Source organism: Helianthus annuus, chromosome 4 (genome assembly GCF_002127325.2).
Source record: "Helianthus annuus cultivar XRQ/B chromosome 4, HanXRQr2.0-SUNRISE, whole genome shotgun sequence".
Lineage (NCBI taxonomy): Eukaryota > Viridiplantae > Streptophyta > Magnoliopsida > Asterales > Asteraceae > Helianthus > Helianthus annuus.
The window spans coordinates 31,218,497-31,290,585 of record NC_035436.2 but is presented as its reverse complement, the minus strand read 5'-3'; the positions used below and the strand labels follow the sequence as shown (position 1 = coordinate 31,290,585).

At 37.1% G+C, this 72,089-nt stretch overlaps 4 protein-coding genes and 1 long non-coding RNA gene across 10 annotated transcripts; 1 reads left to right on the top strand and 4 right to left on the bottom strand.

The window, feature by feature from the left end:
- Positions 1 to 4,707: 4,707 nt before the first annotated feature.
- Positions 4,708 to 7,396, bottom strand: LOC110936041 (pentatricopeptide repeat-containing protein At1g71420-like). The gene has a single exon (XM_022178390.2). The coding sequence runs from the start codon at positions 7,296 to 7,298 to the stop codon at positions 5,058 to 5,060; it is 2,241 nt and encodes a 746-aa protein (XP_022034082.1). The 5' UTR covers positions 7,299 to 7,396; the 3' UTR covers positions 4,708 to 5,057.
- A 14,922-nt stretch (positions 7,397 to 22,318) lies between these two features.
- On the bottom strand, positions 22,319 to 26,670 carry LOC110936042. Of its 3 annotated transcripts, none has more exons than XM_022178391.2 (11): positions 26,578 to 26,670; positions 26,379 to 26,444; positions 26,214 to 26,300; positions 25,097 to 25,230; positions 24,861 to 24,919; positions 24,726 to 24,780; positions 24,589 to 24,639; positions 24,339 to 24,467; positions 23,365 to 23,412; positions 22,944 to 23,063; positions 22,319 to 22,523 (listed from the first exon to the last, which is right to left on the bottom strand). In XM_022178391.2, exons 2-11 carry the CDS (start codon positions 26,425 to 26,427, stop codon positions 22,455 to 22,457), a joined length of 801 nt encoding a protein of 266 aa, XP_022034083.1. In that variant the 5' UTR covers positions 26,428 to 26,444; positions 26,578 to 26,670; the 3' UTR covers positions 22,319 to 22,454. The 3 variants fall into 3 exon arrangements, with proteins under 3 accessions (XP_022034083.1, XP_022034084.1, XP_035845034.1); XM_022178392.1 differs by having other exon boundaries at positions 26,649 to 26,667; XM_035989141.1 differs by having other exon boundaries at positions 26,640 to 26,658.
- A 497-nt stretch (positions 26,671 to 27,167) lies between these two features.
- LOC110936043 (heat shock cognate 70 kDa protein) lies at positions 27,168 to 31,530 on the top strand. Of its 3 annotated transcripts, none has more exons than XM_022178394.2 (4): positions 27,168 to 27,361; positions 29,462 to 29,549; positions 29,676 to 29,926; positions 30,018 to 31,530. In XM_022178394.2, the coding sequence occupies exons 3-4, from the start codon at positions 29,707 to 29,709 to the stop codon at positions 31,403 to 31,405; spliced, it is 1,608 nt and encodes a 535-aa protein (XP_022034086.1). In that variant the 5' UTR covers positions 27,168 to 27,361; positions 29,462 to 29,549; positions 29,676 to 29,706; the 3' UTR covers positions 31,406 to 31,530. The 3 variants fall into 3 exon arrangements, with proteins under 3 accessions (XP_022034086.1, XP_022034085.1, XP_022034087.1); XM_022178393.2 differs by having other exon boundaries at positions 27,171 to 27,361; positions 29,699 to 29,926; XM_022178395.2 differs by having other exon boundaries at positions 27,247 to 27,354; positions 29,460 to 29,549; positions 29,699 to 29,926.
- A 3,673-nt stretch (positions 31,531 to 35,203) lies between these two features.
- On the bottom strand, positions 35,204 to 35,744 carry LOC110934508. The gene is made up of 2 exons (XR_002588394.2): positions 35,632 to 35,744; positions 35,204 to 35,452 (listed from the first exon to the last, which is right to left on the bottom strand). It is a non-coding gene; the product is annotated as an uncharacterized LOC110934508 (long non-coding RNA).
- A 19,651-nt stretch (positions 35,745 to 55,395) lies between these two features.
- On the bottom strand, positions 55,396 to 60,561 carry LOC110936044 (probable RNA-binding protein ARP1). Of its 2 annotated transcripts, none has more exons than XM_022178396.2 (6): positions 60,124 to 60,561; positions 59,464 to 59,599; positions 58,503 to 58,680; positions 57,622 to 57,658; positions 56,668 to 56,962; positions 55,396 to 56,577 (listed from the first exon to the last, which is right to left on the bottom strand). In XM_022178396.2, the coding sequence occupies exons 1-6, from the start codon at positions 60,340 to 60,342 to the stop codon at positions 56,537 to 56,539; spliced, it is 906 nt and encodes a 301-aa protein (XP_022034088.1). In that variant the 5' UTR covers positions 60,343 to 60,561; the 3' UTR covers positions 55,396 to 56,536. The 2 variants fall into 2 exon arrangements, with proteins under 2 accessions (XP_022034088.1, XP_022034089.1); XM_022178397.2 differs by having other exon boundaries at positions 55,396 to 56,597; positions 60,124 to 60,560.
- Between the last annotated feature and the right edge of the window lie 11,528 nt (positions 60,562 to 72,089).

Genomic DNA, 72,089 nt, shown 5'->3' with positions numbered 1-72,089 from the left:
AAACTACGACGGTTGCGACTCGCAACCAAAACGTGACAACTCGAGACCACGGTTACGACTCGCAACCATAACGTGACAAGCCGAGACCACCTGGTTGCGACTCGAGACCAGCTGGTTGCGAGTGGGCCGTCCACTTTGGTTATTGGGCCATTATGTGACTTGGGCTATCTGTTGACTGGATTATGTGTTGCTGTTGACTGTTTAATTGTTTAGGCCGGTCCAATAACCCAATGACTGTTTACTTGTATGCATGTTACGTACCTGTATGTATTTCACGTGAATGCTTGTATACCGAACCTGACCTATACCGGTAACCATGTTAGGACGTGGTGACCAACGTGATTGACAAGTAACCTAAACCTACCGAGCAACCCAAGGTGAGTTCACAACTTAAAAGCATGCGTCCCGGTGGTTTGGGACACGAGACTAACAACCCTATCCCCTGGTAAAAGGGGATACCATTTACATACCTTCCCTAGTTATTGGGAACAAAACTTACTTTTCCTTCCCGGGTATTGGGAAACCTTTTGGTTAATCACTGTTTATACGGATTGCAACTAACGGCACTAAACGAAACTCTATCACTCAAGTCCCTACTACAAATACCGATTAGTCGCCGGGTTAGGCGAGCGAGTTATTAGTTGATAGCGCTATTTAGGTGTTTACCAGCCTCACACCGTGCCCTGGTTTGGGATCGGTCGTGAACTAATGTACTCAGAAATCCGTCAATGATGATAGAACATTGACATCGGGGCATCCTGCGGATACGCAACGGTTACCTAGTGTTCGGTATTGGAAAAACAGTTTAGTCGCTAACTTTTGGGGTAGCTCCCCAGGGCATGTATAAACGGATAAATTAACCGGTGAAACAAAGTTTTTGGTAATTAAAACTGGACAACTAGTGAACTCACTCAGCATTTTTGTTGACCCCTTACTGCATGCTTTGCAGGTAACCAGTGACGAAGGAGCTTGCAGCTTGGGAACGTGTAGTGTCTGTTCACCCTTGTGCTGGGTGTTACCTTATTTTGAAACATGAACTTTGTCTAAACTACTTTACTTATGCTTCCGCTACTTATTAACTGTTTGAACTTAAAACTTTAAACTCTGAACTTAATATTTGCTAAGCTTATGAATAGCAAGTATTACTTTTGTTATCAACTTAAGTATTCGGTATAATTGGTGGCTGGATCCTGGTCAGTCACGCCCCCGAAGCGGGTGTTATCCGCAGGTGGATTTTGGGGGTGTGACACAGATGAAGTGCAAGTATCCCCAGTTGTTCCCAAACGAAACCCCCAGCACTGAAGCTACAACCGAATTTCGGGACGAAATTCCAAACTAGCGGGAGGATGATGTGACACCCCGTTGAAACACTCTTACACGCACTAGCTTGGCAGTGGCTGCTTTAACTTTCGGGACGAAAGTTCTTAAAACTTGGGGATAATGTGACACTCTAGGGTTTCCCGAACAAACATCTTGTAATATCATTTTGTATATATATTGTTAAATGAAAATGTGACCTTCTTACATGCTATGTGTTGTATGTATGTATATATATATATATATATATATATATATATATATTTATGTGTTTGTGCTAGTGAGTCGAGACCATGACTCGAGACCACTCGGTCTCGAGTGGGCCACTCGGTCTCGAGTGGGCCACTCGGTCTCGAGTGGGCCGTAACCGGTTGGGCCGAAACCCCCTTAGCCTACTCGAAACCAAGTATAAAACCCCCAAACCTTCCCCACTTCCTTCATTTTTACACAAACACACACTCCTTTTCTCTCTCACTAAAAACCCCCAACAACACCACCTCCTCTCCCAATTCTCGGTTCAAGCTCGGATCTAACCGGCATCAACAAGAAATCTCGGTCAAGAAACTCGGTCAAGCTCATCACCATCATTTGGACACTTTACTTTCTCGGTTTCTTCCTTGATTCGGTGCCCTTTTCACAACCGGTTAGTATCCCCTCCTTTATAGATGATAATGCATGACATAGGTATGTTTGATGAATGAATACATGTTCTATATAGTTAAATGTGTGTAGATGACTTTGATGACTAGTTAAATGTTTAGATTATATGGTAGGTAATTTGGAGATGAATGAGTGATTGTTATGCAAAACATATTCTTGTAGGAAAATGTTGTTTAAAGATGGTATGCAAGATTGTTATAACAAATGTATATACATGATGGTGAATCGATGATTGTGTGTAAATTATGTTGACTATTTGGTTTATGTTTGCTTTGAATGAATATGAAAACCCTAAAGATGAACATGTTGAATATGAGTTGAAGATTTAAAAAGGGCAAGGTTTGATCCATATTAATTAATTGTCAGTTTAGAAAACTTGTTAGTTAACCCTCATTGGTTATTTCTTAAAATGGGCCTGATGCACAGTACAAATCGGCCTGATATATCTGAACCAGCACGTGAACAAGTCAAGACCAGCATTGCGACTCGAGACCTCCTCGTGACAACTCGAGACCGCAACGGTTGCGACTCGAGACCTCCTCGTGACAACTCGAGACCAGACTCGGAACCTCTGAGGTTGCGAGTCAAGCCTGCACCACTCGAAACCAGCCAGTACAACTCGAGACCTCTTGGTTGCGACTCGAGACCGCGAGTTCTCGAGTCGAGACCCCATTGTCTCGACTGGGCTGCTCACTTAGTTACTGGGCCATAACTTGAATTTGTTTGGGCCGCCTGATTATTTGGACTATGTGCTTTGCTGGACTAATTGTCAACTGTGTGAGTCCTTAGGGCCGGCCCAATAACTTATATGTTAAACTGCATGTATTGTGTTAGAATCTTGTAAGATATACGTGATTACTTGTACACCAAACCTGACCTATACTGGTGACCATGTTAGGACGTGGTGACCAGCGTGTTTGACAAGTAACCTAATCTGCCGAGCAACCTAAGGTGAGTTCACACACTAAAAGCATGCGTCCCAAGGAGGGACACGGACAAACTGCCAACTTTGGGAAAAATACTTTTGAACTATTATTTCCGGGGGAAATCCGAATGGGTATTTACTATCTCCGGGGAGATACGTTTGGATATTATTTATAAATCACAACTAGCCAAGCTAAACAAAACTCTATCACCTTAAGTCCCTGCTTACAGTACCGATTAATCGCCGGGGGCGAACGGGTTATTAGTTGATAGCGCTATTAGGTTTGACAACCTCACACCGTGACCGGGGGAGATCGGGCGTGAACTAGTAGACCTTGCATCTTGGTCAATGACGATAGACATTGACTCGGGACACAACAACTTTCCGTCAACAGTTTCGGTATCTACAGTTTAGTGAGCTTACAGATGGGGTAGCTCCCCACAACGTGATTATAAATGCTTTATCTAAACAACCTATGTTTTCGAAAACTAAAACTGGACAACTAGTGAACTCGCTCAACTTTACGTTGACACCTTACTGCATGCTTTGCAGGTACCCAGTGATTCAGGAGCTTGCAGCTTGCGGATGTGTGGTGGTCGTCTAACCCGTGTGTTGGGTTCTTAACAAACTTGAACTAAGAAACTTGTCTTAAACTATTTTGTCTATGCTTCCGCTACTTACCAGAACTATTACTTAAACTTAATACTTTTGAACTTTGACTATGATATTTGCTAATCTTGTGGTTGGTGAGTACTACTTATGTTATTAATTAAATTGCTCAGTATAATTGGTGGCTGGATCCTGGTCAGTCACGCCTCCAAGCGGTGGTGTTCCGCACGTGGATTTTGGGGGTGTGACACGGCATAGCAATCGTTGTCAATCGACACGTTTTTTCTTTTCTCAATTATTAGATCATCCGTACTCGTTCAAAATTTGGCCTTTTTTTGGTTGAAAACGCTAGAGCACGTCCCGGAAGCCACCCCCATGGGCGTTTTTATTGCAAATATCATTTGGAGCGTGCTTTATTCCACACCGGATCGAGAGTTGAAGTGGCCAATCACCTGTTGCCATGTCTTTTTTGTCCAATAACATTTTTATGGTTTTTTTTTTTAATTTAAATGTGTTACACCACAATGCCCACATCCCCACTACACCCATTTTAGAAAACGCCTCATAATGCCTCATTGCTGACTGAGTTGCCACATGACGCAAAACGCCTAAGGGTAAGGGCATTACCACTACACATGGTCTTATTTCCTTTGTTTTTTCAGCTTATTAATAATCATTTAGTATTTCATTGTTCAAACCCCGTGTTATGCACGGCTCTCTAATCTTGTAATATAATATAATATAATGTTTTATAAAGTTCTGAATATACCATTATGATATGCTTCGTTTTATGCAGATATAAATTTCGTTGGAAACGAAGTTTTATTCTCAATAGAGTTTTTTTTATTGTAAGCCATAGTGAGTGCCGGTACGGTACTGGTATGAATCAGATCAGTATCGATACTATTAAAACCGTTACGGATTATTTTTTATTTTTTCGATTAATGTAAAACACGTGTTGACATCCTTTTGGGCTTATTACGACTTAGTTTTTTAAGCTTTCTGCTATATCGAGTGTCGGTATCGTATCGATAGCGTAATACCAATATCGAACGGATTATTGCCATTAACATTATTTTTACCATTGCGTCTACGTTTCCATTTAAAAATTTGTTAAAAATCATGTAACCCACTATTTAACATAAATCAAATGATTAAATTGAGCTTCCATTATGCAAAACGTTATGAACCTAGTAAGTTAACAAAGAGTTGTTAGTTTAGCTAGTTAACATTCAGGTTCACAACAACATTTGCATTCAAATCAATACAGATAGAAACTACAACCTACAATAAATTGTAATCATTTTCCAATTTCAATCCTACAAAGTGGTTCATCTACAATATTGGGCGAGCACACGCTTCGCGTTTGGGTGTTCTGGGCTACCATCACCGCAGATCTGCAAGAGAGAACTTCGGGTTTGGGTGTTTTGGCTACCACCACCGAGCGAGCCAATCTCTGCTCAAGCTCGGCTGGTTTACAAGCCAAGCTTTTTTCAAGCAAACTTCGAGCACAGGCTATTTGAACAACGCCATGAAGTCTAGTGAACTACCAGTAGTCATTACACGAACATACTTTTTGTTTAAAATGATGAAACCGATTCAAATCTCTCACGATAATTTCCCGTCCCGTTAACTCACTCGCAAACTTCATAAAGTTATGGCAGTCGACACAAATACGTATGTTCTTAACAATCCTAATCGCGCGCCCAAAACACTTAAATTCATCACGCTTTAACGCAAAAACAAAAGCAAGCTTCTCACTGTGATAACTCAGTTCCCGATTCTTATCTTCCTCTTCTAAATCCCGCATTACCAGATTAATTTCCGGCACGTAACCTAACCCTCGTAGTTCTTTCACTAACTCCTCTAGATCGTGACGTACGGTCATTCTTTCAGGGTGGTGCAACCCGCCAGCCGCAAACTCATGGACCACGTTCCCGATCTCGGTCCAACTCAAACCGGGGTCCTTCTTAACACCGAGCCAATTCATTTGCGTTCGTAGATCAACCGCTTCATTGAAAGTACCATTTGAGCACATTATGTTGGACATTTGTACATACGCAAGGGAACTATTCGGGTCCAGTTCTTGTAACTTTTTCGAAGCTAACTCGGCTAACGTGGTCTCACCGTGTTTTCTACACGCTCCAAGCATCGCGCTCCATATTACCGAATCGGGTTCCATCGGCATTTCGTTTATGAGCTTTTGAGCTTGTAGAATCCCGCCCGATCTCCCGAGAATGTCGACCATACAAGCGTAGTGATCTAGTTGAGGAGCGATCCCGTATGTTTTAGACATGAGTTCGAATAATTCGGTCCCTTTTTCGACCATGCCCGCGTGGCTGCATGCTGATAAGAGGGCTACAAACGTGGTGGAATCAGGTGGTACATCCATTTGGTCAAAGCATTTCAACGCGTTTTTGGGTTGACCGTGTAACCCGTAAATCTTTATCATCGAATTCCAAGAGACGATATCTTTAACAAGCGTAAAGTCGAAAACTTTTCTAGATTCAAGAACCGAACCAGATCTTCCGTAAGCATGAATCAACGCGTTTGCAAGCACGGTATCATGTTCGAAACCGTATTTGAGTATGTGGGAATGGACAGCCATCGTGTGTTTATCGGTCACTAGATTTGAACACGCTTTTAACACTATTGAATACGTATGACGATCTGGTATCGAACCTTCTTGACATAAATTAGAAAACATTAAAAGGGACTTTACGGGATCGCGTTCTGCGAATATCGTTATAAACGCGGTCCATGAAACAATATCTCTCCTGCCTGCCGTTTCTAAAAATAGATTGTAAAGGTCAGAAATTTGTGCACCGAGATCAGCATAAGCCTTTGCTAATGCAGTTATTACTCCTATTTCGGAAATAAACCATGTTTTTAATGCAAGACAGTGTACCTGAGAACAATATTTAAGACACCGGTTGATCGCATAATTACCATTGTCATGATCTTTAATCGTTGATAATGATGAAACAATGCTGAGAAGTGTTGCATGGTCGAAACTGATGTTGGAATCACGTCTCATTACTGAGAATAAATCGATAGCCTCTTGCCACTTTCCTCTAGTTTGAAAACCTGCAATCATCGAGTTATATGTAACAAGATTTCGATCTTTCAAGAAGTTAAATACCATCCAAGCTTCATGTAAATCATCTTGACACAAACGTTTACCATCATCATTCTTCGAGTACATTGTAATCAACGCATTAGCTACATACGTGTACTCACCAAAACATGTTTTCAACGCGTGCGAATGAACCTGTCTACCAAACTTACGATCACATGAACTTAACACGCTTGCGTACGCAAACTCATTCGGACGACACACACCCAACATCACAGAAAACACACCAAAACCATCCTCACACCTTTCGTGTTGCGCGTACCCCGAAATAAGAGCAGTCCAAGATACCACATTTCTCTCAGGCATTTCATCGAACACCTTACGTGCATGATCCAAACAGCCACATTTTGCATACATGTTGATGAGGTGATTATATACGTATACATTGGTTATAAGTTTACGTTCTTTCTGGGTTTTGATCATGTGGTGGTGTAGCGTTTGGCCTTGAGAGATGCAGTTATGGCGGGCACACGCGTGGAAGAAATCGGCGTATGTTTGGTGGGTATGAGAGATGTCTGAAGTGTAAAAGAGGGTGAGAGCTTCATCCAGATGACCCTTTGTTAATAAAGAGTAAAAGTTTTCATGGAAGTTGCTGTGAGCGGTGCTGGTGGTGAATGGTCGCCGGAAAAATAGGTGCCGGAGATTAAACATCGCCGGAGTTTCATGGGGATTTAAGTTGTAAATTTGTTAAGGTAAAATTAGAGTTATATAGGATTTCGAATTTTCGTCCATTAGTTTTTAACCAAATTAAAAGTTTCGGATTTCTGTTTGGGTCATTTTCAATGTACGGTGAATAGACAAATTAGGGCTTTAATCCTGGGTTCGAACCTGACAGGGGCAGGAGTTTAGGGATTCCATCCGGTTCCCGCGCATCACGGGGCATGGTCTCATGACGGTCGATGAGTCGACCTTGGACGTAGCCCCGAATAGAGGAGTAGGTTTACATGTGAGATTCATTGTCGTTAAAAAAAGTTTAGTTTTAGGTTTAAAAGGAAGTCTTTTGTTATGTTTTTCACTATGGTTCACTATTCTCACCATCCTCGTCCCGTGTTTATGAAAGCGATCGGATGATGACTATGGTTTCCATTTGTTGCGACTGTTTAAATTTCTTTTAACATGTTATATTAAGTTGTGGTGAATTGATCAATAAATACCCTTAGCTAGTGTTCGTTTCACATAATGGAATGAAATGCGAATGGAATTTGAATGTAGTTTCCAATTCTTAGGGGCCGTTTGGTTTCGCTGAATCATATGGAATTAAAATTGGAATTAAATTGTTTTCCAATGGAATTCAAATGTTTTCGTTCAAATTCCTTCAATCACAAGATTTCAACTTTCCTTCACTCCTTTAAATGAAATTTCAAACTTTCCTTTTGGAATGTTATATAATTACCATATAACCCTCACAACTTTAAATAAGAAAGGTTTATCAAGTATATTAATGTCATTTAAAATTTTTAACACTCCATTACCTTTTATAAATTTGCAAACCAAGCATCGTATAAAAATACAAAGGAATTCATTCCAATTCATACAAATTCCAATTCCTTTCCATAATTCCAATTCCTACAAGAACTTTCCGTGAACCAAATGAGCCCTTATTTTCTTCGGTTCAACAAAGGAAGGAATGAAAAATGAATAAAAAAACACAACGAACGAAATCTACATTCCAATTCCATTCAGATTTCATTCAATTTTGTGAAATGAAAATACCTGAATTCCAAATCAAATTTCAACTCGTGCACAAATTCCAATTCCAATTCCATTACATTCATGAAACACGAACGTGTTAGGGTCAGAACACGATTCACACAAACACAAGAACAATCTTCAACAAGCACACACACTCACACACTCTAAATGACAAGAACAAGAACACGAGATTTATAGTGGTTCGGTCTAATCTGACCTATATCCACTCTCCACAACTAGTTCTTCTTTGTATTAGGTGCTCAAAAGTTACAGTACATGAATGAGAAGTATTTATAGGGGATACAATTAGGGTTGTTGACTTTAAGCTACAGTGACAAATAAAACCTCTGCTCTGGTTAAAACTTCATAACCCACATCTGGGTTATCCGTTGCCACAACCCAGACGCGTAATTTGGGCATCTGGGTTATCAGTTGTAGCTAAAGGCATAACCCAGACGAGTTGTCTGGTCATCTGGGTTATCAGTTGCTTCTGAGGCATAACCCAGACAAGTTAACTTGGTTATCTGGGTTATCACTCTAGTCAAATCCTCCACAACCCAACAATCTCCCACTTGGAGGCTTTGACGACTTCGAACTGCACTCCATGCAACTTCATATTCATAAGTACCTTTGTAACCTCTTCATCTTTACTAGTTGTGGGTTGCCTTCTCATCAATTAACCTGAAGGCTCGTTGAAGCTCCCACTGAGCTTCAACTCATCAGTCACTACTCGTGACTCATTCTCTGTCCCTATCGGCTCCCACTGAAACGAACTGCCCGATCCTGGAACATCCTGAGAACAAACACTCTCCGAATAAAGCAGATAATCAACTGGAGAGACTTTGATAACTGGAATACTGGTTCTCTTAACCAACTGTCGTCTGGTAACTCTGACTGAAGCACGACCCGTGCTCCCACTGCCACGAATGCCCCTGACTGGTTTTACTGAACCTTTTCTAGCACGTTCAACCTGAATCTGACCTGTGACTCTAGGTTTGCCATCTGCAAAGCAAACCTTCTTCTGCCCATGAGATTCTGTGAATCGGATCTGGGTCTTCTTCTGAACTAGGAGAACCTCTCCCTCAGGCGGTACACTAACCATGTACAATGAGCCCCTCTTCTTGCCACGTGCAACTACTAAATTTCCTTTAGTTACCTTCCACTGTCCACCACCGAACTTAACCTCGTGACCCTGATCATCCAACTGCCCGACTGAAATAAGCATTTTCTTCAAGCTTGGAATGACTCTCACGTCTCTCAAAGTCCAAGTAGACCCTACTGAAGTAACTAAGTCAATATCACCCATGCCTGTGACATCTAGGACTTCATCATTTGCAAGTCGTACCTTACAAAAATCCGCAATTTTAAGATTCCGTAGTGCTTCACTGTTGTGGGTAGCGTGAAATGAAGCACCCGAATCCATAACCCAGGAATCCACACTGCTCTCCACATTATAGATCAAAACTTCATCATCTGAATGGTCTACTGCATAATTAACTTCTTTCTTTTCATTTGGATATTGATTCCTGAAATGTCCAACCTCTTTACAGTTCCAACAGGTCACATTATTTCGAGCCCTTGACTGACTCCTCTTTCTGTTCTTGCTGCCACTACATCTGTTATTCTTCCTTCCTCTACCAACATGCATTAAATCACCCGATGATCCACCTGAATTTCTTCTTCTGACATCTTCGCCCAGAATAAGATCCCGCATCTTCACAAACGTAAACTTGCTCGTATCTGAAGAGCTCGTAACAGCAGTTACGGTTCCGGACCAACTATCGGGTAATGAGGACAATAACAATAGGGCTTGAACCTCATCATCAAACTTGATGTTCACAGACACCAAACGAGACAATATCGAGTTTAAGTTATTGATGTGCGTTGTAACTAAATCACCTTCCCTCATCCTGGTATTCACAAGCTCTCGAATAAGATAAACCTTGTTCACTGCAGAAGGCTTCTCATACATATTCGATAATGCTGCCATCATTCCTCTAGCTGAGGTCTCCTTCTGGATGTTGAATGCAACATTCTCCGATAGAGAAAGCGTTATCACTGCTCTGGCTTTCTTATCCATCCTATCCCAATCTGCTTGTGACAGTTTTTTTGGTCTTTCATCCTCGAGCACTACATCAAAGTCTTTCTGACAAAGTAATGCTTCAATCTGCATCTTCCACCAACCAAACTTCTTCCTGTCAAACTTTTCGATTTGCACCTTCCCATCTTCTGCCATGATAACACAAGCACGACTAAAACGAAACTGAAATCGAAACAAATAGAAACCAACACTGAAACAAATAGAAACAGAAAACACCTGATTCAAGTTTCTTTGATCTTCAAACAAACGGTTAAGCACTCGTATCTCAATGCTTATCTCTTTGGTCAAAGTTGAGGGGCTTCTTCTTGATTTTCCCTAAAAAAAAGAAAAAAAAAACACGCATGTTTCTTCTTCTTCTTACGCGACAGCTACTCCCACAAACTCCACAAAATCAAGCAGCTCAAGTGCAGAATTGAAACCCTAGGTCTTCATATTTGGAACCCTAGATGCGATATTCAGCAAGGATTGGAACCCTAGACTACAACGGCTACTGGGTTATCGGAACCCTAGTCGCAATCTGCAGAAGATGTCTTTAAAATGGAGCCCTAATCGGAGTTAGAAACTGACGGCGGTGGCGGCTGTGCTAGCGGCGGCTGGTTTAGAAACCCTAATCGCGATGTCTGCGATTGTGACTGAAACCCGAGACCACGGCTTGTTCTTCGACAGGTAAGTGTTCTTCTTCACCTCTTACCTAGTTTGTGTGAATCGATCAAGAGCCTGAGCTCTGATACCAGTTGTTAGGGTCAGAACACGATTCACACAAACACAAGAACAATCTTCAGCAAGCACACACACTCACACACTCTAAATCACAAGAACAAGAACACGAGATTTATAGTGGTTCGGTCTAATCTGACCTACATCCACTCTCCACAACTAGTTCTTCTTTGTATTAGGTGCTCAAAAGTTACAGTACATGAATGAGAAGTATTTATAGGGGATACAATTAGGGTTGTTGACTTTAAGCTACAGTGACAAATAAAACCTCTGCTCTGGTTAAGACTTCATAACCCACATCTGGGTTATCTATTACCACAACCCAGACACGTTATTTGGGCATCTGGGTTATCAGTTGTAGCTAAAGGCATAACGCAGACGAGTTGTCTGGTCGTCTGGGTTATCAGTTGCTTCTGAGGCATAACCCAGACAAGTTAACTTGGTCATCTGGGTTATTGTAATGATTGAAAATCTCTCTTGAATAATGAGAGAGGAATACACTGAATATATAATAATTTACAATACAATAAAATAGGAAATACAATAACAATATTTGACTATACATAAATAATGGAGAAATCATAGGCATGACAGTTGCAATGCCAATATTAGCTTTTATCCCCCCGCAAGCACATAGGCGGTGGACATACACGAAGCAGGTCTCGAAAATGCTCGAACTGTTGACGTGGTAAACTCTTAGTAAAGATTTTCGCGACTTGAAGCTTGGTAGGAATGAACTTAGTGTGCAATTTTCCTGACAAAGCTAGCTCCCGAACAAAGTGGTAATCTAAATCAATATGCTTTGCTCTTTTATGAGACACCAGATTTTAAGACATGAATGGAGCACTTCGATTGTCACATAAGAGAGTTGGATGTGAATCAGGTAAAGCATGAAGTTCCTTCAAAAGATGAGTTAGCCAAACGATCTCAGCCGCGGCATTAGCCATTGCATGATACTCGGACTTACAACTCGACCTGGAAACCGTTGGTTGTTTCTTTGCACTCCATGAGACAAGGTTACCGCCTAAGAAAATAGAATAGCCGTATGTTGACCTCCGAGTTTCAATACAACGCGCCCAATCCGCATCTGAATACCCCAATATAGTTGAGAACTTAGGACGAGTGAACACAAGACCATGAGAAATAGTGCCCTTAACATAGCGAAGGATCCGTTTCACTAATTAGAAATGATGTTCGGTCGGAGCATGAAGGTGTTGACAAGCTTGGTTTACGGCATAGGCGAGGTCCGGTCTAGTGATTGTGAGGTATTGAAGAGCGCCGACTAAGGAGCGGTAGTGGGTAGGATCGGAGTAGGGAGGACCATCAGAAGTGAAGGTATCGGTGGTCGACAAAGGAGTTGGGACAGGTTTAGCATGGTTAAAACCGGCTCGAGTGAGGATGTCGTTGGCGTATTTGGTTTGTGTGAGGAAAAAAGTGGAGGTGGATTAAACAACTTCGAGGCCAAGGAAGTAGTTCAAAGAGCCGAGATCCTTAATGGCAAATTCGTTATGTAAGCGACTTGTAAACGTAGTGAGGAGAGATGATTTGTTACCAGTTAGAATAAGATCATAGACGTATATAAGAAAGTACATGAGAGAATCACCATGATGAAAAACAAAGAGAGACGGATCCGCGCGGCTACAAGAGAAACCGTACGACACAAGAAAGGAACTGAGGCGTTGAAACCAAGCTCTGGGAGCTTGTTTGAGCCCGTATAAAACTTTGTTGAGTTTACAAACATGTCTCGGGAATTTCGGATCAATAAAACCCGGAGGTTGCTCCATGTAGATGGTTTCAGAGAGCGAACCATTTAGGAACGCGTTGTTGACATCGAGTTGATGTAACGACCAGCCATGAATAATTGCTAAAGATAAAACAGCGCGTATGGTTGAGGCTTTTACAACGGGGCTAAAGGTATGAGTAAAGTCGAGGCCCTGAATCTGAGTGAAACCTTGAGCAACTAGACGGGCCATGTAACGATCTAAGGAGCAGTAACACCCCGAAAATATAAAACTTTATATTAGAATTATAAAGTATAAATAAACAAGAATTTACTAACTAGGAATTTTTAACCTAGTTAACTACAAGTCTAGAAGTAACTTATAATAGGGTTAAATCAACCAAACTTTAAGTTAAACAAAAGTGGAGGGACCTATGTTGTAGAACTTGAAACTTAAATTGATTAAAACAAAACAAATAAAAACCAAACACACAAGAAGTGTGTCTCGTCGATCAGGGGAACGCAGGGGGCGACCAAAACTCTTCACCAAACCCTAGCTTCCACAAAACTGATCAATTGAAGGCCAATTTCAGTCTCAAATCAAAATCTGAACATAGATTTGTAATCACCTCAGTGAGAGGGATCATAAGGTATGTAAATTTCGTAGAAAATTCTCATTTAAATTTCTGAATGAACATAGGAAATTCGAATTAATGATTGCATGTTAGTTGTTTGGAATGAAATAATGTCTAGGGACAAACCCTAGTCAATTACTTGATGAAATTGCACCTATTTTGTGTGAAATCCATAATCACCATTAAAGGTGATAAGTGGGTTTTGTGAAACTTGATAAACACTAGGATTATAGTGGTTGTTCTAGTGTAATCTAAGATTTGTTAGTAATTTCAGAATTATAGAGACTAAAACTTATGTTAGATAATCGATTGATGAAAAGTTAGGCCATATAACAAGTTAAGAACTTGTCATATAAATGGTGTGAAAATTCTGCCCATAATGTGTTTGTGGAAATGCCTCAAAGAAGACTTGAAATGAAAATTTAAAGTTAAAACGCATAATTTCGATATTTCGGTAAAATATGCGATACATGATTTGCAAAGAGTTCTAAATATACCATGATTGAACTCTATAGGAAAGGATACCGGAGCATCAAGTGGACAAGCCGGTGGCGATTTGCGTTTAAAGGGCGTGCTTTGAAGGTATGTAACTTGATCCGTTACATTGGGTAATTTTGATAACTAGAGCATGTTTAGTTGCGTTGTAGAACAAAGGTTGTGTTGATTGAATGACAATATTCATTATTTGAAATAATAGGATTAGAATTTGTTAGAAGTCGTTTGGTAGTCATCATAATGGAGGATTCCGTAGATGAGCCAAACGGGTCGAATAATGGTGTAATAGTATTGTTAGAATTATGAATAGTTAACATTGGCGGTTACAATCATACGAGCATAAAACCATAAGATTTGGTAATAAAATGCCGGTGATAATAAGCCCTGGAAGTTGGGTAAAAAGCGCCCTATGTTTACTATTAAAAAGGTAGTAAAACGAGTGCAACTTGAATGGGTCGAATAATTGCATATGTAATCTTTAGTCGTTCGTTCCGTATACTAAATTTTCGGACCAGCAATCATTGTAAGTACATTCGTAATGAATTTACAGACGTATAGGAAAAAGAATCACCTAAAACGGACTTACGAGTCAAAAGTTATGGTCATTTGAAGTTAGAAATCTGAATTTCCGGAGCTGGCAGCAAGTGCAGGTCACAAACCTGCACCTGCTGGAAAACCGTCTTCCCCGCGCCACGCGACAGGATCATTTAGATCCGGCGCGACACGCGGGAGCTGTCGCGACACGCGACAAAACAAAGGGTACCTGGCGCGACACGCGACAGGATCAATTTTGAAATTTTATTTTATTTTTCATGATTCGATGTCGGAACTTATTTATATGTACTATATCAATGTCAAAACTAACATTTTTAGTGGTTTTGACCTTAGGTGACAATGGGGATCTTACGGATGGCGGTCAAGCAAGTGTTGAAGAACCGAACACAGCTTTTGAAGCTTTCGCGATATCTAAAACTTATTAGACAATGTTTTTGTAATGTAAACAATTTGCTTATCGTGTCATGACCGTTTAAACTAGTTGGTGGTTGTCAAGTTATGAATACTTAGAACTTGTGTTGGTAACTTATGTTTTAAATTTAAACATCTTTTATATATAAACATATGAATTTTCATTAAATTCATGTAGTAATTAGACGGGTGTTACAGGAGCCGTCGGAATGGTACTTGGTTAGATACACCCATTTCGAACCAACCACATTAGTGGCAGTAGGACGCGGCACAAGAGACCATGTTCGGTTTCGGTGAAGAGCTTGTAGCTCCGCGGTCATGGCATCCATCCAATGAGGATGTTTGGATGCGCTTTTAAAACCTTTCGGATCGACCGAAGATAATAAAGCCGTGTGAAGGGATGAATGCATGGCTTGAGCTAGATAGGCAGAGTGTTTAGGATTTGGTTTAAATGTGCCAACTTTGGATCGGGTAACCATGGGATGGGCGGATGATGAAGTGGCAGAATTTAACGTAGGAGGAGGAGAGGGAGGCGATGAACTTTCAGTGGTTTCAATAGGTGAGGTTTGATCAGAGGGTGAAGGTGATTCAATAGGGGAAGTTGGGAAGGAAGAGACAGTGTCCGATGGATGGATTGGTGAATTTGAGGGAGGTGATTTGCATAGGGAACATGGTGGGGCAGGTATACCAGGGGGTTTTGGTGGTGGAGTAGTATTGGGTGGGGTAGTGTTGTTAAAAGTGAGTGGGTCATGGAAAGTGGATAAAAAAAGGTCAGAAAGGTTTTGAGAGGTGGAAGTATTTGTGTAAGGGAAAAAAGTCTCGTCAAAACGAGCATGGCGTGTGATATACATACGCGAAGATGCCGGGTCAAAACATTTGTAACCTTTGTATTGCGGGGAATACCTCATGAAAATACAAGGAATGCTACGCGGTGCGAGTTTGTGAGGAGCATAATCACGTAGGTACGGATAAACACAACATCCAAAAACACGAAGATTTTGGTAGTCGGGTTTAGTAGAGAAAAGCATTTCAAATGGAGATTTATTATTTAGTACTTTGGTTGGTAACCGATTTATTATATACGTAGCCGTACTAAATGCGTCAACCCAATGAGTGGCCGGGACATGAGCATGGAATAGCATAGCTAAACCCGTTTCTACTATATGGCGATGCTTTCGTTCGGCGCGACCATTTTGTGGAGCGGTGTACGGGCAAGAAAAACGATGAAAAGTGCCATTATCCGCAAAATTTTCCGGACATATTGATTAACAAATTCCGTGCCACCGTCACTTTGAAAGACTTTGACCTTACGTGAAAACTGTGTTTGTACGAGCCGCAAAAGGCTTGCAATGTAGAGTAAAATTCAGTTTTCAATTTAAGCGGATATAACTACGAGAATCGGGAATAATCATCTATAAACACAACATAATATTTATATCCATCTGAACTTAGGATGGGAGATGGACCCCATAAGGCACAATGAATAAGATCAAGAGGGTGAGAGGCACGTTTTTCGTTTAAATTAAATGGCAATTTTCGGGCTTTAGCAAGTTGACAAGGCGAACATAAATTAGGTTTCGGCAAAATAGAAGTAAATGCCAAACAACCATGTTTCTTTAAAATTGAAATAACATCAAAGGCAACATGACCCAAACGATTATGCCACAACTCAAAAGAGGCTTTATTCGAAGAAACGGAAGCAAAAAAGGCCGAAGAATTATCCCGATGCACATAAAGACCGTTTTCACACCGACCTTGAGCGAGAGGCTGGCTTGTTTTCCGGTCCTGAATAACAAAAAACGTGTCTGAGAATAGAACATCAACAGGATAATCTTTAGTCAACTTGCTAATTGAAAGTAAGTTTCTGGTTATATTGGGAACGACCAGTACATCATTCAAAGACACATTTTTATTGATGGAAACATGTCCTTTATGAGTTATAGGAAGTGAGTGCCCATTACCAAAGAAAACGGAAGTCAAACCAGTGTAAGGAGAAGAAGAATGGAGTTTACCGGTATCGTCGGTCATGTGAAGATTGGCTCCATTGTCCGCGGTCCAGTCTGGGCCTTCGCTCGAGACATGACATTGAGCATGAAAGGCCCAAGCAAGACCTCCGTCGCCGGAAGCGGCTGCCACAAAGGAGGAGAGTTTCGGACACTTGTTAGCGTAATGACCGTTGGTGCGACATAGTTGACAGTGTGGTGGTCGGCGCGACCCTTTAGAGGAGTTAGCGGAACGGTTTGAAGTGACAGGGCTGCGAGAAGTTTGGTTTCTGGATCGGTTAGAGGAGGAGGCAGGGCTGCGAAAATTTTGGTGATGAGCAGTAAAAGCGACAGGAGCAGGGGTGGTGGGGTGCAGGGTGTTAAGAAATTGTTCTTGACTTTCAGCTTTGGTCAGGAGATCTCGGAATGAAAGGTCGTCACGAGTGGTACGGATAGCTGTAGACCAGCTCTCAAACGTGGGACCAAGACCACAAAGAAACCAATGAGTTTTATCTGTATCACTCACCGGATGACCAATGGCGGAAAGCTGATCGCAGATGGCTTTAAATTTGCGACCGAAGTCGGCAACCGTTGAGGAACCTTTGGTTAGTTGACAAAGATTGTCACGTAAGAGGTGCATTCGTTCCAAGGAGGTGTTACTGTATGCCGCTTTGAGAGCGGTCCAGATCTGATGAGAAGTGGTGAAACCAAGGATTTCGGCCATAGCCTCCTCGGTTAAGGAGGAGTTGAGAATAAGGACAACCTGCTGATCACAAAGAGACCAGGCGGTGTAATCAGGATTGGGCTGTTCTTTCGAATCAACGATGACAGTTTTCGGTGGCTGAGGAACGGAGCCGTCAACGTAACCGAGAAGTTTTTGGTTTGCAAGAAGAGGTCTGATTTGGTTGTGCCAGAAAAGATAGTTGGTATAGGAAAGTTTGATGGTAAGCATGTGAAGGATGGTAGCCATAGGAAGGGAGGTTTCGGATGTGGTGACTGAGGAAGAGGAGGAGGTCGACATAGGTGAGAGGCAAGGATAGGGCTGAGCATTTGACAGGAACCGGACCGACCCGAGAATTAACCGACCCGACCCGATACCCGATTTCAGCCTTGAACCGAATATAGTACCCTATATGATAGTCGGGTCTCGGTTCCTACCATGTTCGGTGTTCTCGGTTCCTAGGTAATACCCGAAACCGATAAATCATAGTTACATCCATTCCATTTCAGAGTTACTGCTATCTATTTCGGTGCTTCTCAAGTGTCTCTTAGCTTTCACAATCTGATTTACTGTCAAATGCTCAGCCCCATCATCCATTTCATTCGATTTCCATTGTAGGCAGCCACATACTGAATTACTTATTTATCCATTGTAGGCAGCCACATACGGATTCATTACTCAGTAAACAATAAAAAAAATGGAAAACAAATTTACTTAGCTGATGTTCACATAATCACGTTTATATAGGTTTCTAAGGTAATAGTACTAATCATACCTCAACCTCGTGAAGCTGCTGCAGCAATTATGAACAGTATTGAAGATTTATTGAAGTATAGATTTAGTTCTAATATATCTTACCTACTGTTTGATATATCACGAAATAGGTTAACTCATTTTAATGGGCTTTGGCCCAGATTAGTTATTTGTACAGAATCCATATATTTATCTCGGTTCCACAGGTTTGGCTTCGGTTCTTTGTTGTTCCCTACCCGACCCGACCCGATACCCGACATACTTGATTTACAGGAACCGAACAAATACCCTATATCCTATATTAGGGTCGGTTTCGGGTATTTTTCGGTTCGGTTCTCGGTTCTAATCGGGTCGGACCTATTTATGCTCACCCCTAGGCAAGGAAGAATGGAGAGGATCGAAATTGGTATTAGGCTGATACCATGTAATGATTGAAATCTCTCTTGAATAATGAGAGAGGAATACATTGAATATATAATAATTTACAATACAATAAAATAGGAAATACAATAACAATATTTGACTATACATAAATAATGGAGAAATCATAGGCATGACAGTTGCAATGCCAATATTAGCTTTTAGTTATCACTCTAGTCAAATCTTCCACAACCCAACAGAACGCTACCTTATAATCAATAAAAACAAAAAATCATTTTGAAAACTAAAATTCCCTCTTCTGCTCTCGCACTTTGGGGCTACCTGAACCTTGTAATCCACCCATCGGTCACTTATAAGCTTGTAAATGAACTGAACGAACACGAACGAGGCATGTTCATGTTCGTTCATTTACCTTTAACCGAACAAACGATCGGACACGAACATTTAAATGAACGGATTTTCTTGCTCGTGTTCGTTCGTTAAGAAAATGAACATGTCCATGTTCGTTTATGTTCGTTCGCTAAAAGTATAAACAAACGGTTCATGAACATAAACGCACACAAACCACACATAATTGAACATAAAAGAACATAACAAATCATAACGAACATAATTGAACAAGGCTTTGAATTGTAAATAGTAAAGGAGAAGAAGAACCTAAATATATGTGAACCTTAATTCACGTTTCATATGATAGAAAATATTGCTTTTAAATTGGAAAATATAAATCAAATATATTAATACCATATAAAAGAAAGTTTTGAAATTGGAAAGTCAAAGCTAGTTATGGGATGATAAAGAAAATTAAATAGATTTTTAAACTTAATTAGTAATAATTAATTTAAAAGATGAACATAAACAAACAGATATAAATGATCACGAACGAACGAATTTAAATAAATGGACATAAACAAACGTAAATAAACGAACATAAACGATCGTTCATGAACATAAATGAACAAACGGGACATTGTTCATGTTCGTTCGTCTATTTAAATGACCAAAAAAATTGTTCATGTTCGTTCATTAATTAAATAAACGAACATGAACGAATTTCCTGCCAAACGATTCATGAACGGTTCACTGAACGTTCGGTTCGTTTACAAGCCTAGTCACTTAAAATCCACCCGCCAACCACCTGAAACCCACCTCGCCACTGCGTGATGTGTTACCAGGGGTGGTAATTTTTTGTACGAAAACAATGAAGTTTTGGGTCGGTATATCTGACTCGTTTAATAAACGGGTTGTATTTAGGTTCACTTATTTAGTTAAACAGATCGAATATGGAAAAACAATCAAATCTAAACTGTTCCAGTTGGTTTGGTTGACTCAACAAAATTCACCTGGTTGGATTTGTCATCTACTAAAAGACTAGTTAACAATCCAACCCATAAATTTTATCAAACAATCTGAAGCGAAGCAAGTCATACTGTTTGAGATTTACAGTGTTTAATTTTAGACACTTCAGTAGTCAGCTTGGAACTTGGGAACTTGGACAACCATGTAAAACGAAGGTGGTGTTTAACCTTTCATTTTTATTTATTTTTTCATGCACTTGTGCATATGCATTATCATGAACCATTTTCATCATTTTAAACATTTAATAGAAAGTTGGAAACTAACAATTAAAACAAAGTTCAAAAAGCAAAATCGCAAACCAGCAAGTCTAATCTAGAACATGTCAAAACCGACTAAACCGGACCATAAACACCTCTAAGTAAACAAATACATCACATCAAATTGATAACCTATTATCGGTTATTCGCTTTACCACGTCATCCCTGAACACCCCGTTGTTAAGTATCTTAGCCAGTATTCATATGATGAAAAATATAGACTAGCCTATTAGCCGAGATTTATGTAAAAGATTACGGCTTCCATATTTTGGAGATTACAATTGTATTTTTGTATTGAGTATTGTTTCTATGTATAGTGCTAGGGTTATCCCTTATATAAAGGGATCGTTTGTATTCTTTGAATTCATTCAGAAATAATAGACAACAAGCACTTTTATGGTATCAGAGCCGACGCGGCGTTGCGAATGTTGTTGCTGAAGTCACTTGGCTACGAAACTTACTGCTTGAACTGCATGTTCCTCTTCTTCAGGCGTCGGTCGTTTTTTGTCATAATGTCTCCGCCGTATATCTGTCTGATAATCCGGTGCAGCATCAGCGTACAAAGCATATAGAAATCGATATTCATTTTGTACGGGAAAAGGTTCGCCTAGGACATGTTCGGGTATCACACGTCCCAGCTCTGTATATTACGAAAGGATTATCTCGGCAACTGTTTCAATCATTCAGGTCCAGTTTGACCGTTTGTTCGATGACCACTCAAACTGCGGGGGAGTATTAGCCGAGATTTATGTAAAAGATTACGGCTTCCATATTTTAGAGATTACAATTGTATTTATGTATTGAGTATTGTTTCTATGTATAGTGCTAGGGTTATCCCTTATATAAAGGGATCGTTTGTATTCTTTGAATTCATTCAGAAATAATAGACAGCAAGCACTTTTATGGTATCAGAGCCGACGCGGCGTTGCGAATGCTGTTGCTGAAGTCACTTGGCTACGAAACTTACTGCTTGAACTGCATGTTCCTCTTCTTCAGGCGTCGGTCGTTTTTTGTAATAATGTCTCCGCTGTATATCTGTCTGATAATCCGGTGCAGCATCAGCGTACAAAGCATATAGAAATCGATATTCATTTTGTACGGGAAAAGGTTCGCCTAGGACATGTTCGGGTATCACACGTCCCAGCTCCGTATATTACGAAAGGATTATCTCGGCAACTGTTTCAATCATTCAGGTCCAGTTTGACCGTTTGTCCGATGACCGCTCAAACTGCGGGGGAGTATTAGCCGAGATTTATGTAAAAGATTACGGCTTCCATATTTTAGAGATTACAATTGTATTTATGTATTGAGTATTGTTTCTATGTATAGTGCTAGGGTTATCCCTTATATAAAGGGATCGTTTGTATTCTTTGAATTCATTCAGAAATAATAGACAGCAAGCACTTTATGGTATCAGAGCCGACGCGGCGTTGCGAATGCTGTTGCTGAAGTCACTTGGCTACGAAACTTACTGCTTGAACTGCATGTTCCTCTTCTTCAGGCGTCGGTCGTTTTTTGCGATAATGTCTCCGCCGTATATCTGTCTGATAATCCGGTGCAGCATCAGCGTACAAAGCATATAGAAATCGATATTCATTTTGTACGGGAAAAGGTTTGCCTAGGACATGTTCGGGTATCACACGTCCCAGCTCCGTATATTACGAACGGATTATCTCGGCAACTGTTTCAATCATTCAGGTCCAGTTTGACCGTTTGTCCGATGACCGCTCAAACTGCGGGGGAGTATTAGCCGAGATTTATGTAAAAGATTACGGCTTCCATATTTTAGAGATTACAATTGTATTTATGTATTGAGTATTGTTTCTATGTATAGTGCTAGGGTTATCCCTTATATAAAGGGATCGTTTGTATTCTTTGAATTCATTCAGAAATAATAGACAACAAGCACTTTTATAGCCAAACTAGTAACTGGTTACCGGTTTATCAAGCCATCCGATACTACAAATTCACAATCGTGGGAAAAGAAAGTATAACATGGTAATGAGTAAGTTCGAAAGTATGCTTCTATTACACACAACGATCCACCTCTACTTTGTACTCCTCTCCACAACCACATTTAACCATGTGAGAAATTTCCTGTCAAACATGTTAATCAGTATTTATCAAGATGAGATGTTAATGCTTTGAATAAGGTTGACCACGGGTCAACGCGTGCAACTTCAGACCATTTACATGAAAATAAATACTGAATTTGGATTATATTTTATCTCTAACGAGTCCAAAACTTATAATATTGTTATAACTTTTTTGACAATGTATAGTGTTTTGGGTCAATCCAACCTATACCAAAGCACATGGTTTTGACATGAAATCCAACCCGCCCACAAGGGAGTAACCTTTCGATTAAAACCAAACTATTTTCACTACAATTTATATAGAAAATATATATAACTCACTCCCAAAAAGCTTTTCCTGCCAGCATTTTTGGAGATGAATAAAGTGCTATTTGTTTAAAGTGTAGTCTGCAAACCGACCAAAATTCAAAAGCATGTTTACCTTAATAGTGTCAATTTGACTTTGCATAGATTCTTGGTACTCAGTTTCTCCAGATTTGTCGGACATTAGAGCCTGGACCTCCTCTTCCAGTGCCTCGTTAGGCATGTCCCTTAGTTTCGGCTGCAACAACCAAATCATGTTATTTCAATAATAATTTATTTTCAATAAAATGATTTAAAAGGGTTTATCCATCAAAAATACATTTTTAACCCATTTGATCAAAGTTATCCTGAATCAACCCATTTATAAGTAAATGGGTCGAAGCTGCTACACAAAGGTAAAACTGTTGCGGTGTTTTCATCATTAGCAGGGGAAAAAAACAGTTTAGAGTTATATTAGATGTCAGGTCAGCGGGTGCGCAAATGCGAATGAACGCGATATGGGAGAATTAAAGTATATATCCGATATCGTGACAGCTAACCTCATAACTGTCCATTCTACACTTGAGTTCTTCCAATGATTGTTTGACCTGTACATAAAATATTTATAAGAAAAGCATCTACATCAGTTAAAACAATTAGAATTTCGGAATATGAACATGATGGACAATTGCTACATATCCGATTAAGCTCATAAGAACAATAATGTAATAATGGATTGAACTGGTAGGGACAGGCTGGTCTGAGTTGGGTTGACCCACAGACACTTTTATGTTCTTTTAAAAAATGTAATAAATAATCCAGGTGCTAATTCGATTACAAAAACAATATAATAACAATAATAATCTAAAGAGTAAAATGCCATTTTCGTCCTTGAGGTTTGACAAGTTTTGCAACTTTCGTCCAAATGTTTGTTTTTCCGCATCTGGATCCAAAAAGGTTTGAAATCTTTGCCATTTTAATCCGGCTCATTAACTCCATCCATTTTTTCTCCATTAAGTTAGGGGTGTTTCCGTCTTTTTTGTTGAATTAAAGGGCAATTCGGACTTTTTCACACATCTCCGGTGAGTTTACATAAAGTGAAAAGGACCGAATTGCCCTTTAAGTTAACATAAAAGACGAAAATACCCCTGACTTAACGAGCCGGATTAAAATGACAAGATTTCAAACCTTTTGGATCCAGATGTGAAAAAACAAACCTTTGGACGAAAGTCGCAAAACTGGCCAAACCTCAGGAACGAACATGGCATTTCACTCTAATCTAAAAATAGACTTTGAATAGCTTTCAACCCATTTAACTGACTCGCTTTCAACCCATTTAACTAACTCATCACCCTTCCAGCTAACTTTTTAGATACACAAAGCCCAAATCAACATGTTCATAACTCATAAGTAAATGGGTCGAAATTGTCATCTGTACAGATAATATATATTTCCAATTTCATTTCTAATTACAAATGATAGCAATAGCCAAAATGGATCTGTTAACATGAAAGGGTTAGATTTCTGTGCAAACCTTGTGACGCTCTGAAGCAAGTTCAGATCTCATCTGTGTCAGATTATCAAACTTAGCTTTAGCAGCATCAATCTTTTTCACCATATTCCTGTACGCATCATCCCGAGACTCACAGCAAGTCACATGTACCTGTACTAAATAATACGCTCACATTAACGGTTAACCTAACATGTCAATAAACGGTATTTATTCAACCTAAGAGATCATATGAAAAAAAAAGACAACATAACAGGTCAGGATAAGAAATTACCGAACTATGTTGTCCAGACTTTGAGTTAGACTTGTATTTATTCAACCAGTCCTATAAATATTACGAAACGTTATTACTATTTACTTGAATGTTGTATATCCCAGAAAAAAACAACAAAAAAAGAACAGGTACAGAACCTGTTGTTCTTTTAATTTGGTACCGAGCTCCTCTTCAGTCTTTTCATACGATGTACTGTTTCATTAAGCAAAGCACACTCAGTACTATTATAATGTCTGGTATGTATCTATTAGTTTTAGATATTTACAAATTACCGTTTATCGACAAGTTTGGTTGACAAGTTTACTTTTTCTTGTTGAATGAGCTCCAATGTCTGGATGTTATTTTGTAGAATCAAAAGGTAAGTTATACAGTAAGACCTTGTGAATAAGACAAGTGGAAATACTGTACAAACTTGTTTAAATATATCAAAATGAATTATATTCCAACAAAATTCAGGCATTGTTCAAGAGACATTTTCAAAAAAAGCAATGAGTCAAAATAACCCTACCTGTGAAAGTGTAGAAGAATCATTTTCCAACAAAGCAATTTTCCTTTGTCTTTCTAATATCTTTGAACATATGTCTCCCTTTGCATTCTTCATTGCATCAGAATCCTCCTTGAGTCGCTTTATTTCAGATTTAGCTACATTTTCATACAACCATCACTACATTAGATAGAAAGACAAGCATAAATGTACGAACCCAAAACAAAGACGAAAATGCAGATAGTCATGACCTCAATATAAAAGACAGATCATAACTCAATAGTGACCAAACAAGAGCTATCATAAATATCACATAAACAACCTACTTTCTATAATATGAAGATGTGAAATTTACAAAAATCAAATAATGTTCTGCTTCTACCCTTTACAAGTTCATGTGAGGCAGAGTTCGCCTCATCAAAGGGCTTGCTGCATTTATTGCCTGCTCTTGTATCTGCTAAAGTATGCATTTCTTGTCTATCCTTAGTGTCATTTCCTAGTAGCTACATCATGAGTAAAAGAGAGGTAATATTTTACTGTGCTTTAGCCGAGAATGCATGTCTATTTCTAGCCTTTTAACTAACTATAAAACTTTGTATTAACGAACACATCGGCCTGTACAATTTGAAAACCAATACAAGCTTGTCTAACTAACCAACACCAAGCTTCTTATCCAGGATGAGTATCCACATATATGACAAGTGTTAGATAGTTGCAGAAGGACATTGTTTTAAGGCTTTTTATATCTCATTACTTCAAATAACCCTGAGCATGAACATGAGCTTCCACATCATAGAAGAATAATATAATCCTCTACAGTTAAACTAACAGTAATCAGATCCTAATGTTTTAATAATCTACAGCAATAAGATGCACGTATCCTATTGGACAAACTTGCACAATAATTCAGAAACTCAGAGACCTATATCATGAGCAATTGAGCATGAACACGACGAGCGTCCTCATTATAGAATAATAACATAATCATATACAATAAGCTACAGCTAAGCTACCAGTAATCAGATCTCAATATTATAATCAACTCGTCAACATAAAAGCTACAGTCTACAGCAACAAATTGTGCAAATGCTTTACGATAAACTTGCATAATAATAAATTAAAAAATCAAAAACCTAATTACCTGAATCGATCTCTTTTGTTAGAGTCTGAATCGTAGTGATCTGCATCTGCTCTTCAACAGAAATCTTCGCCGCTTGATCCTCCACATCTTCAATTACAGAATCGCTCACAAATCAACAAACAGTTGAGAAATTGAAGAAGAAGAAGAAAATAGCGAGAGATTCACCGTTCATATGAGATCGTAACGTTTTCATGTGCTGTAAGTATTCGTCCATCGTCTAGATCTTCGAAACTTCACAAAACGAAAACAAAATCAGAATGATATACTTGATTTAGAATCAATTTCTACTTCAGTAGTTCAAATTTATGCAAAATTTAGAGAATATGAAGTTGTTCAACACGAAAATTAAGAGAATTAGGGTTACAGTGAGTAAGTGCGTGAAGGATGGTTGAAGAAATTTGAAATGGGGAGTCGTTAGTTGGTTACTTGGTTTACCCGCGTTTCTTCGTGATTGTCGAAAGAGATATGAGCAATGGAATATCGACACGTTTTACATCGATCGAAAACTATAAAAACGAATACCAGTTCGACACGACGACACTCATGATTTTAATTCGAGCCGAGCTCGAGCTTAGTCTGGCTCGGCTCAGCTCGGCTTGATAACAGCCCTAACACCAAGTATTATTCGCAATAAAGTATTTTTTGGTATCGTAAGTTATATCGAGTGTTTGTACGATACCGGTATATACCAACCAAATAACATCAGTACCCGGTACGGGTATTCGTTTTTATAGGTTTGCAATCGATATAAAAAACATGTCGATTAGCAACGATTGCTATGCCAAGTGCCGATATTGTACTGATACTGTAATGAACCAGACTGATAATGAACAAAGGCACGCAAACGGAAATCCCACTACTAAATATATAAAGAGTAGATAATACTTACTCATTAAGCAAATAAATAAATAAATAAATTGAAATTTAAAAGAAAAAAAAAGCATGAAAAGTATTGATGATGACAAAAGAAAAGAAATAGAGGTACAATAATGCGAAGTTGCGAAGAAATGGGACTCTTGAGATCCTATATAATTTATCCAGTGACTCTTGACTTGAGAGACGACTCACAAGTGAAGTCATTCATAAACCTGTGAAAGAAAGCAGTTTCGAAAGCTTCCGGCATCATTCGACTTATACAGTAAGCCAAGGTAACATTTGATGCTTAGTTTTAAATCCATTTTACTTTACCAAATGAAGAAGATCAGATTAGACTTTCATTGCATTTATTTCTTATTCTTTGTCTATCCACATGTGTTGGAAATTAACCCCTAAAATCTTGGTTTAGCCATACAAATATTGTAATTTTGTTGCCTACTACTTGTATTTGTCGTCATGTGGTAAAAGTATTTGTATAGTTTTAGTGGGTAAGATGTGGACAGCCTTACCTCTGTCCGTAGGAATAGAGAGGCTGCTTCAGTGAGACCCCGACTCGATAGTAGTTTTGTATCAAGCCTTGGACATAAGGTATATAACACTCTGCAATTGAGACAACTACCGATTAGTGCATGTACCCCCTTGTCTTTGGGCTATCAACGCCGCCACATGATGCATGATTAACCAGTGGTGGAACCAGCCTACTAAATCAGGGGTATCCCAAATTTTTTTTTACCGTGCAATCATACAATATTAAAAAACGACAATAAATAAATGAATAAAGTATAACAAATACCTAATAGATTTGTTTTCTTCTTTTTTTCATAGCTTGAAATCGTTTAATCACTGTCGTCCACTTCTACTTTATGAAAAAAATCCTTTTCGACTGCACAAACCATGGCATTGTTAAAAAATTCCGGGCTCATTCGATTGCCTATAAAATAGGCCCATTGCTGCCCCCATAATCAACCTATAAATGAGTCTGTTTTATTATTATTTTGGGTCTTGATGAGCTAGCTTAATAGGCTATTAACAATTATGTTTGAGCTTGTAAAAAGAATTAGATTTACACTGTTATACTTTCCTAATTTTATGGTTAATGGTATCCTCGTATTTTTTAGGGGTATTCTTTGTATAAAAAACGAAAAAAAATAATACTACGAATACGGGGTTGAGCCGTAGCCCGTGCTACGGCTGCTTACATTGTGGTTCCGCCTCTGTGATTAACCGTCCCCTCTTTTAACATTATTTTCATGAAATTAATAAAATAACTTTAAAATTAATGTACTTTCACTTTTGCCCTCCAAGCACCCACATATTTATACATTATATGCGCATACCGCGGACGTTTATTTGTATAGTTTAATATGAACAATAAAATCTTGACATTCATGAAATATTCGATTTCTAGAACTACCTAAACATATAAATTATGAAGAGAGGAAAAGTAAATAGAGGTCTTGGCACAAAAGCAACCAGGTCTAAAGCCGAGGCGTAAAATACAAAAGCGGCAGGCTTAGCTCCCCCCTTCCCCCCTGTTATTTCGCTTTGTACGTAAAATTAACCGAAAGTTTCCCAAAAACATTAGATGTATTGAGTCAGATCCCTCCTGATTTTACCAAAGACAAAAACTAGGTTCAAGATCCGCCAATGTTATTATATAATTTCTTTTATACATTCCATAGATTATTAGCTTCCCCTACTCAAAATATAGCTATTAATAACATTTTTATATGATTTTACCTACATGTACATGCCAAAAAACCTGAGGTACAACATTTTCCTGCATAAAAACACCCTAGGTACAAGAAAAAACCCCTAAAATATCCTTTTTTTGGCGCTTCTTGTAAAAAGTGTGTCTCAACCTACAAAAGGCGCTAGCACCAGCGCCTCGCTATTTTTTAAATAGTGATACACTAGAAAAAGAATTTTGAAAATTTTTATATGTATATTATATCAAAATAGCTTGGTATATATGCTATTTTACATGTATATTTAACAAAAACCTATAAATCCAGCTATTTTATGGCTGTATCTCATTGCTATTTACATAAAAAAAAAAACCTAACTGTCGCTATTCACGCTATTGGTCGCTATGACCGAGATAGCGACACTTGGTCGCCTCACTACATAGCGCGCTATTGACAACTATGTACCACCTTGCTAAGTTTTTTAACAACAAAATCTATAGGGCACAGTTAGGTACATTGGCACTGAGTTTAGCTCTAAATGATTTGAATCCTCATATTCATAAACTGACACTTTATTGTCTCAAATTGCATTAATGATGCTAAAACAAAGCTAGGAGGCCCAAATGACATTTATCTTCCTTCATTAGTTCAATGAAATTTATCCACCTTCATTTCAATTTACAGGAGTTGTTGAGTAATTTGTTGTCTAGCTTGGACTGAATTTGTCTATCTTGAGCGTTTCCCTCGAAGCGAACAATCTTTGTTCTACAAGGTATATCACAAGTTGTATTGAATCCTCATATTCATAAACTGATTAACCTTTTGTTGTGTTCTAGACCGCTAAATACCTGAGGCTTTTGCCTAGTGGCTTCATTATATGTGTATATTAATAATGTAGGTTATTCTTTGGATATATTCCAGTTTCCAAGATGTCGAGAAGTGTTAAAACAACTCCGATAGGTATTGATCTTGGAACAACATACTCGTGTGTTGCTGCTTGGTTTGATCAACACAATCGTGTTGAGATCCTTCCTAATGAACAGGGTAACAACATTACCCCTTCATGTGTGGCTTGTAACGGAAAAGAACTTTTAGTAGGTGAGGGTGCCAAAAATCAGATCACCAGGAACCCCACTCATACCGTTTTTGGTAAGATCATTTGATGAACTTTCATCTTTATCACACACAAAAAAAAATCATAGATCAGCTACTACTACTTTTATTTTTGCTATATTTTCAGATGTTAAGCGTATAATGGGGAGCAGATTCAATGATACAAGCTTACAAAAAGACATAGAATCATGGCCTTTTAAGGTAATACAAGGGTCTAGTGATAAACCATTGATTGTACTTGAACATATGGGTGCAAACAAGGAGTTTTCGGCTGAAGAACTATCTTCCATGATTTTAAAGAAGTTAAAAGAGGCAGCCGAGGCATACCTTGGTACAACAGTTAGAGATGCTGTGATTACCGTCCCTGCATATTTTAGTGATAAGCAACGACAAGCAACAAAGGATGCTGGTACACTAGCTGGCCTCAATGTCATGCGTTTGATCAGTGAGCCCACAGCAGCTGCAATTGCCTACGGTCTAGACAAGATTTCGGACCCAAACCACCCACAACAGAAAAACGTGTTTGTCTTTGATTTAGGTGGAGGGACATTTGATGTGTCACTTCTTACTATCAGCAGGGACGGAACCATAAGTGTCAAAGCAGTGGGGGGTGACACTCATTTGGGTGGAGAGGATTTCGACAAGGCGATGGTTGATTATTGTGTACAAGAATTTAAGAAAAAACAAAAGAAAGATATCAGCAAAAGTGCAAGGGCAATGGGGAGATTGAAAGTTGCCTGTGAGAAAGCAAAGAGGGATTTGTCTTCAACAGCCGAAACCTCGATTGATATTGATTGTTTGTGTGATGGAGTCGATTTTTCAATGAAGGTCACCCGGGCGAAATTTGAAGATCTGAACGCTCGTTTCTTTACGAAGTGTATTGAGCATGTTGAAAATTGTTTGAGAGATGGCAATATGCACAAAAGTAATGTGGATGATATAGTTCTTGTTGGTGGGTCGACTAGGATTCCCAAGGTACAACAAATGTTGGGTGAGTTTTTTGACTGGAAACCACTTTGCAAGAGCATTAATGCGGATGAAGCTGTTGCATATGGTGCAGCAGTATTAGCTGCAAACTTAAGTGGTAATGGCAATAAAGCTGTGAAGGATTTGATACTCTTAGATGTAACCCCTTTGTCCCTTGGTATTACCACTGAAGGAGGATATATGAGTGTTATAATCCCAAGGAACACACCAATACCCATCATGAAGGAAAAAAAATATCACACATCGTACGACAATCAAGTATCAGCCTCAGTGCGTGTGTATCAAGGTGAGTGCGGTGAAACGAAAGACAACATCTTCCTTGATGAATTCACTCTTCATGGTGTTCCACCAGGTCCTAAAGGTAAAGAAAAAATGAAGGTTTGCTTTAGTATAGATGCCAATGGTATTCTTGATGTCTCGGCTGAGTTGGTATCTACGGGTAATAAAAGAAGTATAGTAATCGCTGGGAGTGGAAATGTGTCCAAGGATGACATCGAGAAGATGCTAAAAAAGGTTGAGCTTTGTTAGTGTCTCTACTTTCATGATGTTTTTATTGTTCTTATCAACGCTAAGTTCTAGTATATGTTGCTTTCGTTTTTGGATATCTAGACGATGCCAACCGTTTTGGAAATGCATTTGAATTTGCTATGCTATTCATGGAAATTAAGTCTCTGAGTTTGCTGCAACAACAATAAGCCAAGCTGAATTTTTGTTAAAATAAAAAAATGATAAAAATTTAGAATGAATGGTAGATACATTTACAATTTACGTATTAATTTTACAATTACAATTTAGACCTGTATAGCTCCAAACACAATCTACAAATGTAACAAATGTAGTCGCTATGCAGAGGTTTAGTTTTCTTCACGGACTCATTGACTTTAATTTTGTTTTCAGTTTTGTATAAGATTTTATTAATCCAATATCTCTATTAGTGTCTAAACCATCTTTCAAATGACTTCACTTTTCAACTTAAAATAACATACCTTAAAATAGCGTGACATACAACCTATTCAACTCATACAACAATTCTTTTTCTTTTTTTGAACGGCAACAATGATAAGATATCATATAAAGGCTAGCGGGAAACTAGCAAAAACCCGGACAAGCATAACAAAATACATTTTTAAACCTGAATCTTAAAAACTTATATCTAGCTAAACCAGCAACTCTTTCTTAACTTGCTAGGTTGTTAACTGTTTTGCATAATGGAAACACAATTTAATCATTTGATTTATATTGTGAAACATGAATATCTTGGACATTTAAAGTTTTTGACAATGGTTTGCTCAACTAAGCTCAAGATGATATATCTTTGATTATCACTTGTGTGGTTGCTTATAATTCAAGATTTCATATTTGCTTCATATGAAAGTGTTAAAGTCAAGTTTTACATTTTATGTTCACTATAAAAGTATCAAAACTTGTAATTTCTCAATGACTAAAAGGATTACATATATACAAGATTGTAGCTATAGTCTAGTAACTAATGAGCTAAAATTAAGGAACTAAACAAGCTAGGATCTTGACCAATTAATTGGTAAGTTACAACACTAGAATTAAAGCTAAGGTATTGACCAATTAATTGGTAAGTTACAACGCTAGAATTAAATTGAATTTGAAACTTCTTTGACCAAATGTGTTCTAATATGCCCCCGCAAGATGGACGATCGTGAGAGGAGACCAATCTTGGAGGTGAGAAGTTGAAACCGTTGTCGTAGTAGAGGTTTGGTTAAAGCATCCGCAAGTTGATCGTCTCCAGAGATGTGAGTGACGCGGATAGTACCTTCTTGAACCTTTTCACGAACGAAATGAAAATCTAAGGCAAGGTGCTTCATACGTGAGTGGAAAACCGGATTTGCTGAATAGTGTGTTGCACTTAGATTGTCACAATAAATGGTAGGAATAACCATTGATTTGAAGCCGAGTTCGACCCTCAAAGAGATTAGCCATTGCACTTCGGTTGTCGTGGAAGCTACAGCTCGAAATTCAGCTTCGGTTGAAGAACGGGTCAGTGTCGGCTGGCGTTTAGAACTCCATGAGATTGGGTTTTGACCAAGGTAAACAATATAGCCGGTGGTACTTCGGTAAGATGGTCGATCACCAGCCCAATCCGCATCAGTGAAGGCATGGAGCTGTAGAGGCGAGTGACGTCTGAAAAATATTCCATGATTTAGGGTGCCATGTAAATACCGGAACAATCTCTTCAAAGCTTCCCAATGTGTAGTAGTTGGCTTGTGCATGAATTGTGAAAGCTTATTAACTGTAAAAGAGATATCGGGACGAGTTAAAGATAAATATTGTAATGCTCCAACAAAGGCACGGTATTCGGTCGGGGATGGTAAGGGGTCACCATCCAATACAGTGATAGTAGAGGAACTAGACATCGGTGTGGGCGACAGTTTGCAATTACTCATGTTGGCTTTTGTGAGAATATCAAGGATGTATTTGGATTGAGATAGGAATAGACCATGGTCGTGAGGAATGACCTCGATACCAAGGAAGTAGGAGAGGTTGCCAAGATCTTTTAGAGAAAATCCAGTGGCAAGAGTTTGGATGAAAGAATTAATGAGAGATGGATTTTCGCCGGTGATGATTATATCATCGACGTAAACTAGAATGAAGATAGGAGAAGATGTGACTTTGTTGATGAAGAGAGATGGATCAGAGATAGAGGGTTTAAAATGCACCGATAGAAGATAGTGTTTGAGTTCGTCATACCAAGCACGGGAGGCTTGACGAAGACCATAGATAGCCTTGTTAAGTTTGCAAACATGTGTAGGGTAGGAAGGATTCACGAACCCGGGTGGTTGAGACATGTAAACCGATTCGGTTAGAGTGCCTTGTAGGAAGGCGTTGTTAATGTCAAGTTGGCGAAGGGGCCAATTGAAAGAAGTGGCTATAGCAAGGATGAGGCGTAAGGTAGCGGGTTTAACCACGGGACTAAAGGTTTCAACATAATCTAAACCGGGACGTTGATGAAAGCCTTTAGCGACAAGTCGTGCCTTTAGGCGGTCCACCGAACCATCGGGTTTGAATTTGGTACGGTAGACCCATTTGCACCCAACAAGGTTAGGAGCATTATCGGAAGGAACGAGTGTCCATGTTTGATTATGTGTTAGAGCATCAAACTCGGATTGCATGGCCTCTCGCCATAATGGTTGTTTGAGGGCTTGAGTAATGGAAGTGGGTTCGGGAAGGGTATGAGTGGTGGAGTGGTATAAGACAAAGTCGGAATTGTGATACTTTGGGTTTGGTTTACGGGTGGGTCGGGTGCGATAAGAAGTGGTGGGTTCGGATGTAGGGGAGGACGAGTCCAAAGGGATGTGTGAAGGGGTGGGAGACGTCGAGTTGGTATTGGTGGTAGGGTCGGTGGATGTTTGAGGGGATTCGGTGTGTGGTTGTGGAGGTTTGGCGGGGTGTGTTTGGTTGGGAGGTGGACGCCTTTGATAGGTGATGATGGGTGGGTTTGAAGTGGATGGTGAAGAAGTAGTTGTGGTGGGATTTGGGAGGGGGTGGAATTTTGAGGGGGTGTAGAAATGGAAATTGATTGTGTGGTGAGGGGTGACCAAGTGTCGGGTGAGGGTGAGATTGGGGTAGAGGTTTGAGAAAGGGATTCTAAGGAAAGATGTGGTTAAGAAAATGGACATGACGGGAAGTGTAGATCCGATGAGTAAGGGGATCAAGTAGATGGAAAGCACTTTGAGAGGATGAGTAGCCGATGAAGATACACGGTTTCGATCGAGACTCGAGTTTATGTTTTGAGTAGGGTCGCAACCAAGGGTATGATAAGCAACCGAAACTATGAAGTTTTTCATAGTTTGGATAGATGTGGAAAAGGCGAAAATAAGGAGAATCATTTTGCAAGGTGGGGGTGGGTAATCTATTTATGAGATAAGTGGCGGTGGTGAAAGCAAATGGCCAAAATTTGAGAGGCATTTTAGCATGAGAAAGTAGAGATAGGCCAGTTTCGACGATGTGGCGATGACGACGTTCGGCATAGCCATTGTGTTCGGGTGTGTGCGGAGGAGAGGTGAGATGAGAAATGCCACAAGAGGCTAGGTGAGAGGATAGTTTGATGTATTCTCCACCATTGTCAGAGAATAATTGCTTAATTTTGGTTTTGAAAAAATTTTCAACAAGTTTTTGAAATCGAATGAAAGTATTAAGAGAATCCGTTTTGTGTTTTAATGGATAAATCCAAATGTATTTTGTGAAATGGTCAACAAAAATTATGTAATATTTGTAACCATCAAAGGATGTAATTGGAGAGGACCAAACATCGGAAAATATTAATTCTAGAGGTGTATTAGAGGTTAAAGAAGATGAATGAAAGGGGAGTTTGTTACTTTTATTAATGCAACAAGAATTACATGATTCATGCTTGCTAGAAATAAAAGGGACAAAGGACGCTAAATGTTGTAAAACACGTGAATGTGGATGTCCTAGGCGGTGATGCCATGAAGACTTCTTGGTGGTTTGCAAATGAAAAGCTTGAGGAGACTTGGTTGAGGAGAGCTCGTAGAGACCATGACTAGTGATTCCCCGAAGAATGGTTCGGCGAGTGGGAAAGTCCTTGATGACAAAATAAGAAGAAAAAAACAAGATTAGTATGTTGTTATCAAGACATAAGCGAGAGATGGATATAATGTTACGAGAGATAGAAGGAACACAAAGAACATTTTTAAGAATAATAGGAACATTAGAAAAATAAAGAGTCATGGTGCCAATATGAGTAATTTTAAGAGACGAACCATCACCGATGATAAGTTCCTCGGTACCATCGTATGGGCTATGCATAGAGAGTGCACTAAGATCATTGGTAATGTGATGAGAAGCACCACTATCCTTCAGCCAGGATAAATCGGAGTCCACGGTGGGGTGTGACATAACGGAATCGCCATAGACCTATTCGACCACCTGATGCCGTATTTACACATACGACTAGTCTAAATAATATAAAATATATAAACTAGTCGAATTGGGTTAAAACTTTTCTGAATCATTCCAAATCAGAATGATTGGTTAAATAACCTATATCTAACGAGGCTTTACACTCGAACGGGTATAAACCACATTCTATCTGGTTAACGCTTAATCTAGCGAAGCCGAACAAAAATTCTAAGTAACAGGTCAAGTCAAAAGACTTACCAATGACTCATGAAAATTCTAATGGGTAATAAATTTGTTTCATTCTGGACTATAGAGCCCGCCAGATAATTGTGCCTAGGATATACAACTTGCTTTACAGCTTTGCTTCAAAGAGCTAAATTTACGAATTTATAGTCAATCAAAAGTAAATACTCTTAGCCTATTTTGTTTAAAAACTTGGGATATGGAATTAGCCATTTGGAGCGGGTATTATATAAATCGGCAAATGCTTTCATAAATATAAGAACCCGGTTAATCCGTATTGCTTGAATAACATTAAAAACTTGGGGGTTAATAGTAACGTGTCCGGACGTCCCGACTCATCAATTAGGAATGGCCATATAAAATATGCACAGGGTAGTAGGCATACACCCAGAAGACGTTATATTAATGATGGTGTGTACCATGATCAAAGTACCGACATAGATTTTTGGTCCCCGACTGTATTGACAAGAAATCTATCCCAAGAAATATTAAATGATTACCCACGGGTTATCATAATATATATCAAATGATTTATAAAATAATTTTCAAAACGAGTCGGTTAATTGATTATAGGCTGGAAATGGTTTGGTCAAGAAATAGTTTGGTCAAGAAATGACGTATTTTCAAAATATTAAACGCAGGTAACGAACCTTGATTATAGGCTAGAAATTGTTTGGTCAAGAAAAAGCTTTGGAATTTGCGACTCCACTACTTAAAGGCCTATGATTTCCTAAGTCACTTTTATTCTGACCCTACCTAGCGGGAATTGTATCAAACAACTTACTATAAATTTTAATTATTAAATTTTAAGCCTTTATGATTATCACTTTATTACTCTATCTTCCGCTGCCAATTGTTAAACTGTTATCAATCGTCACGTAGAAACCCACTGATCGGGCCCACCGAAAATCGGGGTGTGACAGGACACAACAGAGATGGGTGTTTCAAAAGGATTGGGTACTTGAAGTGGTGGCCGGGAAAAGCTAAGAATGAGAAGGACAGGCCTAGGCCAAAGTGTCACACCCCAACCAATGGCGGAAACATCGGGATGAGACGAAGTGTGAAGATTGCTAGAGTCATCATAACGCTATTTGTGACAATATTTAATAAACCGATTTCATTTCATAATTCTTTTGTCAACATTACAAAGAAATCAAATAACATCAAGTTCAAAGGAAATATAATACAACATAATCAACATTGATACAACGATTAAACCTAAACGTCTATATGTGTATCTAGGCATCAACGCTACTTCATTTCATAGCATCATCGTCCTCAACCTGTAACATGTTTAAAATAAAGTTCAATGCAAAAGCAAAGGCGAGTATACAAGTTTGATACGTACATAGCAAAAGATAAGTTTGAACAATTCCTCATAGCAAGCATGTGATTCAAGATAAACATTTAAACATGCCATGTGTCTAACATATCAAACCAAGAAAACGCAATATGCTCATGACATAACCGATGATAAAGGGCGGGTCGTTAATCCTATAGCGCTACATATGTCACGGTTTGGCTCGTACGAAGTTAATGATAAGTTCAACACATAAGAATCACCCAAGTTTAAAGTATCAAGCCATACAAGCATGTTATAGGAATGTTCATGTGTTTAAGCAAAATGTTCATGTGTAAGTTTGTTGATAGATAAAACATGTTACACCCCAAAAGTGATAAAAGTAAAAGGGGAATACGAGTATACTCACAAAGTTTGCATATGTTTTCCGATTATCCAATGTGACAAAGTTTCCGAGGTTGGAAGGTTGAATGCGTAAGGGTTTAAGTTCAAGCATGTTTAGAGTCGAGATTTGGAATGAAAGTGACATGAAAATATTATATCAAAATATTCATCTTCACACATAACACTTGTATGACACTTGGTAACCTCATGGGTTATAATGATTTTATGAGTTGAACACCCATAAGAATCATAACAAGGTTTAGGTCCTTGGATGATAACCTACTACTTTGACAAATGAATATGATTTCAACATCAAAGATTCGAGTGTACATAGATAGTATGTAGGTCGTATATTATACACATATTATTAAGTCCAAATGTTCAAGTATTCATGTAAGAGGTAGAAGATTACATCTTCATTTAGGTACCTCAAGTTGAGTCATGGGTGTCATGGATGGGGTAGGAAGACAAGGCTTCCATTTAGGTACCCCTTTGATGTTCACCACTACACTTGATGTAAAAACAACCAAGGAGGGTCATGAACTAAGGTCTTTACATGTATGTAAAGTAAACTAACTAATAGAAATCATCAAATCATGTGAGGATTGTATGTTTGGACAACCCAAGTTGTTCCATAATCACTCATGTATCAAAGACTATGTTTGACATGATTTGTGGGTTGAAACCCTAGACAAAACACCAAGTTTATGAGGTTTAATCCTCTGATTTCAAATGTCTCAACCTTGTTTTTAAGCTTAACCAACCATGGGATAAGTTGTAAGCATTAGGACATAGGCATGAGATGTGTTAGACACAAGTTGCATAGGTTTAAACAAGTTTTGAAGAACATAAAAGTCAAACAGAAAGTTTATGGACTATTTCGGGGCATTTCCAGGTCTGATTTCTCCAAGGAGAAGTCTAGGAATCGAACCCCATGATTATCCAAGCAAGTAGGAAAAAGAATCAAGTGAATCGGATAAGAATTGAGTGAGTTATGCTCATTTTCGTGAAGGGGTGTCAATCTGCTCGAACCTTTGCTTTCAGCTACGGTTTGGAGGATGTTTTGAGAGTTTTTAGTGTTGCAAAAGTGGTAGGGAGGCTGGTTATAAGTGGTATTTATAGGAGGAAGGATTAGGGTTTCAATGGGTTGGGCTTTGGAAGTGTTTAGAAGGGGTTACACCTTGAAACTAGCCCACAAAACCCAACTATATGGGGCTGAATTTTGCTGAATTGGGGCTGCCATATTTCTTTATTTTTTTTATTTTTTAAACATTATAATGAGTAATTTTGTTAATTAAGTTGTGTAATAATATGCAACAATGTTTCCCCTAACTTGTAACAAGGTGAAATATGAAATAAAACATGATTTAACTAGGTAAAAAGTGTAATGTACAAGTATGTAACATGTTTGTAAGTGACAAGTCACATATTAGATGATTAACCGTTGTATAAATAAGCATATTATTAGGGGTTTTTAGGTATCAACAATATAAGGACAAGCATGGACATGCATCGTGAATAAGTATAAGTATGAATTACAAATAAGGATTCGATGTACAATGAATTCGAACGTATGAACATGTATGAATATGTAGATGGTGAATTTAAAGAAATACGAATTTTATTTATGATCCAAGTCTCGGATTTTACAACGAAAAGACGACTACAATAATACAAGATTTCCAAAAATAGCATTACAAGGCGAGCTTTCTAATTATGGAAAGTATGAAAAAGCAAGGCGTTACAGTCTCCCCTCCTTTAGGAAATTTCGTCCCGAAATTTATTCAATAGGAAGACCTTGGAGAAAAAGCATTTTGGCTAAAAGAATCGAGACTTGGGAGTTTTGAAACGTTTAGAAAAGTACGAAATTTTGAAGAACGATAGGATAGGAATTTGTTTGACTAAAATGGGTTGAGGCGTTTAAGCATAGGTAAAACGGGTATGCGTGCGCATAGGCAAAGGAGTTTAAATAAGTTTGAATGTGAACGGGGTTCATATGAAAGAAAGGATAATGGAGAATAATAGGAGTATGGGGTGAACAATTGACACTAAATGAATGCAAGTATATGAATGATATAAGTATTAGATAGACGAAAGTAGCGTGTTAAAGATGAAGTCTCGGCATGGATAATCGGATATGATGCGTTAATGAGTTGTTTAAAGCTTGTATTAGGTCCAAAAGGTCTGTAAAACACTGAATTTCTCATGGCACGTTTTACGAAAGTTTGGTAACATGGTGAAAACACTTATATATAGGAAGTACCAGCGGCGTATCCACCATGTTTTGACCATGTTACGTCCGTTTCGTCTTCGGTGTCATGTTACGTTCCGTGTATTACCATACGCAGTAGCACACTCTATGGTTCTCATACGCCTATCACTATAATCCCGTGTGCACCCGTGATTATTTTGATCGTCGCATGATCCGCATAGCTTGTACTAGTTGTGTATGAATCGGGGTATACATAAAAAAAATTTAGAATGTGTACGTACAAGAATGTAGTATATAAGCAAGTCCATGTTTAAGTATGTGTGGGACCCACGCAAGCGAATCCCTCGGGTTGCGCTCGCGTATAGGTATGAATGTATGAATCATGAGTAAGGATGAATGTATGAGCATAAGTTTAAGTATGAATACGCATGTATGTATGAGCATAAACATAAAACGTGTAAGTAGTATGTGTACAAGTAGAAGCGTAAAACGTATAAGTAGTATGCTTATAAGTACAAGCATAAGACGTATGAACATAGGTGTTGGTATGAAAAATAAATATTGCGTAAATAGTGTTTGTTGGGACACCACGGATCTAAGTGTATAAAACATTCAAAAGGTCGAGTATGTAAATACGAATGATATAAATGATGTTATCGCGAGGTATCGACCAAAATGTGTACGATGATATGCATGTATAGTTGTTTAAATGAAACATTGAGTTTATCGAATCAAAATTAGGTTGACCTTGGTTGAAAGGGTAGAATATAGTTGTGTATGTAAGAGGATATAAAGTACTAATTGGTTAAGCATAATGTATTTTTGTAATGATTGAAATGCTACTTTTGTTAAAAAAAAAAAAAAAAATCATGTAAGTCGAAGATTGTCGGTTCCCATGAAGACTTCTTGCCCGCGTGTTTTGTAAATTGGTGTAGGAAAAAGGTTTTCGTTAAAAAGTAAGTTCGTTTCATCAAATAAGAAATTATGAATTTAGGAGGTCCTTGTAAAAACTAGGATCTTTAGAAGGGAAATTTAGCAAAAGGACTTAGAAATAAAAATAAAATAACAATTGATTTGTTGGTGTTGGAAAGGGTATTTGGTAAAACAATCATATAACTTCTATAAGATCTTATAAGTATTCGGGAAAGGTTGGTTGGATTTTGATTAAAAGTAGAAGGTGGGCGTGTTTTAGTGATTAAGTCGAATATGAAGTTCATGGGCAAGAGTTTCATTGAACCGATTAAATTGATAGGTAGCATTTCGTAAGGTTTTGAAGTTCGAGCAATAAAACGTTTTAAGACATGATTATGAATTTCGCGTATATGAGTTGAGTGAAAATAGATTGTAGAATAAAAAGTACGTTTGATAAAACAATGTATTTCGAAATCTGTATGAGTGGGTATTTTTAAATAACATTAAACAATCTGGGTATAAAGTATGATCGAGTTTGCATAATAAGATGTTTCGAAAGAGAAGTTTTGGTAACGGTCACCTAAGTTAGGGAATCACCCCTACTCGTTGGTGAGGTCGTTTTAAGGAAAAGGGAGTGGAGCTAATCGTCAAGGTAAGGAAGTCACTCCCATCTCGATGATATTTCTCCACTTGTCGTTACAAGGAAAACGAATTTAAATTATATGAAATCATGCATATGTATAAATGTATGGAAAAGGTTCAATATGTTGTGTGTGTGAAAAGAGAAATCGAAAGTAAACTCGAGTTTGAAAGATTGCATCGTATAAATAAATAATAGAAACACATGTTTGACCAAAGTTTGGAGTGTTCCAAACGGAACTTTGACTAACCAAAGTGGTCGAAAAGTCTTTTGAATTTGAGGAGCATGCTTTGGCCTAATAGGTAAAATACTCTCGCCGACAAGTCGGTTAACGGTATTTACCCTTCCGGTTACTACATGTCCCAAATCAATCGAAATTTCGAGACTTGGCGGGATTTATGAAAAAAATCAAGGAGTGGAACTAGTCGCCAAGGTGCGGGTTTCACCCCTAACTTGACGGTTTCGTATCCTAAGTGTGGTTGGTACTCGTCGGGTCAAAATTTAATTTCAACACTTTGACGAGGGTCCACTAGAATTTGAAATTTGAACTTCTCTATCAAGGTGAGGATTTCACTCCTAACTTGATGGTTAATTTCGTGTAAAAAGAAAAGGAAAGTGGATGGATTGAGAGTTGTTCACCAAATTATGGGTTTCACGCCTATTTTGGTGAACTCGTCTCGTTTGTGTAATATGTGTGTTGTCGGATTTAGAATAATCGAGTAAAACGCGTGAGGAAAAGTGTATATTAAAGATTAAACAAACAAGTATAACATGTCAAGAACATCACAATAAAAGTGAAATGATGAAACGAATATTAACGCATAAAAAGTATGTCAAGAACACACATAAAGGATAAAATGAAGAAACAAGTATTAACACATAATAAAATCAAGTATAGCATGTTAAGTGTTAACCCACAAGTGACACATATGCTTACAAGATCAAAAGAGAATAAATAAAAGCAAATAAGATAGTATGCTGGTAATTTCAAGTAAAACATACGAATAAAGCTCTAGAACTATAGACTAGGTTAAAGCATTCCTACTTTTCCTAATTCCCTATAGTTATGGCTCTAATACCAATCTGTCACACCCCAACCAATGGCGGAAACATCGGGATGAGACGAAGTGTGAAGATTGCTAGAGTCATCATAACGCTATTTGTGACAATATTTAATAAACCGATTTCATTTCATAATTCTTTTGTCAACATTATAAAGAAATCAAATAACATCAAGTTCAAAGGAAATACAATACAACATAATCAACATTGATACAACGATTAAACCTAAACGTCTATATGTGTATCTAGGCATCAACGCTACTTCATTTCATAGCATCATCGTCCTCAACCTGTAACATGTTTAAAATAAAGTTCAATGCAAAAGCAAAGGCGAGTATACAAGTTTGATACGTACATAGCAAAAGATAAGTTTGAACAATTCTTCATAGCAAGCATGTGATTCAAGATAAACATTTAAACATGGCATGTGTCTAACATATCAAACCAAGAAAACGCAATATGCTCATGACATAACCGATGTTAAAGGGCGGGTCGTTAATCCTATAGCGCTACATATGTCACGGTTTGGCTCGTACGAAGTTAATGATAAGTTCAACACATAAGAATCACCCAAGTTTAAAGTATCAAGCCATCACGTATACAAGCATGTTATAGGAATGTTCATGTGTTTAAGCAAAATGTTCATGTGTAAGTTTGTTGATAGATAAAACATGTTACACCCCAAAAGTGATAAAAGTAAAAGGGGAATACGAGTATACTCACAAAGTTTGCATATGTTTTCCGATTATCCAATGTGACAAAGTTGCCGAGGTTGGAAGGTTGAATGCGTAAGGGTTTAAGTTCAAGCATGTTTAGAGTCGAGATTTGGAATGAAAGTGACATGAAAATATTATATCAAAATATTCATCTTCACACATAACACTTGTATGACACTTGGTAACCTCATGGGTTATAATGATTTTATGAGTTGAACACCCATAAGAATCATAACAAGGTTTAGGTCCTTAGATGATAACCTACTACTTTGACAAATGAATATGATTTCAACATCAAAGATTCGAGTGTACATAGATAGTATGTAGGTCGTATGTTATACACATATTATTAAGTCCAAATGTTCAAGTACTCAAGTAAGAGATAGAAGATTACATCTTCATTTAGGTACCTCAAGTTGAGTCATGGGTGTCATGGATGGGGTAGGAAGACAAGGCTTCCATTTAGGTACCCCTTTGATGTTCACCACTACACTTGATGTAAAAACAACTAAGGAGGGTCATGAACTAAGGTCTTTACATGTATGTAAAGTAAACTAACTAATAGAAATCATCAAATCATGTGAGGATTGTATGTTTGGACAACCCAAGTTGTTCCATAATCACTCATGTATCAAAGACTATGTTTGACATGATTTGTGGGTTGAAACCCTAGACAAAACACCAAGTTTATGAGGTTTAATCCTCTGATTTCAAATGTCTCAACCTTGTTTTTAAGCTTAACCAACCATGGGATAAGTTGTAAGCATTAGGACATAGGCATGAGATGTGTTAGACACAAGTTGCATAGGTTTAAACAAGTTTTGAAGAACATAAAAGTCAAACAGAAAGTTTATGGACTATTTCGGGGCATTTCCAGGTCTGATTTCTCCAAGGAGAAGTCTAGGAATCGAACCCCATGATTATCCAAGCAAGTAGGAAAAAGAATCAAGTGAATCGGATAAGAATTGAGTGAGTTATGCTCATTTTCATGAAGGGGTGTCAATCTGCTCGAACCTTTGCTTTCAGCTATGGTTTGGAGGATGTTTTGAGAGTTTTTAGTGTTGCAAAAGTGGTAGGGAGGCTGGTTATAAGTGGTATTTATAGGGGGAAGGATTAGGGTTTCAATGGGTTGGGCTTTGGAAGTGTTTAGAAGGGGTTACACCTTGAAACTAGCCCACAAAACCCAACTATATGGGGCTGAATTTTGCTGAATTGGGGCTGCCATATTTCTTTATTTTTTTTATTTTTTAAAACATTATAATGAGTAATTTTGTTAATTAAGTTGTGTAATAATATGCAACAATGTTTCCCCTAACTTGTAACAAGGTGAAATATGAAATAAAACATGATTTAACTAGGTAAAAAGTGTAATGTACAAGTATGTAACATGTTTGTAAGTGACAAGTATATGTCACATATTAGATGATTAACCGTTGTATAAATAAGCATATTATTAGGGGTTTTTAGGTATCAACAATATAAGGACAAGCATGGACATGCATCGTGAATAAGTATAAGTATGAATTACAAATAAGGATTCGATGTACAATGAATTCGAACGTATGAACATGTATGAATATGTAGATGGTGAATTTAAAGAAATACGAATTTTATTTATGATCCAAGTCTCGGATTTTACAACGAAAAGACGAATACAATAATACAAGATTTCCAAAAATAGCATTACAAGGCGAGCTTTCTTATTATGGAAAGTATGAAAAAGCAGGGCGTTACAGTCTCCCCTCCTTTAGGAAATTTCGTCCCGAAATTTATTCAAGAGGAAGACCTTGGAGAAAAAGCATTTTGGCTAAAATAATCGAGACTTGGGAGTTTTGAAACGTTTAGAAAAGTACGAAATTTTGAAGAACGATAGGATAGGAATTTGTTTGACTAAAATGGGTTGAGGCGTTTAAGCATAGGTAAAACGGGTATGCGTGCGCATAGGCAAAGGAGTTTAAATAAGTTTGAATGTGAACGGGGTTCATATGAAAGAAAGGATAATGGAGAATAATAGGAGTATGGGGTGAACAATTGACACTAAATGAATGCAAGTATATGAATGATATAAGTATTAGATAGACGAAAGTAGCGTGTTAAAGATGAAGTCTCGGCATGGATAATCGGATATGATGCGTTTGTGAGTTGTTTAAAGCTTGTATTAGGTCCAAAAGGTCTGTAAAACACTGAATTTCTCATGGCACGTTTTACGAAAGTTTGGTAACATGGTGAAAACACTTATATATAGGAAGTACCAGCGGCGTATCCACCATGTTTTGACCATGTTACGTCCGTTTCGTCTTCGGTGTCATGTTACGTTCCGTGTATTACCATACGCAGTAGCACACTCTATGGTTCTCATACGCCTATCACTATAATCCCGTGTGCACCCGTGATTATTTTGATCGTCGCATGATCCGCATAGCTTGTACTAGTTGTGTATGAATCGGGGTATACATAAAAAAAATTTAGAATGTGTACGTACAAGAATGTAGTATATAAGCAAGTCCATGTTTAAGTATGTGTGGGACCCACGCAAGCGAATCCCTCGGGTTGCGCTCGCGTATAGGTACGAATGTATGAATCATGAGTAAGGATGAATGTATGAGCATAAGTTTAAGTATGAATACGCATGTATGTATGAGCATAAACATAAAACGTGTAAGTAGTATGTGTACAAGTAGAAGCGTAAAACGTATAACTAGTATGCGTATAAGTACAAGCATAAGACGTATGAACATAGGTGTAGGTATGAAAAATAAATATTGCGTAAATAGTGTTTGTTGGGACACCACGGATCTAAGTGTATAAAACATTCAAAAGGTCGAGTATGTAAATACGAATGATATAAATGATGTTATCGCGAGGTATCGACCAAAATGTGTACGATGATATGCATGTATAGTTGTTTAAATGAAACATTGAGTTTATCGAATCAAAATTAGGTTGACCTTGGTTGAAAGGGTAGAATATATTGTGTATGTAAGAGGATATAAAGTACTAATTGGTTAAGCATAATGTATTTTTGTAATGATTGAAATGCTACTTTTGTTAAAAAAAAAAAAAATCATGTAAGTCAAAGATTGTCGGTTCCCATGAAGACTTCTTGCCCGCGTGTTTTGTAAATTGGTGTAGGAAAAAGGTTTTCGTTAAAAAGTAAGTTCGTTTCATCAAATAAGAAATTATGAATTTAGGAGGTCCTTGTAAAAACTAGGATCTTTAGAAGGGAAATTTAGCAAAAGGACTTAGAAATAAAAATAAAATAACAATTGATTTGTTGGTGTTGGAAAGGGTATTTGGTAAAACAATCATATAACTTCTATAAGATCTTATAAGTATTCGGGAAAGGTTGGTTGGATTTTGATTAAAAGTAGAAGGTGGGCGTGTTTTAGTGATTAAGTCGAATATGAAGTTCATGGGCAAGAGTTTCATTGAACCGATTAAATTGATAGGTAGCATTTCGTAAGGTTTTGAAGTTCGAGCAATAAAACGTTTTAAGACATGATTATGAATTTCGCGTATATGAGTTGAGTGAAAATAGATTGTAGAATAAAAAGTACGTTTGATAAAACAATGTATTTCGAAATCTGTATGAGTGGGTATTTTTAAATAACATTAAACAATCTGGGTATAAAGTATGATCGAGTTTGCATAATAAGATGTTTCGAAAGAGAAGTTTTGGTAACGGTCACCTAAGTTAGGGAATCACCCCTACTCGTTGGTGAGGTCGTTTTAAGGAAAAGGGAGTGGAGCTAATCGTCAAGGTAAGGAAGTCACTCCCATCTCGATGATATTTCTCCACTTGTCGTTACAAGGAAAACGAATTTAAATTATATGAAATCATGCATATGTATAAATGTATGGAAAAGGTTCAATATGTTGTGTGTGTGAAAAGAGAAATCGAAAGTAAACTCGAGTTTGAAATATTGCATCGTATAAATAAATAATAGAAACACATGTTTGACCAAAGTTTGGAGTGTTCCAAACGGAACTTTGACTAACCAAAGTGGTCGAAAAGTCTTTTGAATTTGAGGAGCATGCTTTGGCCTAATAGGTAAAATACTCTCGCCGACAAGTCGGTTAACGGTATTTACCCTTCCGGTTACTACATGTCCCAAATCAATCGAAAAATTTCGAGACTTGGCGGGATTTATGAAAAAAATCAAGGAGTGGAACTAGTCGCCAAGGTGCGGGTTTCACCCCTAACTTGACGGTTTCGTATCCTAAGTGTGGTTGGTACTCGTCGGGTCAAAATTTAATTTCAACACTTTGACGAGGGTCCACTAGAATTTGAAATTTGAACTTCTCCATCAAGGTGAGGATTTCACTCCTAACTTGATGGTGAATTTCGTGTAAAAAGAAAAGGAAAGTGGATGGATTGAGAGTTGTTTACCAAATTATGGGTTTCACGCCTATTTTGGTGAACTCGTCTCGTTTTTGTAATATGTGTGTTGTCGGATTTAGAATAATCGAGTAAAACGCGTGAGGAAAAGTGTATATTAAAGATTAAACAAACAAGTATAACATGTCAAGAACATCACAATAAAAGTGAAATGATGAAACGAATATTAACGCATAACAAGTATGTCAAGAACACACATAAAGGATAAAATGAAGAAACAAGTATTAACACATAATAAAATCAAGTATAGCATGTTAAGTGTTAACCCACAAGTGACACATATGCTTACAAGATCAAAAGAGAATAAATAAAAGCAAATAAGATAGCATGCTGGTAATTTCAAGTAAAACATACGAATAAAGCTCTAGAACTATAGACTAGGTTAAAGCATTCCTACTTTTCCTAATTCTCTATAGTTATGGCTCTGATACCAATCTGTCACACCCCAACCAATGGCGGAAACATCGGGATGAGACGAAGTGTGAAGATTGCTAGAGTCATCATAACGCTATTTGTGACAATATTTAATAAACCGATTTCATTTCATAATTCTTTTGTCAACATTACAAAGAAATCAAATAACATCAAGTTCAAAGGAAATACAATACAACATAATCAACACTGATACAACGATTAAACCTAAACGTCTATATGTGTATCTAGGCATCAACGCTACTTCATTTCATAGCATCATCGTCCTCAACCTGTAACATGTTTAAAATAAAGTTCAATGCAAAAGCAAAGGCGAGTATACAAGTTTGATACGTACATAGCAAAAGATAAGTTTGAACAATTCCTCATAGCAAGCATGTGATTCAAGATAAACATTTAGGGGCTGTTTGGCAACATCTGAACCAATAAGTGCTGAATGAATAAGAGGTCTGAATGGGTAAGAGCCTCTGAACCAGTAAGTGCTGAATCAGTAAAGTGTTGTTTGGTTGCACCTCTGAATGACCGTGTAAAATGACATTTTTACCCCTCTGAACTACTTTGTGCTTAATGAAATATATCTGTTTCTTTAGTGCTCTATAGCTTAAAAAAATACAAAACATAATAGAATTCAAAACCTCAAAACTCTTGCTTAATACGAATTATACTTTGTACAATTTAAAACCTAAAAACTGCTGCAAAGATGAAACTTACGAAATTTCTAATTCTAAAATTGATAAAGCTACAAATTCTCAATAAACAAAACCTCAAAATTGATGAAACCTACAATAAATTGAAACAATCAACATACCTGTTGCAAACGTGATGAACAGTGGCAGTGTGGAGGAGGCCGGCGGCGGCGCTGTGGAGGAGCAGAGGAGGAGGAGGAGGAGGCCGCCGGCGACGGCGTCGCTGTGAAGGAGGCAGAGGAAGCAGCGACGTTGTAGAGATGCAAAGGAGACGGTGGCGATGTGGAGGAGGAGACGGTGGCGGCTGTGGAGCCGAGGTGGAGCAGGTGTGACGTCGATGGAGGAGGCCGGTGGAGGAAGACGTTGTGAAGGCTGTCGTGGTAAAGGAGGCCGACGAGGTGGAGCAGGTGCGACGTGGTGGAGGAGGCCGGTGGAGGAAGGAGGTGGAGATGGAGGCGTCGATGTGTGAAGAGAGGAGAGCACAAGTTTCTTTTGTAGGGGAAAGGGTATGTGTGTCAATATTTTCATTCAGCATCTATTATTAGCTGAATGAATCAGTCTGAATGGAACCAATAAGAGGTGGGCTTTTTAGTGAACCAAACACATATACCTCTGACCGGTTCAGAGGTTGCCTCTTAATGAACCCATTAAGAGGTAAACAAACAGCCCCTTAAACATGGCATGTGTCTAACATATCAAACCAAGAAAACGCAATATGCTCATGACATAACCGATGATAAAGGGCGGGTCCTTAATCCTATAGCGCTACATATGTCACGGTTTGGCTCGTACGAAGTTAATGATAAGTTCAACACATAAGAATCACCCAAGTTTAAAGTATCAAGCCATCACGTATACAAGCATGTTATAGGAATGTTCATGTGTTTAAGCAAAATGTTCATGTGTAAGTTTGTTGATAGATAAAACATGTTACACCCCAAAAGTGATAAAAGTAAAAGGGGAATACGAGTATACTCACAAAGTTTGCATATGTTTTCCGATTATCCAATGTGACAAAGTTGCCGAGGTTGGAAGGTTGAATGCGTAAGGGTTTAAGTTCAAGCATGTTTAGAGTCGAGATTTGGAATGAAAGTGACATGAAAATATTATATCAAAATATTCATCTTCACACATAACACTTGTATGACACTTGGTAACCTCATGGGTTATAATGATTTTATGAGTTGAACACCCATAAGAATCATAACAAGGTTTAGGTCCTTAGATGATAACCTACTACTTTGACAAATGAATATGATTTCAACATCAAAGATTCGAGTGTACATAGATAGTATGTAGGTCGTATATTATACACATATTATTAAGTCCAAATGTTCAAGTATTCAAGTAAGAGATAGAAGATTACATCTTCATTTAGGTACCTCAAGTTGAGTCATGGGTGTCATGGATGGGGTAGGAAGACAAGGCTTCCATTTAGGTACCCCTTTGATGTTCACCACTACACTTGATGTAAAAACAACCAAGGAGGGTCATGAACTAAGGTCTTTACATGTATGTAAAGTAAACTAATTAATAGAAATCATCAAATCATGTGAGGATTGTATGTTTGGACAACCCAAGTTGTTCCATAATCACTCATGTATCAAAGACTATGTTTGACATGATTTGTGGGTTGAAACCCTAGACAAAACACCAAGTTTATGAGGTTTAATCCTCTGATTTCAAATGTCTCAACCTTGTTTTTAAGCTTAACCAACCATGGGATAAGTTGTAAGCATTAGGACATAGGCATGAGATGTGTTAGACACAAGTTGCATAGGTTTAAACAAGTTTTGAAGAACATAAAAGTCAAACAGAAAGTTTATGGACTATTTCGGGGCATTTCCAGGTCTGATTTCTCCAAGGAGAAGTCTAGGAATCGAACCCCATGATTATCCAAGCAAGTAGGAAAAAGAATCAAGTGAATCGGATAAGAATTGAGTGAGTTATGCTCATTTTCGTGAAGGGGTGTCAATCTGCTCGAACCTTTGCTTTCAGCTACGGTTTGGAGGATGTTTTGAGAGTTTTTAGTGTTGCAAAAGTGGTAGGGAGGCTGGTTATAAGTGGTATTTATAGGAGGAAGGATTAGGGTTTCAATGGGTTGGGCTTTGGAAGTGTTTAGAAGGGGTTACACCTTGAAACTAGCCCACAAAACCCAACTATATGGGGCTGAATTTTGCTGAATTGGGGCTGCCATATTTCTTTATTTTTTTTATTTTTTAAACATTATAATGAGTAATTTTGTTAATTAAGTTGTGTAATAATATGCAACAATGTTTCCCCTAACTTGTAACAAGGTGAAATATGAAATAAAACATGATTTAACTAGGTAAAAAGTGTAATGTACAAGTATGTAACATGTTTGTAAGTGACAAGTCACATATTAGATGATTAACCGTTGTATAAATAAGCATATTATTAGGGGTTTTTAGGTATCAACAATATAAGGACAAGCATGGACATGCATCGTGAATAAGTATAAGTATGAATTACAAATAAGGATTCGATGTACAATGAATTCGAACGTATGAACATGTATGAATATGTAGATGGTGAATTTAAAGAAATACGAATTTTATTTATGATCCAAGTCTCGGATTTTACAACGAAAAGACGACTACAATAATAAAGTATTTCCAAAAATAGCATTACAAGGCGAGCTTTCTAATTATGGAAAGTATGAAAAAGCAGGGCGTTACACAAAGGCTGTCGTGTTCAAGACCGAACAAGCTGGTGTATGTCCTGTACCAGGTTTGACAGATGAGAAATACAAGAGCTTTTTAAAATTGTTCGATGGAAACAAGAATCAACCTGTTGTCGCAAATATGGTAGGTAGGGAAGAGCCGACTATGGTAAACATGGCAGGTATTTTAAATAGAGATTTTAGAATGGGTTTTTGACTCGGGAGCGATTGAGCACATTACATGTCAGGAGAACGTGCTAGAGAACTTGACTGTAGATGCATCTGAAAGGCCTGTCACCATTCCAAATGGTGAATCCGTTCCTGTAAAAGGGAAAGGCGATTTCATGGTAAAAGGGGGACTGAAAGTTGGAGGGGTCTTCTTTGTATCGAATATTACATGCAATATGTTGTCCGTTCAAAGATTAACTAAAGATTTCCACTGTGCAGTGACATTTTTTCCTGATTTCTTAGTTTTACATGCTTTAAAGATGGGGAGCTTGATTAGAACGGGTAACTGTCGTGGATATCTCTATCGAATAGGGGAATAAATGAAGAAAGGAAGGCAATGATGGTGATAATTGAGTCATGGCACAAAAGGCTTGGACATGTATCAAATGTTAGGTTATCTCGTGTTAGCTTGCTCAAGGGTGTTTATTTAAGTTTTAAAGATGAAGTTTGTGATTCTTGTAACTCGCTTACCTTTTCTGGTTAGTTTTATTAAAACGAATGAATGTTTTGCTTTGATCCATTATGACATCTGGGGAAAATATCCATCTCTCACAGGAGCTAGTTATTTTCTTACTATACTCAATGACCATAGTAGGGTTGTATGGATTTACTTGCTCAAACACAAGTACGGACCGGACCTAACACTTGTTTAATTGATTTTTATAAAAGGATCAAAGCATAATTTGGAAAAAGGCATTAAAAGAATTAGGTGTGGTAATGGTGGCGAGTTCGTATCTAATCACATGCAACAATTTTATAGTGAGCAAGACATTATTTTAGAAACAACTTGTCCACACACCCCACAACAAAATGGGGTTGTGGAACTAAAACATAGGCATCTCTTAGAGATTGCTAGAGCTTTACGGTTTGAAGCTATTCTCCCTACAACCTTTTGGGGAGAATGTGTGTTAACTGTTGCGTACATAGTAAACCAGTTACCACCCAAGACAATAGATAACAAAACCCTATATGAAATTTTATTAGGCCGAATTCCTGAATATGACCATATGTGAGTATTTGGTTGTTTGGCATATTAAAGAAACATCGGGGATAAGTACGAACCAAGAGGAAAGGCGGGAGTTTTTTTATGTTATCTTTACGGAAACGAGGTTATAAAATTTAGGATCTTGAACAAAAGAAAGTAGTGGTGACCAGGGATGTAAGATTTGAAGAAAATACTTCCCTTTTTCTAAGGTTGTGCCTAAAATACCTAGCCCAAGACCTGAATTTTTTGAGTACACAAACCCATCACCAAATGTCATGAGTATCAAAACAATTGCCATGCATCCGAAAGTATGGTGAAAGGAGGAGTTCATGAGCCATTAAATGAAACTAACGGGGATGAGGACGTTGAATTAGATCTGAACTACTGGTACTTCACATAAGGATGTTGTAGGAATAAACCAGAATGGTGACGAAGGCAATACAAACATGCAAGATGATGAAAGTGAAAACAATTGACATCAAGCCTCATTTGAGGCCACTGACGGTTCAAACTGAACAGGTGGAAGGAAGCAAAAAAAAAAACGCATCGAACAATTCCAAAGTATCTAAACGATTATCAAGTGAACCTTCCCCCTTCGATTGACCAAACACAGCTCGACATTGACCAAGGCTCCTCCACGATACACCCGTTAACTCATTATGTTCCATATAAAAAAATTTCTTACACTCACAAAGCTTTTTTATCTGCCATCAAAACTCATGATGAGCCCAAAAGCTTTTAACCAAGCGGCACAAAGTGTAGAGTGGAAAGAAGCAATGAAAAATGAAATACATGCACTTGAACAAAATGAGACATGGACTTTCGAAAATTTACCAAAAGGAAAGAAGGCGATCGATTCCAAAAGGGTGTACAAAGTTAAGTTTAAACCAAATGGGGATATCGAAAGATATAAGGCATGGCTTGTAGCAAAGGGTTTCACACAATTAGAAGGTGTTGATTATCATGACACTTTTTGCAGCGGTAGCTAAACTGGTAACTGTGAAGACACTTCTTGTCATTGTCGTTAAACAAGGATGGATAACACAACAACTTGACATTAATAATACCTTTTTACATGGAGATTTGTAAGAGTAGGTCTATATAAAGATCCCATAAGGCTTTGCTAGCAAAGATGAAACATGAGTTTGCAAGCTAAAGAAGTCCATCTGTGGTTTGAAGCAAGCCTCTCAAAATTGGTATCGCAAGTTCACCAACTTTCTAACTACACTTGGTTACAAGCAGTCGAAGGCCAACCATTCTTTGTTCCTTTACAAAGAAGCTAAGGCATTTGTTGGGGTTCTTATATACATAGATGATATGATAGTCGTGGGAAACAATGAGGAATAGATAAAGGATACAAAATCTCGTCTATACAAAGAGATTAGCATAAAAGATCTTGGTCCCTTAAAATATTTTTTGTGCATTGAAGTTGCAAAAACACCGGAAGGCTTGGTTCTTAGTCAACGCAAGTATACATTAGACATCCTAGAGGATAGCGGGGATGTCGCCCAGTCTGTTTCCTATGAAACCATAATTGAAACTTAATAAATACGAAGAAGAAGAGAAGGTCGATGTGCTTCAGTATAGGCGTCTTGTGGGGCGGTTACTTTACTTACAAACCACTTGACTAGATATTGCCTACTCCTTTAACATTCTGAGTCACTTCGTTGCGGACCCAAGAAAACCTCACAGGATGACGCCACCCGGGTCCTTCGTTATTTAAAAGGTACAATCGGCCAGTGAATTCTCTTATCCAAAGAAGGAGGTGTGCAACTTATTACTTATAGTGATTCTGATTGGCTCGGATGCCCATTCAGTAGGCGATCTAGAACGGGATATTTTCTTCTGTTGGGTGGGACTCCAACCTCATGGAAATCCAAGAAACAGTCAGTTGTATCATGCTCCTCTACAGAAGCTAAATATTGTGCTATGGGCACCTGTGTGAGTGAGATATTATGGGTTCGTTGGTTGCTGACTGAATTGGAAATTCCTCAAGACATCCCTACACAATTGTTTTGTAATACCAAGCCGCAAGACACATAGCAACTAATCATGTATTCCATAAACACATAAAACATGTGGAAATGGACTTTTGTTTAGTTCGTGAATGTGTTGAAGAAAAGCTAATCACTCCTATGTCTATAAACTCAAAACAACAAATCATAGACCTGCTGACCAAGCCCCTCGGTTCACCATCCCTACGCACTTTACTGGACAATTTGGGCATTTGGAGTTTACATGCGCCAACTTGAGGGGAGTATTGGGAATCTTCTATTTTATGTGACATATTTATTTGATATACTTTTCTTTTCTTATTTTTTCTATATATGTAATCGAACATTATGATATGGAATTAAGAACCTTTGGTACCAATCTCTATATAAGGATCAAGTCAATCAACACGAAAGAATTATGCTTTTATTAAAAAAACTTTAAAAGAAATGTTGCAAACTCGAAATATTCAATTCAAGAAATCGGAATGAGCTATTGTTAAATCATCATAATTATCTTCTTAATCATCCACCTAACCAATACTTGACAGTAAGCAACACACTTGTAAAGTTAAACATCATAATTAATGAAGTGTCTATTAGAAAGATGACTATTAAGATAGTTGAGAGGATTAAGAATTTCTCTTTGTAAAATATTCAGAATTAATACGGATATGAATAGGTACATATACGTACATACATGCTTTAAAACACACATTATAAATATGTGAGTTAACAATTAGGAAATGGTGTTAATAACGGATTAGAAAGTTAAAGATAATTAAAGCAGTTTCTAAATGAAAAGGAAAAAAAGAGTAAGTAGAGACTCATCTCAATCACCGTTGATTGAGAATGAGCTTGTAATTAAGCAACATTAATTCCTAGTTACAACCCAAGTTCAGACCGTAGACCGTGATTACATAATAAAAAGTACCAAGTTCTTCTGAAAGCAGTAAGTAGAGATCGAGAGAGAAAGAGATGAGAGAGAGAATGGGGAAAAGTTGACCTGAGTCCTAACCATGGTTGATGTTTTAGAGATCATAAACCGAGAGATTGAAAATATCTCTCTCGGATTACTTTCTCATGCATTTGAGCTCCGTTTCCATAACGAAACTCATGATACCTAACTAAAAAGTTGGTACGAACTTAAAATTAAACCTAAATGCACTAAAACTACACCTTAACGTTATTTTGTCACATGACTAAAACTCCCATTGTTTAGCCAAAGTAAATTTACAAGAAATTTAAAAAAGAAACATCATATGTTCTTACCCTAAGAACACAATGATGGTTTTTAAAAAAAGAAAGATTTTTTCATAAAAACAACCTAGCCAAGTTTTTAAAAAATCATAGACTAGGAGTTGAAGTTAAAAACAAAAACTTAGGGCACACTCCAATGCCCATGATTAAACTATATCTATATATAGAAAAAGACATCTTTCATCAAAGTTTGGAACTTGAAGCATTTACAATTTCTCTTAATTCAGTTGAAAAGAGTTTTTGACATTATGACATCTTAGTTTTTTTTTTTTTTTTTTTTTTTAATTTGTAAAAACCTTTTGGCTTTTTCCATAGGCCAAAAATTTATATAAATTTCTCCAACTCATGAAGCTTTTCCATAGCCATAAGTTGGTGAGATGCACATGCATATGCTTTGTGGGGTGTCTTTCTCTTGTAGGGGACCCTTCCCTTTCAAGAGAAGATTGAAAATGTCTTCCAAATTTGGATGGTAACCCCTATGGGGGGTTTGCTTTCATGCCTTGAGTGACTGTATCAAGGGCATGAATGAGACAGAATGAAAGAAGTAACCATGGTTGGGCCAAAGGTCAGGTTTTTTTTTAACAAAAGGGAATGCATGCTGATTCGGTTCGATGAATGTGGCTCGTGAATCTCTTAATGATGAGCAGCGGACGATTGTAGCACCACGTTTACGCCTGCGGCACAGCAAAACAAACTGTCAAAAATGTTAGTTGAGTTGTTGTAAGAAAAGATAATAAACTTGATAAATGTAATGAAAATTAAACCTGCTGGTTGCAATGGAGGAGTGGCTGCAAGAGAGATGGGGGTACCATATTGTTGCGCGTACCCCGCAGAAGAATTCATGGCGGAATACTGATAGAGATGGTGTGGGTACACACCATAGCTCTGACCAGTAGCGTAGCTCCCGTGACCACCTTCCGCCATGTTCAGATACGGGTAAAAGGCGGCGGCTGCGGCGGCTGCACTTGCAGTAGTAATCATACCGGCACCAGCTGCACCAGCACTTGCTCCATAAAATGGATACTGCCCATTTGAACCTCCATATACGTTATAGTAACTCTGAGTACAATAAACCAACCAAATTAAACATGTAAATTAACATAACCAGTGACGGATCTAGGACTTTCTTTTTTCATCAGTTATTTTTTTCGGTTCTCGCGTGTCTCTTAGCTCGACGTCTGAATTTTCATTTTGTGTCGAGTCAGATCACATAAATAATGAGTGTTTGTCTTTGCAACCACTAAAACTAAAAGCTACAATAAAGTTTTGATTGATCACAAAAACATAATACACTGTTTAATAACCATTTAGAAAGTATAAATAAAATACTTCATTGAATTCGATGCTCTTTTTTTAGCTTCACTTTGTTTTTTAAATACAACATATATATTATATATATAATTAGCTGTTTAAACACAACAAATATATATTGAGCAAGTTTAAAAATCTCAAGATCAATATTCAAAAATCTTGCGGTCAGTCAAAAAACCGTAAACTTGCGCCCTATGTACTAGGTCCGTCCAGGGGCGCAGCTTAAGAGGGGTCGGGGGGCGCCCGACCCCCCGAACTTTTCGCTCAGTAGTGTTATATATGTAGTTTTCGTATAGAAATTTTTGGGTATATATGTTTTCGACCCCCGTCTTTATTGTTAAGCTTCGCCACTGGGTCCGTCATGAGCCCCGCCTTAAAAAACAACTTGAGAGAAAAAAAAAACGTACCGTTGGGTAGGTGTAATCAGGAGAATATGGCGAGTATCTACAAAATCATAAAAATTAGAGAAATGAAAACCTAACTTGAAGAACAAGCAACATGAGTGTAGTTGCATGCATAGGATGCATGACCGAATAACTTTAATAAAAAAGAAATGGTAAACAATAACAGCATATTTATTACATATATACACATAGTACATGGCATATGCTTGCACAGCAGAAATGAACTGGAAACACTCTAGTTATCTTTAAAGTCTAAGTGATGTACTGTCATGTACAGTACTTCACATGTGCATCTTGCAGGTTATTTTGACCATGGTCAGAGATAGAAAGAAGTTAGCAATCATGATGATGATGCATGTGTGGGTGGTAGAGCACGCCTAATAGAGAAAGTGAATTTACAGAAGAATGCTTTAAATTTGTTTAATGATTTCTTTTTGTATCACATGGTTCGCCCACATGGTTCAACCACTCATTAATTCACTTCTGGAAAACAATTTATCACAATATACTGTAATTTTTACCTTTTTTATGTATATATGCTTGCATGTATATATTTCTATTTATCACAATATATATTGTAATTTTTACCTTTTTTATGTATATATGCTTGCATTGCATGTATATATTTCTATACATGCACATATGATGATAGAAAGTATAGAGAATATATAAATAAAGATTCTTATAATTCATAATTCTGATGTATGATAAAAACAAATTAGTCTTTGTTGACTATGCGTTCATTTCAGGACAAAGAATATGCTAACGAAAATTTGACAAATATATTTTATATAATAGTATGATAATTTTATGTCTACTGTGAAACTTTTTCAAGGATCCAATGTATGTATATGTAGAGAGAGAAAGATGAGAGAGAGACTAACCCATAAAGATTTGTAGCAGGAAAAGGGATGCCTTGGTGGATGGCATAATGAGGGAAGGCTGTAGCTGAAGGGAAAGCTGTTGTTCCCATTCCACCACCAGCTTGATGATGGCTATGATTATGGTGATGATGATGGTACCCTCCATAACCACCCATAACCCTAATGGTTCTTCCTCCACCTACATTCATTAATACAAATTTATCACTACAACTATGTATATATACATTATACACACACATGGTGTTTGAAACTTAATATTAATATTAGTGTATTCTCATAGTTGTATATAAATACATATATGCATGCACTTCAATCTTAATCTTGCATGAGTTTTTATTTTAATTTCAATGTGTATGTCCTTATAACTCCTATAAGTTTATAAATGTTATGAAAAATCAAGATATGAAAAAGATCAAATGATGTAAATACAGTACCATCAAGTTGAACATATATGACCTGTAATGCTTTTATTTTCCATTTTATTTTTAGCTTTTTGGAGAAAACATACATATAGATACATATTATGTATGCATGTTTTGTGGCTGTCATTAAAGCATGACATTCAGTCATTTCTTTATAAAAGTGGAAACCCTACCTCACTCAATAATATTCATTGATTCCCTTAAATCAAAATCTCAACCTTTATCTTAACCTTGTTTCACAAAGGATATTCATCTTAACTAATAACCTCTTGTTGATATCATCTTTACATATAAACACTCTTTTAAATTATCACTCAACCTAATCCAATGCATCTTTACAATGTTAAGTTGATATCATCTTTACATATAAACAAACACTCTTTTAAATTATCACTCAACCTAATCCAATGCATCTTTACAATGTTAAGTTGGTATATGTTAACCCTAATAAACAAACATTAAGTTGAAAATATATTATAACTTTGTACATTCAAGAAAGGTACAAAACACATAATTGTAATGAAAGAATTGATGCATACCAAGCTTGTTAGGTGTTGAGGGTTTGGATCTTTGAACACCCAAAGAAGCAAGATTACAGTTAGCCCTCCGACCATCGATCACCGGAGCCGCATCAACACATGCTCTCATCGCAGCATCAGCTTCCCGGAAAGTCACCTGCATTTTTTATCCAAATTTTATGTTAAACAAATTACATGATAACTTTGGTTACAAATGGTTATAAATTATAGTTCTTTTTCCATATTTTAATACACCAAAAACCCATTATAAATGACCATATAAATAACCAACAAACCCTTCAAGTTCTTCCCGGAAAGTCACTACATTTTTTATCCATATATGATGTTAAACAATTGGCAAGATAACCTGACATCTGTTACAAACTTACAAATCACACTTTTTTATTTTCCAAGATTTTTATACACGAAAAACCCAGTACAAAAAACTAGCAAACCCTTCATTTTCAGCATTTTATCATCCAAATTTGATGTTAAACATTAAACATGTTACAAGATTATCTAATTACTTAGGTTACAAATCACACTTTTTAAATACCCAAGATTTTAATACACCAAAAACCCATTACAAAAGAACTAGAAAACCCTTCATTTTCTTCATGATCTAGATGCAAATAATAAAAAAAAGACTAAAAAAGGTAAAGAATTTAGAAGTGATCATACAAAGCCATAGCCTTTAGATCTGCCAGTGGTTTTATCTGTGATGACAACAGCTTCCAAGATCTCACCAAACTGCTCAAAGTAAGTTTTCATGGTATCTTTTTGTGTTTCCCAAGCCAACCCACCAACAAAAACCTTTGTGTAAGTTGTGTCACCAAACTGGCCGGCGGTGTAGTTATTGGTGGGAGTCGCCGTCGCCGCCGCAGCCGCCGCCGGAGTCATTTTATGGTCTTGTTTTGTTGGATCTTTAGTTGAAGAAGTGGATGGTGTGAAGGTAGGTGAGTTAGATTGAGAAAGAAAACAAAGAAGAAAGTAAGTGATGGTGTTGATGATCAAGCAGACAATTGGGTCAGAAATCCAGCTATTAAACTGCGAGGGAAATTAAAAAAATAAAGTAAAATGGGAAACAAAGAGAGATGAGAGAAAAGCAAAAGGTGGAAGGGCCTATCATAATACGGACATCAATTATATAGACCATTGGTGACCCCCCACCATCTCTTCCACCTTCTAACCTTGCGGTTGTAATATACTTTCTTGGTCAAACTCTTCGTGAAATGATCAACCATAAGATACACTAGATCTATGTCAAATCCTACAAAATTTTATAAGGAAACATTTAGAGGGATTACGGCTAGAAACAAGCCTGGCGTTTACTGTTCGTGAATCGTTTACATTCGTTTATTAAATTTTATTTTGAACGGTAGATCAACTGGATTTACAGTTTACCCCAGAAGGCCAGCATATGTTGTTTAAACCACTCATCACAAGTTTGAATTCCTCCCGTAGGTGCTCTCCCATATCATATTTACATAATTCGCATTTAGTAGGAATCGAACCTGAGACCTCCTCAGGAGGAAACAACTTGGTAGAAAACCTCCTGAACAACTGGGCTATACCATATTGGCATTCGTTTAATAAATGAAGGGCTATGGCCAAAGAATTTCGTTCGATTAATTAAATAAACGAACATGTACAGAAGGTCATGTTTGTTCAATTGTGTTTATGAACGTTCGGTAATATGTTTGTTTACGTCCATTCATGGTTGTTTGTTTTGTTTAGTTTATGTTTAGCCAATAGAAACTTAGATCTTTAAAATATTATTTTGAAATAATTATGTTTATGCCTATAACGGGTGGCTTTATTTTGAGATAATTGTGTTTATGCTTAACAAAATGATTATATCTAAATGCTTGGGATTAAAAATGTGTTCTTTTGTTTTCTAAAATGGGATCATTGTGTTTATGTTTGATTGTGTTCGTGAACAAGTTTGATTTCCTAATGAACGTGCACAAAAATGAATTTTTGCGCGATACACTACAAGAATAACAAGTAATAGCGGGGACCCTATTAGCGGCGACATCCAATATGTCGCCATTATTGCCCTTATCCGCACCCGGTGTCCCAAGTGAAAACCTAGCCACACGTTTATTATCCTCATCCAACAGATAGGGTTCATCCAACTTAATAGCGGCGACATTTTAGGTTAACAGTGGCGACAGGTTGTCGTCGCTATTGGTCCTTCGCATAATACAACAGAAACATCGCCATTCTTCCCCCTTTCTTCCACTTTCCCCAAAACCTTTCATCTCTCTCACGGGTTCTCCTCTAAATCGGCGATTTCTCTTCATTTTTACCAATTTCTACTTCAAATCGGTTAGTATTGGTTGATTTATGTTGAATTTCTTGTTTATTTTGTTATATACGTTGTTAATTTCTTGATTCTTGGTGTATGTATATGTGTATGCTAGAGAATTTAGGTCATCTACAACGTCTCCGCCTCCTCCACGAGAAGAAACATCATTTTGAAGGTTAGTTTCCTATTTATGTTTGTTGAAGATGAGAAATTGTGTAATGTAGGTATATTTTAGTATATATGTTTGTTATATGTATGTGAGAATGTACAATGTATGTGTATTTGGTATATGTATGTGTGTATGTAGGTGAATGTAAGAATGTAAGATTGTACATGTGTATGTTAGCATGTACGTACGCATAAATTATGTGTATTTGGTGAAAATGTGTGTATATTAGTATGCATATGTGTATGTAAGGATCTATGTTTGTATGTAAATGTAAATGTGTATATGTTACTAAATTTATGTGAAAATGCATAATGTATGTAAACTTGGTGAAATTTGTGTATGTAAGTCTATGTATGTGTGTATGTTAGTTTGTAAGTATGTATAAATTATGTGTATTTGGTGAAAATATGTGTATATTAGTATGTATGTGTGTATCTGAGCTTTTAAGTATGTATAAATTATGTGTATTTGGTTATAATGTGTGTATGTGAGTCTATGTATGTGTTTATGTAGGTGTTTGTAAGAATGTATAAATTATGTGTATTTGGTGAAAATGTGTGTATGTTAGTATGTAAATGTTGAAAAATTGTGTAATTTTGGGTTCGTGTAGGAAAGTAAATGTGTATGGAAGGATTTATGTTTGTATGTAAATGTTGATATGTTAGTATGTATGTGAAATTGATATACCCTTGCATAAAAGTTTGTAATATGTATAAATTAGTATGTTAGTATGTAGTATGTTTAAGTTTGACAAATATAGGTGTTTATGTTTAGATTTAAAAATAAATTAGTATATATATACACACATATATTTAACTTCCAAAATAAATACCCATGAACAATTTTAATGCTAAAGGAACTATATACACCCACATATATTTAACTTCCAAAATAAATACCTGTGAACAATTTTAACGCTAAAGGAACAAACATGAACATGGTTCTGTTCGATTTGGTTCTTTTACAACCCTAGAAGGAATAATTAATCAAGCTATAAAAATTGTCACATGATGTAAAATAAATTTCAAGTTATTAATTTTAAGACTATTTTCGTTGTCGTAAACGAGACCAGTTTTTCTTCTTCTCGTCAAAAAGATTCATGACTTCCTTCTTCACTTCGGCCCCTCTTCACATTGCTTGCGTGAACACGTCTGTAGAAAAGAATTTCACTTTCTATCTCTACTCATCACTCTCTTTCATGGTAGCCACACATTTCTTTTGGATTTCTTTCACCTTACAATGTTGATCAAGGTTGTCTAAGTTTCTACTCTTGTTTACACAAAATATACTCTAGATATCTTATTACTAATAATAAAGATTATAATTGTGTAATGTGAAAATTTGTCTTAAGTTGTTGAGGTAAATTGAAAATTAAACAACTCCTTCTTGTTTTTTCTCACGATCTTGTCATTAAATTCTCATGGTTTATTGATTTGACAAAGTGTAATCAATCAAGAGATTTGACTAATTTGTCATTTTTATAAACAATTTAATCCTTATCAAATTTTCATACTGTTGTCCCTACATTTATAGTTAAGATTGTTAATGAAGTGTTAATTTGAATTTGAGGTAAAGTAAAGACATACTCTTAATTAAAACTTAAATTACCTAATTTTTATAACCCAAATTTTATTTGAGTACTCAATTTCTGGCTTGACACACATATACATTATTGGTACTTTGGTAGCATGTAACCTTTATAACAAATGTTTTAAAAACCAGTATTTAATCATACCGGGTTAGACTCAGAAATTGTTTAACCGGGTTGTATCGGACGGTTCAACCGTGTTGACTAATTAACTCTATAAATCCATAGAATATAATTTTAAGTAAAAAAAAAATCCAAAAGTACATCATTCCATAATAAAAAAATATTTCAAAAGTTAATCCATAATAAAAAAATTATCCAAAAGTTCATGATTAAATACTCATTATATGGCAATTAGCAAAAACTATAACAATTAACAACATGAATAATTGAACAAAAGTCAAAAGAAGGTAAACCTGAATGATCGGTTGAAGAATTAATTTGAAAAACCCAATGATTTTATATCTTTGAGTGAGGAAGGAGTTTGATTGATGTTGATTGTCAATTTCGGACGTTAAGTTTACACTTTAACTAAGAAGGTAAATAGTCACCTTTTTTAGTCACCTAAAAATTTGAAGTTCAAAATTTTGATCTTTGGCCCGGTATCAACCGGTACCGGTTTAAACCGATATAACCCAATTTACCGGTGGTACAACTTCTTTGCCGTTTTTTTAGTTTACCGGTATGATTCGTACCGGTCAAGCATCCGGCATCCGGTTTAACCGATTCAACCGACCAGTTTAAACCGGTTTTTAAAACATTGTTTATAACATGTAACTAATAATTTCCAAAATTATCTTGTTTTAGTTACACCAAATATATTGACATTAACATACAATAAATTACTGATGTCATATCACCAACTTATCTGTTCTAATACATAAGTTTCAAAACACATAATGCATAACTTTGTCTTATTAAAGTACCAAAGATGAAAACTTATGGCGGCAAATAGGTAAAGCAAAGAGATCGCGTGTAATGCACGTATAGAAAAGGTGAGAGTAACTAAGAGAAACAGTGTTGTATTATTGTGTCCCTCCAAAATATAAACTAGAATCGAGGGAAAAAAAGTCAAATAACAAGGCAGCAACTTGGGGTTTATTACGAACATGCCATTGAGAGTATTTAACGTTGAAACGGAACGGGGAAAAGACATGTGGAAGGATTACGTCAAAAACCGTCGGTTAACCGGAAAACTGTAACCTAGGATTCGCCGCAGCCGGATGACGTGTCAGTGCCATGTCATTTATGCATTAAACTAGTTTACTTTGTAAATACGAGGATTTTTCCATCATGGGATTCCATATTTAGTACTATTTACTTTAGGTTAATTCTTATTTTTTGTAACAGTTTTATGTGCTTTAGCGTTTATTTTCTTTTTAAAAGATATAGAGGATGATAACTAATACTAGAAAATCTTGTATAGATTATAGAGTTAATATATTTATTTGTCTATTGGTTAGGTCAACCTGAAAGGGTTAAATGAAAACTAATCTTTTTGAAGATCGTTTGTTTGAAATGTTTCATGAGCAGACGTATATCATGGTTTAGTTCTTGAAAGGTAACATTAGATTTGAAGAACCAAAGAATCGAAACCAGGCCGGAGCCTGCAATCGAGGGTTTGGGTCTTGTAAGAAAGCTTGGAAAAGGTTTCTGCAAAACAGAAAACCGTTAGGCTCGTCGCAGAGATGGGAGGGCCCCTCTGCGACCACCCTCCGGCGTGTATTGGTAGAGAGAGAAAGTAAGGACGGAGGTTCAGAAAATCGTACTTGGCGTTGTACTTTGATGGGGTATTTATAATGGTCAACTGAGATGACGTCATTCGGCCAGATGCACTTGAATGGTGGTTCGTCTTCGGAGTCATGCGGAGGACGGACGTTCCCTGTGATGTTTTATCTGGCTACGGGAGCGGACGTGTTAGGACGCTCGTCCTTGGTGGGTAATGTCCGGCTTCGGATATGTATCTTCAAGATTATTCTTTTTTCTTTTAATCAAAATCATTAACATCGTCAAGTCGACAAGACAACCTTCTTCTTTCAGTCTCATCACTCGTTATTGACCCTCACATAGTTACACTTAGGTGAGATTTACTGAGTATATGATGATGATAGTTACACTTAGGGGCGACAATTATTGACACAACCTGAAACACGACATGAGAAAAACAGGTTTGGATCAACTAACACGACTCCTTTAAAACGGGTCGAGTTTGGGTTGACCTGTATAAAAGGGGTTGACCAGTTAACGCGTTTAACTATTTAGAAAAAAAACTTATGTATTTTTGTTTTTTGTTTTTTTCCATTTCCATCTTGCATGGCTAATCATAATAATGCACACTATATCATTTACTTGTCATACTTACCATTAAACATGTTGTCGAACTCGTTTAAAAATACGTGTTAACTGGGTCTTGTTCGGGTTGACCCGATTTTATGTATGTGCGGGTTAGGGTTGAAATCTTTGACACGCATAATAATATAGGTCGGGTTCGGGTTACACATTTCAACACATCAACCTGACACGATTGACACCCCTAATCACCCCACCTCCCTCTGCTCTAGGGAGATGGCTTTTGACAGCCTTAACAAATGTAGGTTATATTTTTCTAGACACTTTTTCTAAATTCTGCAATTACTTTGAAATTTAAATATTTCGATGAGTTACTCAAAATCTCAATGAGATTAATAAGGAAATCACGTACAAGTATGTGTTCTTCCGTTAGGTGTTAAACCCAAAATAGAATAAACAATACATTATTATAATTGGCAGAGAACCAACACACAGTTTTGTTGAAACAACACACCATTTCATAAATCGGTGCATCAGTAGGGGGTAATTCGGTTGATTTTGATCCTTGTTGTTTTGAAAATTAAATTAACCTTGACCGACTATGCATTCCAACCTCACAAGTCATGTCCAATGAAGCTTATATTGATTTCCCTAGATTTTTCTTTTCTTTTTTCATTGTTTTTGTCTTTTAGTTTTTTTTATCCTTCAATCCTTCAGCTTTAAGCATTGACGCTTACACCTACTCCATTTTTTAGAAACTTTGTAAACTATCATTTTACCCTCTCCCTCCGAGTTTTACGTGATTATTTTTATATATGTGGGCCAAGTATAATACCTTACGCGTTTATTTTAATGTACGCTTTCGATTGATCTACGTTTTGACGTAAATTTGGTTCAGGAATGAATCGGGTCAAATTTAATACGCTTTCACTAGGTGGTATAAAATTTCGAGTTACTTTACGTTTCGACACCGTCGCAACGTGTAGTACCATTTGTTTAATTAAAAAAGCACTATTTTTACGTGCTTATTTTTAAGTACGGTTCAGTATAACTCTAAGTTGGTAATTATGTTTGCACATAAATTTTACTCAGTAATGAGTCATGTCAAAGATAATACGTTTTCGTGCTTATTTTTTGTGTGCGTATTCAAATTGGCCTACATTTTAACGTAAATTTTGTTCGGAAACAAGCTGTGTCAAATATTTAACAGTATAAATTGGAATTATTTAAATTTTGACGCCGCCCCAACACACAACGGGTCAAAATACTAGTTTAATATAAATTGATAAGAAATAAAATCTTCAACAATTAAGAGAGATATACTGTGAAAAGGAGGTGATATATGTTTCTTTTTTAAGGGATGTTTTCATACATTCCTAATTTTATTTATATATTATTTTGGAAGAGCCAATGATCTCTAGATGAAGTGGTGGAGGACTTGCATTTCTCTTGAGAGATGTAGGTTCGACTCCCATTTGGTGCAGAGTGAGGCACTGGTGGGCAATGAAAGGAGACCCAGAAAACCTGGGTTGGATCCTTGAGGCAAATGGGTTTTACCGGTAATTTTACTGTCGTGCCTACGGACGGGTAGGTTACCGGGTTTTCCCCGGAATTGGTGGTGGACTCTGGTTACTCTCGGAGTACTCCATTTGTCCAGAGGTATCCCGAGAATGCTCAGTATTGAGTTTGTTGGCCGTTCAAAAAAAAAACATTATTTTGGAAGACATATGTACGAAGTGTCCTTACCTTGTGTCATTCATTAAGAATTGTACATTGGCACGTGTGGAATACATATGTACAAAGTGTTCTTACCTTGTCATTCACTATGTAAGAATTGTACATTGGCACGTGTAAGTGTTCATTGAAAATAGGGATGATAAATAAACCCAAATGTACTCAAAACATTGGGGATGGATAGGACGGGTCTGAGACTAGGTTTGGGGTTAACTTTATAAAAATTATCGTAATATATAGTATTAGGTGATACACAATCTTATAACCCATTTACCCAAATCATACTAGTTAACATTTTCTTTTTATCTTTGTTTTTCTTTGTCTTTTGTTAATAGACTGATTTACTAATTCATTGATTCTTAGTTCTTAATAATTTTCTTAGACAGTAAAGTTATATGAAAATTAAAAGAATAAGAAACCATGTATATGGAAATCTTAATGGGTAATCCTGTACGAACTAATGGGTATATCTCATACTCATAAATATACCTGATAGCTGACGGTGTTTGATGAGATACAAAATACGTTTTTACTAGTGAGCAGTCGGATGATGTGTCAGTGCCATGTCATTTATACATGAAGTAATTTACTTTGGAAATACGAGGGTTTTCCCAACATGGGATTCCATATTTTTTACTAGTTACTTTAGGTTAATTCTTGTCTTTGTAACAAATTTATGTATAGTATTTATTTTCTGTTGTTTAAAAGATATAGAGTATGATAATTGATATAAAAAATCTTGTATAGACTATAGAGTAGATATATTTATTTGTCTATAGGTCAAGTCAACCTCGAAGGGTTAAAAAACATTAATCTTTTTTAAGATGGATTTAGGGATGGTAATGGGTCGATGTATTGGTAATTTTATACCCATATGTGGTTTTATAATCGTGTGTCTATCTGACCTAATACTCGTTCGGTATTTGTCGGGTATCGAGCATACATGCGGATATTGGATATACCTGTTAATTTGTTAAAAGATGCAGATTGTGATTTTTAAATACATTCGGTTTTTACTATTTTTACTATTTTATAATTTTTATCTAGAAAATAAATATTATAAATTAAAATATACATTACTCATATATAAGTTTTATCATAAATAAATAATAACATTATAATTTTTATATAACTTTTTTATATACTTCACAAAACAAAAAAAATATAAATAATATTATCAAATACATATTTCAAATGATATTTTCTTTTACTTAATAAACCTATTAAAATAAGTCACTGATAAATAAGGGTTAAGAGAAAATATAAATAAAATTTTTTTGGGTATATGATCGGGTATATAGTTTGGGTAAATAAGTATGTGGTTTTCGGTAATCCGGCCGAGTATCACCTAATCCAATACCCGTCTCATACTTGTGAATTTTTAAAAACTAATCTCATATCCGTCGGGCTTTGGGTATACCCGTCCTATATGTTTCGGGTTTCGGATATAACCGTCAGACTCAGGTTTATTTTCCATCCCTAGATGGATTGTATGAAACATTCACTAGATAACATTAGATCATTATTTTTTTCTTTTGATCAAACTCATTAACATCGACAAGACGCCAACTTTCTTTCGGTCTCATCACTCGTTCTTGGCCCTCACATGGTCACATTGCCTCCGTATGCTCCAATGAGATGGCTTTTGACAGCCTTGCCAAATGTAGGTTATATTTCTATCGACGGTTTTTGAAAATTGAGATTTAAATATTTCGTTGAGTTACATGAAATCTCAATTGGATTATTAAGGAAATGAAGAACGAGTTTGTGTTTTTTTTTTTTGTTAAGCGTCTAACCCAAAATAGACTAAAGGCTACAATTTTATAATTAGCATAGAACCACCACACAATTTTATTAAAACAACATAATGTTTCATAAATTGTCGCATGATTTAGGGATAATTCAGTTGGTTTTGATGGGTAATTCGGGTATAAAACCCTGCTTGGAGGCGGTGTCCCTTTGCCCCTTGTTTAATGAAGCTGAAAATCAGATTAACCTTAACCGGTTGTACACTCCAATCTCATAAGTCATACCCTGTGAAGCTTATTTGGATTTGCCTTTGATTTTAGATTAATCCTAAATATGTTTTCAAAAAAATATTGATAACTACAAAATCACCAACAATAAAGACAAATATATTATAAGGAGGGCCAGATGATATCTGTTTCTTGTAGTTAGGATGTTTTCACACTCCATAATTCCTTTTACGTTGTTTTTGGAACACATGCACAAAGTATCCTTACCTTGTGTCTAAGAAGGGTACACTAAGAGCATTCACATTCATTCCACTAAATTGTGTGAGTGGGGTTTTTATAATATGAAGAGTATAAAAAGTGGTTGTGAGTAGAGGAGAGAGAAAATGTTACTGTTCATCTGTATATTTGAAAAGACACTGTTCACACCCTATAATTTTTTAATATATTTTGAAAGTAGTTGTGAGTGAAAGAGAGAGAAAAGATAATGATAAAGGTATAAAAATATATTATTTAATTGAAAAGGAGAAAGAAAATATAGTGTATTTTAGTGTAATTTAGTGTGAAAAAAATGGTGGAATGGATGTGAATGCTCTAATACATGTAAGTGTTGTATGGGAATAGGCATGGCAAACAAACCTAAATGTACTTGAAACATTTGGGATAGGTAATGGGATGGCCTGTGACCAAGTTTTGGGGTTAATTTTATAAAACAAATATCATGGGCAGAAGACACGTATAGTATTAGGGATACGTGTCACTTGATTTGGGCAATCCCCATTTTGTTTTGGAAGAATTGTTTTGCCAGAAAGGATTTTTTTTTTTTTTTTGTTACTGCTTGGGTAAAATAAAACCTGATCCATATTCCTACTTTCTGCTCATTAGATTTGTCGTTCAACATAACCCTCAAAACCCTTAACCTTCTTTCTTCATTGCAATTTGTAAACTTATTCGGTCTTCTTCTTGACCTTTGTTACTTAAGATCCACTATTCTTCTGGTCGATCTCTATGTTATCTCCTCCCCGTTGAAGCCACTTATTTAATTCGTTGAAGTATGTTTATCCCCTATGCATTTAATCTTGTTTATCAAATCTATGGAAGTTTATATACATTTACGTAGCCTTATACAGAACCTTATCATCTTTAGTACAGCTCCACGGTGATAGTACGGTGCTGAGGTTTTTCCATCAACAGGGTGGCGATGGCGCTTTATAATAACTCTTCTAAAATCCTTAAAACATGTCTTATACGTTCTAAAATACACCCCATATAAGAAAAACGGACCTAAAATACCTTTATTTTTACAAAAATCAAATAAAACGAATAATATTGATCGCTCGCGGGCCGCGACAGGGTTCACCCTGGGCTTCGCGGGGCGCGACCAAGTATAACATGGCGAAACCACAGCGTGCCACGTGGCACGACACCCAGACAACCTACACGCGTGACTGGCCAAGGCTAAAACCTAGTCTAGGTCCCTCGCGGGCCGCGAGAGAGATAGAAGGATGGGTCGCGGGCCGCGATGGTTCCAGCCTATAAATTGGGCGTTCGAGCTCGGAAGTCAGTCGCTCAAATTTCTTTTCTCTCTCTCTCAACATATAAGCTAATATTATCGGGTATTATACCCCTAAAAAGCGAAGCTCTGCCTCGTTGTAAGTATTATAACCTCCGGTTACATATTAGTTACTCTGCCCGATTGATCTAGAGCTCCGTAATGCATGTCAAGGCTCTGCCTGACTCAGTCGTTGCAGTTCTGTCTCGGGGGGGGGGGATATAGCTAATGTAAATTGGGCTATCTTACTAACACGTGTGCATTGTTTAATTTAATAGATTATAACCAGGAAGTCACCATGAATAATCTAAAAGAGCAATGTGAGTCATTCCCCTTTTGTAAACTGTTTTTACAAAACCTCAATTGTTTTAAAGTATAATTAATAGTGATTGAGCATTTGTGATTCTACAATTACTGTCGGTATGTTGGGGTTTTGTATACATTACTTGTTACTACACTGTGAGTAGTAACATGACCACAAGTCAGGATTGACAGTACCATGGGTGGTAATTGAGTAGGTGTAAACAAATGTAATTGCGGATGCTCTCAATACTGTAAATTGATAAAAGCTTGTTCTGATTAAACTGGGATTCACTCGCCAGTATTTCTTGCCGATAAAACTTTTTAAAACGCATTTCAGGTAACAAAACGTGAAAGCCAAATAGAAGCCAGCTGGAGAGCACTGAAGGCTTGGAAAAGTGGCTATAAAAGTTACCTAAATAAAGAAGAAGTTTTATTTCAATAAATTAGGGTTTATCCCTATAAACGTATTTGTAATGAAAACTTGAGTTTTTTCCATGTATTTATTATTTATAAAAGTGTGGTTTTTTACTCTGATAAACCATTTCCTAACTACGGTCCTGATGTAATTTCCGCCGCCAAATTAATAAACACCGATACCACTGATACTGTCCTTGCGGCCACCCGCTCCCGAGATAGGGGTCGGGGGTTGAGACAGAGAAGTGGTATTAGAGCTACAGCCACTGATTTAAGCCACAGAAGTGTTCTGCTGACACCAAAATTTTATCATT

Bases quoted from the DNA above. Each gene is read 5' to 3' on its own strand.
- LOC110936041 (XM_022178390.2), bottom strand. From the start codon at position 7,298: ATGTTTAATCTCCGGCACCTATTTTTCCGGCGACCATTCACCACCAGC.
- LOC110936044 (XM_022178396.2), bottom strand. From the start codon at position 60,342: ATGACTCCGGCGGCGGCTGCGGCGGCGACGGCGACTCCCACCAATAAC. The intron at 57,659-58,502 runs GTTAGTCTCTCT...ATGATTTTGTAG, and splicing joins CCTGCTACAAATCTTTATGG to ATACTCGCCATATTCTCCTG. The intron at 56,963-57,621 runs GTACGTTTTTTT...TATTGTACTCAG, and splicing joins CTGATTACACCTACCCAACG to AGTTACTATAACGTATATGG.
- LOC110936042 (XM_022178391.2), bottom strand. From the start codon at position 26,427: ATGGACGAATACTTACAGCACATGAAAACGTTACGATCTCATATGAAC. The intron at 26,301-26,378 runs GTGAATCTCTCG...CTGTAATTGAAG, and splicing joins GTTACGATCTCATATGAACG to ATGTGGAGGATCAAGCGGCG. The intron at 24,781-24,860 runs GTAATTTGTAAA...TTAATGAAACAG, and splicing joins ACCAAACTTGTCGATAAACG to TACATCGTATGAAAAGACTG.
- LOC110936043 (XM_022178394.2), top strand. From the start codon at position 29,707: ATGTCGAGAAGTGTTAAAACAACTCCGATAGGTATTGATCTTGGAACA. The intron at 29,927-30,017 runs GTAAGATCATTT...CTATATTTTCAG, and splicing joins CCCCACTCATACCGTTTTTG to ATGTTAAGCGTATAATGGGG.